The following is a 72,089-nucleotide window of genomic DNA, read 5'->3' on the forward strand; positions in this document are numbered from 1 at the left end:
ATCCCCTTATGATAGAAGGTCCTCTTTACACTTTGATGTCTTAGAGGCTCTCATGTGATTGGCTTATAAGATGTCACAATGTTCCTTAAGGATTTTCTCAATAAGTATACTCTCAGTAGGCACCACAAGTCTTTACATCACCCTTCAAAGTGTAGTTGAAGTGAGAGTTCGGGTCCTCCTTAAGAGAACCAACAAGGTCTTGAATTTCTGAGCTATTCTTTTGTTGTTCAACATACTTTCGTCCCCACACACGAAATAGTGGTTAAGGCTCTAAGGCTAGCCTCAACCTTGAGTGCTTCGAGTGTCTTTAGGGAATCGTCAACCTTTAGTGCTGTCTTTTCCCGACTGTCACGTAAGGTCATACACATATTTTGGAAGTCCCATGTCATGGTCCCAAATGTCTTTAGTCAATTTATACCCAATACCTAGTCTACTCCATTGATCGAAAGTAAATGTCTACTTTGAAATCTATCTGTTGGAGTTGAAGACTTGTGTCATGGCACACTTGGCTGCACAGAAGCCTTTCCCCGTTGCCCAATGTCACCTCAAAACTTGGGTGATTGTAGACACCTGATTCTACTTTGTGAGCAACCTCACCTTGACCGTATTTCCTCCAATTTTTCCTTCTAAGCTCATAGCGTGGAAACCAGAAATCCTCGACATAGTATGGTATTTCACACATGTTTCGCCCTCTTCTTCGCTAGCCAATTTGTTGTTCTCTTGGAACTCATCCTTGTCAACGATTTGGAGGATTCTCAACCCTTGCACTTGTGGCCTGAATAATATTTATACTCACATTTGTAATACTCTCCTCTTTTTCTTCTCACTTCCATTTGTCCTTAGGAAATGTATTCAATTTTGGGTTTAGGAGACCCAACATTCTTCTCAATCTTTGGAGGAAACTTTGAACTTTGGGGGGCTTTTTTGGGGTGAACATTTTTTTGAATAACTCACCTCATCCTTTTTTTCTCCTCAAAGAGTTTGGCTTATAAGCCTCACTTGGGGTACAGGCACTTGAAGCTAGCACTTCAATCATCAACTCGTCTTTGAGACCACCAACATAAGAACCAATAAAAGTATTTGGGTCCATATGAGGTAACTTGAAACAAAGCTCCTTAAACTCCGTTTAGTAGTCCTCGTCAATCCCTTTTTGCTTTAATTGTTTGAGAGCCACATCATGGATAACCATGGTAGATGGTCCAAATCTTTCAAGCAACCCCTCCTAGAATAATGCCCATATTGGCTTCCCCCTCATTAGTTTCGATTAGGGGTGTCAACAGGTCGGGTTTGATTCAGACCCATGTGAAACTAGACTTGGACTAGATGTTTGGGTATGATATCGAAACCGAACCCAGGTCTAATTGGGTCTACTATAAGAGAAACCATACCTGAAACCGATAAAAACTACATGAACCGACCCAAACCATACTTGGCAAAATAATATTTTTTTATCATTTTTACATTGAAAATTAATGGGTCTTAATCGAAACTTGGGTCAGGCCTAGGTCTAATATAAAATTTCATAAACCCGACCTAATGACACCCTTAAATTCAACCAATAAAACCATCTTAAAATGCTCCCTTTGAGCTTGGAGATAGCCTCATCAACACACATTTCATAGGGCACTTGGCATTGAAAGCAGTGATGTGCCTTACACAACCACTTCCTAAGCCCATCTCCTCTAAACTTGGGGGTTCCACCCTCACCTTGTGTCTATGAGAAATTTTAGACTCTTTATCAAATTCCCATGTGGGTTCCCCTTGTATCAAGGCATTATTGTGCCTAGGGTGCCTCACGGTTGGCTCCCTTGATCCCCTTGATGTATTCCTCTCATTCACCTTTTTCACTAAATTGTACATATTTTCTGTGAGTTATGACATGAGGGTTTTCAACCTATCCATGTGCTCAGGCTTAGCCTGGGAGTCAAAAGGTCTTCTCCATCGTAGCAAGGGGTTTCCTGTATGTCGCGTGCTATATTCTGCAGGGCCCGCAGATGTCAAAATGTAATATACCCCTTGTTTGGTGCATCTTAGAAACTTGATGCTCACTCTAACGTCTATGATGCTTATTCGGACGTGTAGCTGGCTATACCAACCCTCGATCGCTTATGCGCTCATTATAGGAAGGCGACACACCTGTCTCTCATCAACTTGAAATCACTCTGCACTGACAACTGACATTGCCCCACTCTATCAACCCATTCGACTATGTCACTTCCGATATTATGCCATGCTAAGTATTCATGGGATATCCACGATTCTAAACTTGCTTCAATTAGGCTTACGTAGCTCTTCGTCTAAGGCAAGTTAAATTCTTACCACAATTGACATCAAATCATACCAAACTGGTATCATATCCTACCACACTTGTATAAGAGTTCATCAAATTGGTCTTAGAGTTGCCCGAAGTTGTTATCGATGTTTGCTTGTCAGTTTTGGTCATTGTCAGATTTACCCAAACTGCTATCAGAATAGAAACTGCCTTAGTTTACATTTTCTTTGTTGGCTATTTGGTATCTATTGGTATCGTTTGTGCAGATTCCTCAAGTTCTCTACATCGTCCCTATGTGAGTTGTGGTTAAGTTTATACTCCGATATCTATCATCTATGTCGAAGGTACTTGCACCACCGTTGGAGGCAGATCATTGCATAATCAAGTTCCTAAATACAGAAGTAACTCATACACTTCCTCCACTATCTACTGCCTAAAGTCACAAGGGAGTGACCTATGAGTGTTACTTCGCTCCTTCTTCTATCGATGGATGTTGCTACCCAGTCAAGCGAGGCAATTATGGAACACTTCATAAGGCTTCATGGTGATGTTCATCTCTACAGTTGCTCGCTTTTGCACAGGATGTTGCTCATCAAATGGGCACTTTGCTATGGTAACCCTTCTTTCTTCAAGCGCATTAAGGGATATGTTCTGCTTTAGCCCAATCTCTCAGAAGTAAGTCTCACAGGTGGAGTTTGCTTGCTTTTAGTGCTTGCATGATGATGTGGTCAAAGATCAACTGATTCTATGCACATTTTTAATAGGAGAGACTCATCAGAATGCTTCTCTTCCCCCACTTTCTTGGTCCACTCACTTGATACTTTGCCTTGGTGTCGTTCAAACTCATTGATTGTTGGGTTCTACAGGCTTCCCATCGTCAACATCACCGGCTCAGTTCATCTTCACTCGATCGATCCCTTCACCTACCTTGTGACGGGTCACAAATGACATCATCAAGATTGCTAGATCATGGTGCTTCATCCTTACAGCGGGACTTGGTGTCACACCTCGACAGTTGTCTCGAGGATATTCACCATTAGGATGATGAGATGACCCTCACACTCCATCACTCCTCTTGTGTTCATGGAGCAAACACTCTAGACACTTCGTGCTATACCTTTCAGAGGCCAACTCTCTGCTCTTTGGCGCATGTGAGGAGACTGTAAAGAGACTCGGTGTCCAACCTATTAGTTGTGCTTCACTAGGAGAAGTCAACACTCCGCAACCCCTCCTCGAAAGGCCATAAGTTGTTGAAGGACCAACTCATCTGTTGTAAACTGCATTGCTTCCTCAACCCACATTGATACAATCTTTTGGGTCATGCATTGCTTGTGGCCTCGTTGTATTGCTCAATAGACCACTGTGGGTTGAAAGACACCCACTCTATTTAGGATGATCGAACCACCTCCAATCTGAAGAGCTTCATGGCGATTTGTCCACACCGCGTATCTTCGTAGGTGACGATTCCCACACTCTATAGAGTGGCCTACCTTGATCGTTATCAAGAACTCCATGACAACTTCAGTCTCCTCTCAATCTGAGAAGTATCGACGATGATGTCAATTTGTTCTAGTGGGAGATAATATGTCATGTTGCTGCATTGAATGGGTCACGTCTACTCATGGTCGCATTGCTCTGGTCAACGGACCACCTCAAGTGCCAAACACCCACGGGTGCCAAACACTCGCTTTGCTCAGGAGGACTGTACTACCTCCAACTTTAGTGGCCTCACCTTGCCCACATCAAAACTTCTGGGTAGCTTCTCTACGTTGCGTATCTTAGTAGGTGACGATTCTCACATCAGTGCATCATTGGTGGCTTCCAGACGCCACACTCTCAAGGACTGACACTGAGCTTTATCTCAGAACCTGTCTCTGCTCTACTGCCTTGCACACAGACTCCTGAAGAATGCTTGATGTACTCCAGCTTCTGCAGTTCGGCTTTAGTCGCCTCCTAATTGGAGAAGTATCAACGAGGATGTTGATTTGTTTTAGTGGAGGAGAATATGTCAAACTTTATTCATCACCGACCAAAAATGACGCACGTGTGTATGCGGTGAGAAGGGGCCAATGGTGACACCCATTGCTAAGTGAAAAGCCCATGTCTTTGCTATGACATGCGACAGTGGCACAAGATAACACAACACTGCTCTTTAACAAACTTAGCAAGCAAGCCTAAGTATGCAAATATCTTCTCAAATGCATATGCTTATCATCCAAGCCACAAGGGTTTCTCTGGCCACTCGCGGACATGTGCCATGCTTTAGGGGTGCTATGCCACTCGCGATCCATCTCAATTTTAAGCCCTTAAACAGAAGCCTTACATGTGGAATTCAGAACATAGAATGGAGCAACTTCATTCAAAGGTGGCACGTCAGTGCCCATGCGGGCCCATCACCTTACGCGTTAAGAATTACTGAGCTAAGATCGAAATCTCGTCCACATATTCATGTGACAAAGACCCTGGTGCGGTCGTTTCAACAAAATACAAAGTCTATGTTTGAGAACTATACTGAGAATAAAAGCGTTGCTTTTTCAAGGGATATTAGGGTTTCTCACATTGGCAGAGGGGGGGGGGGGGGGGGTCAGCGCCCATAACACCTATATAGGGGACCTTCCTCTTGACTTGCATTGATGCACCATAGTGCAGTTCATAGTGGGCAACCCCTATATCTCGTGAGTAGCACATTAGAGTGCATGGGGATACTCACAAGTATGCAAATTCTCTATGGGCATCACCAGGCATGCGCGGGGCCCGCTCTTGTCACCCGTCTTGCTGGCCAACCTTGCACCCTTGTGAGAGGCTCAACGAGTTCATGTCGAGTGACGATGATTCCTCTTGGTTAGAGAGCTTCACTATGTCAAACTAGCAACTGACTTAGGTTGAGGGTTGAAAGGTCTTCTTCATCATAGCGGGGGGTTCTCCAGGGAACACGTGTTGTGCTTCATAGAGCCCGCAGGTGCCAAAATGTAATATAGTTCTCGTTTAGTGCATCTCAAGAACTCGATGCTCACTCTAACGTTTGTGATGCTTATTTGGATGTGTAGCTGGCTATATCGACCCTCGTCTGCTCGTGCGATCATCACAGAAAGGGGACAAACCCATCTCTCATCGGCTTGAACTCGCTCCGCACTGACAACTAGCATTGCTCCACTCTATAGACCTGTTCGACTCTGTCGCTTTTGATATTCCGCTTTGCTAAGCATGTATAGAATATGCATGGCCTCTAAACTCTATTCTGTTAGGCTTAAGTAACTCCTTACCTAAAGCAAGCTGCGTGCTGCACGACCAGACAGCCCGTCAATCTTGCCCTCTCAGCACGAGTCAAGAAGATGCTAAGAAAAATGGCGTGACAGGATGCACATAGTGCCAGTTGTGCGCTTGACGCATGCTGCGTAAGAGGGAGCTCCGATGATCTCACTGCTGGAGAACCTCTACTCTGCGCAAATGCCTCCAATGGAAAGGCAGCAGGTAGGTTACCGGCGGATTCACTGACGACTGGCCAAAAAATAAAGATGATCAACCGAATGTGTGTGGCGGACTATGCACAGTTCACTGAATCACCACACACACTCATATCGTTCAGATATGAGTTCTAAGTGCTTGATTGGAGTGATCAAGTACTTAGATTGACGATCCAGAGTCTGATTGTCCCAATGCTCGCCAAAATTTGGTCGAAAATGAGCTCACGTGAGCTATATTATCGCTGGACGTCCGAAAATCATGGCTAAGGCCGTGAACTCAGTATATCGGCTACATCAAACCCATTTCACAACAACATGCACAGATCGATTGCAGAACATCAAGCATGCTTACAATTACAATTTCTACAGATCTAGCATGCATTTCTATAGAATCGAATCGATCCAGCTGATAGATGACTCACTGATTTCAGGCGAGTCGATCGAGGAGCGCAGTTGCAAGATGAGCTTCGGTAGACCTCCTCCTTGCTCAGATTTGACGTGAACTGCAAATCAACCTGTTGTTTTGGAACAAACCGGTTACTGCAACAAGGAATGATGTTGTCCTTCCGTCGGAATCCGTCCTCCACTCGTCGGGTGCGCACTTACTCCACGGCCTACGATGATCAACCGTCGGTAATGGCCAAATCCAAACCATTCGACCGTGAAATCGAGCTAGCTTGGCCTATTTGGATGTGATCAATTGATCAGAATCCTTTGATAAAAAAGATCAGCCAAAAGGGAAAAAGGAAAAGAGCCAAATTCAATTCTGATTTTCTATTTTTTTCTCAAATGGCATCATTCTTTGGTTTATATCGTGACCAAGGGATAGTTTTACAACAAAAATACTAGAAACAGGAAACCAGAAATGGTTTTTAACAAGTGGAGGGGATAGCATCCTCCACGCTGGCCTAGGGTTCCGCTGAGTCACCCGCCCTGCTGCTGAGCTGTGCACAGCAGGCGGGTTGTGCGCTGCGTGTCATGCATGCGCGTGTGAGCTGCGCACAGGTGGTGCATCCGTGTGCAGTTCGTGGGGACGCATCTCCCGCCTGTCCGCCCGTCCTGTTACATTACAACCTGTCCGATATTATCACTAGTTGTCACAGTCAAGACACAATGAATACAAACCTGTTGAGATTCGATACGGATGTGGGTATCGCCAAATCACAGCTGTGAAATTAGATGCGGTATAATCGGATTCATAACAGGATTCAGAATTGGTTAGGGGATTCATCACCAACACTTGGTCCAACCATGGTCACAAATATGATTTTCAGACATTTTTCAACAAGGGAAAATCCTGAGATAAATTAAATATTTATGGAAATAGCAAGAAAAATCATGAGATGTTTATACTTAAAATTAGTAAAAACATTAAGAATTTGTGAAATATACAAAATTAAATACTTACAAAAGCTCTTGATAATATCACAAAAAAAAAAATCATGATAAGATCATGATATATTTGAAACAAGAAATATTTTGAATTTCTCCTGCTTTCATGGCATGCAAATTTATTGTAATTTTCCATGGCATTGAACTTCTCACTATAAAATCCCGAGAAATTCAAAATATCAGCAATATTGACTATGGGTCCAACTTGCTTTTACTCTGACATGCTCTGATTTTACATTTTCAACTAAGGCAAATCTATTGGGCATGTGAACCTCTCTCTATAATCAACTTGCTTTTACTCTGGTTCTCACTTTGCATGTTAAATTAAGACAAATCTATCGGATTTGGATTTTTTTTGCATTGCATTGCGGAAACCCCAAAAAGGTTTTGCTTGCTTAATTAGCCAATTGGACATAGTTAGGGCTTAGTGATTGGTTGGTTGGACATTTTGGATATTCTAGGTACGAGATCCAATCTGTTGGCATCCTTAGAGACGTGAGCCACAAGATGAGATCTAGTCATGGACCAACCACCAAAACTAGTTGTAGCTAGGGGATCATGTGATGTACCACACCAAATGGGATCAAGACAAGTAGGTGCATCATCTAGAGCCAAATTGCCCTCACTAATCTATGTGCATGGCCAGGCCGGTGAGGGCTTAGCGATCCTTTTCGAGTCAACATGTAGGTCTTGGTTCGATTCAATAAGACCCATTAGAACTAGATTCTTTGTGGTTCCGTTTACTTGGCTTGGAACCTTGGGAAGGATCTATTCCTATATATGGTGGCCATATCAACCAAGTTGAGCATCATATTAATTTAAGAATCTTCTCCACTCTCATAACCCAGTGGATCCTCCTATTCCATGGGACAATACTTTAAAAATATGCATCCCTTCATACCTTCCCCTGTCCCGAGTTGGAATCCCTGTGTGGGCAACCCCATTCAGCAACAGTCTCTGAGGTCAAGGGGGGCAGCTATGGAGTTTTATTATTCCCTCGGGCAGTGACCATAAATAGGGTGGGCTTACACCAGCATGACTAGGTCAGTTTGAGAAAAACAATAAAAATAAAAAAGTTTGTGAAGTTTTATACCAGACCCGGGCCCGACCTGCGTATCGATTAAGGCTCGCAATTTTTCAATGTAAAAATAATAAAAATTAGTATTTTATTGGGTATGGTCCGGGTCTGGTTCATGTAGTTTTTATCGAGTCCGGGTATGATTTCTCTTATAGTAGACCTGATTAAACTTGAGTTCGGACCCGATACCATACCCCAAATTTTGATTCAAGTTTGATTCCACCTAGATCTGAACCAAACCCGACCCCTTGACACCACTAACTAGAAATCAATGGCTTAATGAGGCAACGACCCACCTAGCTCCACAATGTGACAAATGGTGTCTTACGAAATATCATGAAAAATAACGATATCATATAGGCTGTTTTAAACGTTCAAGGTATGAGGACCTTTTTTTGTAAAGAACAAGTTATTTCTGTTTTGAATAAAAGTTTTATTTATTTTCCTGAAACTTTCTGGGCTAGAAAAGGTGAGAAAATTTCAAAAGAAATATCTCACGATATTTTCGCAGCCGAATAATTTGCCATAAACATAACCAACGCTCCTGGGCTACTTACTTGGAAGAGGGTTTGACTTAATATATTACTGAAATACCCTTATCCAATTGTCTTTTGACTTTACATATTACCAAAATACCCTTAACAATTTCTTCTTAATGCGAACAAGGCACGAGCATATCCTCTCTTGTCATTTGACGAAGATCCAGTGTACATCTTCGTCTTTGTGCTTGTACGGTAACTCCGGCGACGGAGCGTCCTCAGACGGCCGCCGGAATCCTTTTACCTCCGCCGGTCCGGCTTTTCTTCCGGCCAGACCCGCAGGGTGGGGCCACCCGGCCAAGCAGGGGTGCGCACCTCTCCCGCCGTTCATCAAGGAAGATCTGACGGCAGCGGCACTCCACGCTGCAGAAACCCCGGTCGCCCCTGCGAGGGAGGACAGTCAGATGACTGAAAAAGGCCCATAATGAACAAAAAGATAAAACGATGACAGTGTCCATTAGGAGGCGTTTGATTCGCGGATATGGGAGGACAAGGACACTGTCCATATCTACGACCCTTAACCTGAAGCCATATGTAGATATGGGCCAGTTCTAGGGAAACCGTAATCAAATTGCCATTCAGTTACAGTTTTTTTTTTTTCAGAAACCATATTCAAATCTGAATCTGAATGCAAACAGTTGATCCAAATCCAAATCAGATTCGTTGAGGTAAGGTTGAATCAGGATCCAAAATGTATGTGGTAATACTGGATCTGAAAAAGAGAACAAAAACAAGATCCTTAGATGTAAAAATTGCAACCGGGCCAGATTTTGTTTCCGATCAGTTTCAGATCTGACTTAAAATTCCGATCTGAATCTAAACCGAATTTGAAAGCAATCCGATTCAACATATTGGAATCTGACTTTAATATACATTTGGATTTTACTAAAAAGATCCAAATCTGAAATTAACATGTCACATCCAATCATATTTGATCCGTTTGCAACCCTAATGTAATGCTACCACCGTACCATGTGATTGATCATCATGATATGGCTTGTGACTATAGGTCTGATAAAGGAGAAGAATGAATCGAACAAGGGTGTTCAAGCTCAGCTCTTTCTTTTGCGAACTCAGTCATAATAATAAAAAAAAAATCGACTCTAAGCTTACTAAACCAAACTCAAATTGACTCATGTATAAAATAAATACATTGTCTCAAAGTTGTAAGCAATAAGATTTGAACTCCATTCTTATCGGTTGCAAGCCAAACAATCCAACCATCAAATTCTATGACAAATATATGCAACAGATATTTCTTATTAGTTAACTAGTCTATATATGAGGCTTGCTGAAATGAAGTCCCCTTTTTTATTATGATAGTGCGATCGAATCGTCTAGCTATCTCGTTCGATCTTAGATCTTAGTCATGTTTGCGTGTTGAAAGCTTAAAAAGAGGAGAGGGTTTCTTTATTATTCAAGAAAAGAAAGTTAGCTTATATTTTTTCACGAAGGACGGGAAATCCATCCTCGGGATCAGACACCTAGCTACTTGCTCTAGTTAAGTCTGTTGTACTTATAGTCACTTTTCCGGAGGTGTAAACCTGTGGCGCCACCCCTTGCCCCGAAAGAGTTGGCTGAGCAAAGACTTATTCCTTGCCATCATTAATACAAAAGGTTTGACACTTATGAGAATGGAACCTTGGCCAAGGCCCTCAACTGCACCAAACCCCTTGAGGCTAGGAAAGTTGGCTTATTTATTCTTCAAAATTTATGCAAACAAAAATGAAAAATAGATCGATTCATTCATTAATCAAACTCCATGTCAGTAATAACCATACTTTTTCTTTTTCTTAATTTATTACTCTAAGAAATCGCATCAGAGATCAAAGACCTGGTTGCACTGGCTCAGCTTGCCATACATACCTACAACCATCGTCCCAGAAGCCCCCCTTGTCTCTGTGCGGTGATAGTCAGCTTAAGCATCAAACCCTTCTTTCCTTTCTTTCAGAGAAGAAAAACCTTCTTTCCACGATATGAAAATTGAACCCTTTTCTGTTTTGTGTTAGATATAATTTCAACGTTCTATGTAATTTTTAGAAACCATCTTTTTTATTATAAAACTTATAAGTAAAAAAAAAAAAGGTTTTTTCCACATTTATTTTTTACTTTTTATGTTACTTCTTACTTCCTTCACTTTTCACATGTTCCACGATCTACGCATTTCTTAAACACTTTGCTTCTAGCACTCACTTCTTACTTTGGTAATTAAGACAATAAGAAAAAACACATAAAACCAAAATAACACCTTTTTATTTAACAAAAATGACAAGAAAAAAAGATAGAAAAAGAGAGGCATCTCTCACCTGTACATGTAGACATCCATCTCGGAGCTCAATTTCTTCTTGCACAGAAAGCACGCCTTGAGGAAGCTCGACATGAACCCCTGACCGATGCCGCCGTATCCAGCGACCGGCTTCGGAGGCGGAGAACGCAGGGTCGACTTGCTAACCACGTTGGTCTCATGGCTCGAGCCTAGCTCTATGACGATCTTCAGGCCGACCGGGTTCCCCTCCCCGGACCTCCTCGCCCTGGGCTGCATCCTCGCCGGACTCGATCCGGCGGGCTCGGCGGAGTCGAGCCTCAAAGTGCTCCTGCTCTTCCGAAGCATACTTCTCTCCACCAACGAAGAGAAATCCTCAGAGAGAGAGAGAGAGAGAGAGAGTGAAGCCAGAAATCTCCCTGTGCTTCTCCTTCACACACAAAGAGGTAGAAGGAAGAAGGCGACGAGAGAGAGAGAGAGAGATTTGGGGGAGGTTGGGGGTGACGTTATGTATAAGAAGGGAACATGTGTCGAAAAAGAGAATATCTCTTTAATTTTCTTTTTTTTCTTTAATATTTTGTTTTTTTTGTAGCCTATGTGATTGGGTTGATGGTGGATGGACGGTTTCGCCCTTGGCCTTTTCGCTAATATGACGGTTTATGTTTCCTTGATTACTTATTGGTTAACCAGGTTTAAGGGCAGATTTACTTTTTCCTTTTCCTTTTTTTTAAAATCGGTTCTTGGTTTGAAAAGTCAAAAATTTGAGATAGAGGCCTGATTTTTGAAGATCCGTTGGGCTGGGTTTGGATTCCATTGCTTTTTTTAGCGTTAGCTTTTTTGCCGATTAAGGAATTGGGGTTAAAATGGATCCAGTCAGGTTAGCATCGATCCATATCTGCAAAATTTTATAAATAATATATATATATATATATATATATATATATATATATATATATATATATATATAGTAATGGGTACTTGCTACATGAAATATGATAAATGAAACATGTTAAATGAGTTTTTCAGGTTATTTTTTGTTTTATTTTTTGAATTCTGAATGTACACTGATCTATGTACTTGATTTTATAGAGATCAGCCGTTGAAGTGTTCGATTCAGAAAAATGGATGGGTTTTTATAACATTCAAAAAATCAACGGTCCAAAATCTTTGTAAAATTTTTAGGCTCTAAATATCATTTTTTTTCATCGAAAACACATGATCCAGGTGTGGATTTATCGTAAATCAACCATGCCCAAAACATTTACGCGGTCGGAACTGCTAAAAACGATTGAAAGATCAGAAAAACACATTTAGCATGTTTTCATTTAACACATACCCATTTCTCTCTCCCTCTCTCTATAGGACAAAGTGTAGGCACTGACCCATTTTTGCTTACCACATGCCTATCGAGCTTAGATAAGGTTTTAAGTTGTTTTTTAAAAGTCTGACCCTACATATGTATTCTGCATGATCGATTTACTAGAAAATCATACTATGATCATGTTTTTTGAGAAAAAATAATTTTTTAGCATTGATTATTTTTTGAAATTGTAGACAGTTGATTTTTTTAATCTTATAAAAACTTAAACTTGGTATTGAAATCTGACAATCCAAAAGTAGATTCCCACAAAATCAAAAAATGTAGATCACATTTGTACGGTCAGATTTTAGAAAAAATAGAAACAATTTTTCCAAAGCTCAGTAATTAAACACACAGTAATCACAAAAGAGCCTCAAGCACCTCTCTCTCTCTCTCTCTCTCTCTCTATATATATATATATAAGCATATGCAACCAACTAGGGCTGGTAAACGAGCCAAATGAACTGAACAGAGGGTGTTCAAGTCTTGCTCATTCTTGTCAAGCTCAGCTTATTCTTATGGTGAGTCGAGCGGAGCTCGAGCTTATGATGAGCCCAAGGTTAACGAGCTGAGTTTGAGCTGGCTCACTTACCAGAAAATACATTTAGTGTTAAGCTCAAGCTAGCGCATTTACAAGATAATCACAGCATCTCAAACCTATAAGCAATAGGATTTGAACTCTCGAACTTATTGTTTGTAAACAAAATACTTTAACTATCTAGACTCTATGATTATATATATATGTTACTAATTAACGACCAAGCAGAGGACTCGTTGTCAATGTTGAGCTTTCCAAGCCTATTTCGCGAGCTCGAACGGGCTCTTTGCAAGCCGAACATGAGCCAAGCTACGAGAAGCTTCTCTCGTTTCTTGGCCTTACATGCAACTCTATATGGAACATCTGTGACATAATCTAAGTTGATTAAATTCAATCCGATAGTTCAGCTGAATCTTAAAATTCAAAGCTTCATAAGGCACTCTTTGTTATATATCATTTATGAATTATATTGAGCATGGCAGCTTATTTATAGTAAAACATTTATGAAGTATCTTCTACGTGGTTTTGACTTTTAGAATTTAAACTATCAGATAGAAAGTCACATTGTTTCAAATCAACAAGGTTTGGACTTTAATCTTATTTTTGCAATTATCAAACACTTAAGTATTTTACACTGCGATACGTAATGCAACCAATATTAAAAATAAATATTTTTTACTACTTAATGAGCCTATCTGAGATACTTGCATCGAACACTTCAGCTTGTTAATCCTCTTTTATAAGTTTAAATGAGCGCTTTAGCAATTGGGCATGAATAGAGTCTCGAATAGCTCATCTTGTTTTTCTTTTTTTGAAAGGCAAGATAGGGTTAGGCAGACCCTTATCAGTTGTACAACTATACCATTGGGTTTTGAACATGCAACGTCCCAACACAAGGTGACGTCCACTAGCTGCTCCTACCAGACCAGCGGAACCCCCGTTGGTGAATAGCTCATCATGTTATTAACACCCCCACACACATAATTTGCAGGTCCTAACCGACTTTTCCTTCACAGGCCTAACTAATTGAGAAAAGACACTTGTTTATCTTTGCTTATTTATTAGAGAAATCATTAAGGGGTTGTTTAAATAGCGGAAAAAATAATTTGACGGATTATTTCTTCAGCTTTTTTTGTGTGGGGGATCCCATTTGTCAAACGCACCCTAAAGGTCTGGAAAAGTAGGTGCCAAAGGATGTGAGAGTGATGGCAGCACTTTAGCTCTTACTACTGTCTCACCAAATATTAAAGAGTTTAAAACTTGAATAAAATTGATCAATCAGCTGCATCCATCACTTCATTCACATATGCTTACAGATGAGAGTTACCGAAATTTTCTTAGATAGGTAGAAAGTGCACTCCTCATCAACTCACTTCAGAAGCACGATATTTCTCGCTTCGAAACTTGATATGAATCTCGATTCTCTCACGCTTCTTTTATGCTTTTTATATATTTTATACATACTTTTTCTATGTTTTTTCACACTTTTCATATTTTTTGTGTTTTCTCTCACACTTCTCACGTGCTTTCTCTAAATCTATTTTATCTAAGTCGGCAATCATCGTTTTAGTTTTTGACAAAAAAGTTATTCTTAAACTAAAAAAAAAAATCATGAAATTTAAGAATACTAATTTTTTATTTTAGTTTTTATTTGCATTCTATTTTCGATTTTCTTATGACTTTTTTATTCCTTTCTTCTCTCTTTCTCTTCCTGTATCGTTTCATGCTTTTTACTTCCAAGTCTGTTAAACTTGCTATAGACTTTGACATAGCTACAGCCAGTTCTGATCTAACTTGACCCAATTGTTCTTGACATTGTTTGATCATCCAGCTGAGTCTTATTTAGTGATTCACAATTCAGTCCACCAATTTCGCCAAGTTCCCTAAGTGCTACAGCTGACTCATGCATACCTACCCCATCTTGACTGAGCATGGAATGGGCAGGTATCACCCACATATCATATTGCTTGTCTGCTGCCATACTGAACTTGGCTTACAATAAATGTTCACATGCACTAAATATAACATGCTTTTAATGTGTTTAAGTTGCTCTCACTAAACTAATTCTGAAATTGATAGGCTGGGATATTGCACTATAAGAGACCAGTGCAACTCTATCCTAGTGGAGAACAATGTAATATCCCAGTTTATCCATGTGGGGATAAACTGGCAGCTTTGGGAAAATCTCCTTAAATGCACTCACTTATCCCAAAAAGCAAAGATGAGTTCGGTAAATTGCAGAAATTTCCCGACTTATCCCAATCTTCTACTTAGTAATCCAAACACCCTGTAGAGGCCTAAAAAAGGTTACACAAGCATGACTAGGTGGGTTGGCTTAAGGTGTGCTAAGTTAAAGGACATTGCAAGTTCAATACGGAGGTGGGCATCCCTCACCAGGAACATTTTGAATGGGGAGGGGCATGGGACCTGTAGCTTTAGCATTTGCAGGAGGCGGTCGGCAAAGAGGTAAGTCCTCAAGAGACTGTATCCGTGAAATCATGGGCAGATCAAGTGCAATCACATTGTACACTTTGAGTGTGCCGCTGCACCTGGCGACCCTCCATCTCTGGGGTACAGGCTGTCAGCTGTGTGGCCCAACGAAAGATGGAGGGACGATCAAGTGCAGCGGCATACTAAACTGTGCAATGTGATTGTACCTGATCCACCGTCCGTAAAACCATCCTTGATCTTTGACTATCCTGCATGGGCAGGTTCCTTCATTAATGTAACATGCATACACATGCACCCTTGCAACCGGGCCAAAGAAAGACCAACGTGATTGATCAGTTGACTTTGCCAGCTAGGCTTGCCTGATCATCTACATTTCATCAAAGTAAGATGAAGCAAGCCAAGCTTTGACTTGGACATAGGAAAGAACATAGCTCATGGTTTTGTTGGCCCGAGCTAAATAGTTGGTCAAGTCAAAGGGTCAAAAGCCACAAAAAAAAAGAAACAAAATGGTCATCAAAGAAAAAGAGAAAAAGAGGAAAAAGTTTAAGACCAATACAACCTTGCAAAAGCAACCCAGTTATCTTAATCACAAAGCTAATCTTCAGGATTAATTAAACAAAACTATGGAGAGGATAAAAGTGCCATTTAAACTGCCTGAAGCGGAAGGCATTGCTTCAATGAAATTATTAAAATACCCCTTAAGACAAGCAATGTAAGCATGGAAGCAGCAGTTTTTCTTTGGGGCACGTTTGAAAAAAAGAAAGGTACAGAAAAAGTGATGCAAAAAAAAAAAAAACCATACTAATTTTTTGACCCTTTCAATCGAGAGAGACTTTTTTGGTAAAGAATTTTTTTAATAAACATACTTTTTTGATAGGAAACATTCCTCCATGTCGGAGGTAGAAGAATGTTTTCTAGCAAGAGAAAATTTATTTTTACGCTCCCCATTACCTATCTCACCACATTTCACCATCGCCATCATTACCACCTTCCTCCTCCTCTCCCATTTTTTCACATTTTCCTATTCTGTTTTTCTCATGCTAAACAAACAAGCTAAAAACTGTCTTTTAAAAACCTTCTCATATAAAAAACTCATGCAAAACTTTCTTTTCTCGTCAGTTTTTTCTCTTCCAAACGTGCCCTTGATCACGACTTTTTCTCCGCGGGGCATTTTGGTAACTACGTTGCAAAATGATTGGAGATCACTAATGTTTGCGTTTATCACTGGGGAATTGGGGGTGGGTTGCTTTTCGTGGAAAACGTGATGGCGATTGGTGGTTTGTGTAGCTACACGTGGAGAATGCTTACTGTCAGTTTTTTGTCTTTATGCTCACCAGCTGAGCCTGATGGAATCTTATTGGGATTCACAAAAAGGTGGTGCAGAAGAAATTCGGACCTGGGTCGCTCCAATGTAGATCCAACCCGGCGTGGCTCTTATGGAACCCCGACCCAGGTCCAGGCCCATCCAGTATCAGCTCGTCCAAGTCATATCCAGAATGGACTGGGTAAGACCCAAGTTCAATCTTATCTAGTGTACGGGCAACCTCGACCCTGTAGATGAAACATGGCTCGGCCATGACATTGTTGACTAGAGGTGGACATTGGGCTGACCCAACTCACAGCCCATCAGTTCCTTGACCAACTGAAACCCCGATTCGATCCTTGTTCAGTACAGGTTTGGCAAGTGTTATTGTGTAGGGTTCAGGTTGAGTCTGATCAGACCCGTTCAAACTCGAGTAGTGTTGAGTCAGCCTCCACTGACACCATCTTTCCTCCCAGTTTGCTACTCGGCCTGGATTAGGATCAAGATTTATCGGCTGGGCTGCACAATTCATTTCGGGTCAGGTACAGGATGACCCATCCGATACCCGACCCAATGTTAATGTTCAGCACTGAGCTAGCGCCATCCATCTTGATGATGCACCTGAAATGCTCCAAATATGATGACTACCTGTTAGTTGATAAGGACGGCATTGATGGCTCCAGTTCCATGGTCCCAAGTGGTTCACGCTTCACACCTTATGGGGTAGGTTTAAAAGGAAGCTTTGGCCGTTTATGAGAGTGGATGTCGACTTTCACAGACAATGCTTAAACCTCTCTCTCTCTCTCTCTATATATATATATATATATATTCTTATTATTTAGTTTTATTTTTTATCTCTTTAAAAACTAAGTAAAATTTGTGATATTTATTGTGAGGCAATGGCCAAAGTTTGACAAAATAAAATAACCATTTTGGAGCTGTGGATGTTTGTTGCAGTATTCTGATGGTTGAGCTCATGTTCTCCCACTTACACTGTGGGAGGGTATATCAGCAAAAGTGGGAAGGAAAATCATAAAGAGCAGTAAACCCCAAAGGTGTTTGGCATAGTAGGATGGGGGCTTAGGCCGCTAAACAGGCGGTCTAGGTTCAAATCTCATGAATGCCATCCCTTGTGAAAGCTGGAGCGTTGCGATTCCTTGAGGGCAAAGGTAAGCTCACGAAGTTTTATGCTTGGTGATGGTAGGTATGGCAGGCAGAGCCAGGGCTAGGTTTTTAATGCTTGGGCGGTTTCTCCATTTAAATATTAAAAAAAAATACATAAAGAACAGTACTAACACTAGCTTTTATGCTGTCAATGTCTATTTTGCTATTGTTCGTGCAGGGTACATTTGCTGTTTTGAAATTTTAGCTGTGTGACAAGTGTTATCCAACCATTAAATTAGATCTCTACCAATATACATTTTTTTTAATTTATAACCGGAAGAAACCGCACTTGCAAGTAGGGATGGCAGTGGACAGGGGGAAAGCGGGGCCCCGCCCTGCCTCGCCCCGTTTGGACCGGGGATGAAGGGCATGAAGCGGGGATGGAGGCGGGGACGAAGGTTAAAATCCATCCCCGTCCGGGGGTGGAGGCAGGGATGGACGTGCACTTTTCCCCTCCCCACCACGATCCCCGCCCCAACCACTTTTCCCCGCAATATCCCCACCCCGCCCCGCCTCATCCCCGTTTGAACCAGGGATGGAGGACATGAAACGGGGATGAAGGCGGGGGTGGAGGATAAAATCCATCCCCGCCAGGGAGGCGGGGCAGGGGTGGAGGATAAAATCTTGAGGCAGGGCGGGGGTGGAGACCTTGTCCCCCGCCCCGCCTTGCCCCACTGCCATCCCTACTTGGAAGACACAATCACGTTGGCTTAACCTGCCATACCTATGATCGTCGTGTAAAACTTCGAGTCTAGGAACCCTACCTCTGGGGCTTATGCTACGCATTAGCTTGCGCATAAGGATGGCAGTGGACTGGGGTGGGGGTGGGGGACAGGGTTTCCACCCTCACCCCGTCTCAAAAATTCAACCTCTATCCTGAGTCCATCCCCGTGACCGGGGGACTTTGGACCTCCACCCCCGCCCCGTCTCAAAATACTAATCCCCGTACCCACCCCCGCCCCGCCTCATCCCCCGTCCCCACCCCCGCCCCCGTCCCCTCGAAGACCTCAAAGTAGATGAGGAAGACGGGAGGGCCTGATCTTGGGGATGGAGATGAAGAGGAGGAGCACAAAGGGGGTGAGGGAGATGGCGACGAGGGCGACGACCGTCCAGCCGACGATGGTGAGGCCGATGTAGTTGAGGAAGGCAAGGGAGAGGTTGAAGAGGGAGATGGCGAGGTAGTGGTAGGGGAAGCCAGAGAAGACGAGCTTGAGGTAGTCGATGCAGAGGGCGGGGTAGGCAACGTTGTTGATGGCACCGCTCATCCACTTACACTAGCCCAGATCACCTAGCTGTCGTTGCCCGGGTATAGGCTGTGGAGAGCTCCGCCGTGATGAACGCCTCTGGGATGCTCCATATCAAGGGGAACACGAGGAAACCCATGATGGCGAACAAGGGACCCGCAGCCTAGACGACGGGCTCCTCGCCGAAGGGGCTGCCGAAGACCTCAAAGTAGATGAGGAAGACGAGGGGGATGAAGGTGAGCTTCTTGCGGGAGTAGGTAGTGGCGTCGGTCGGTAGCAGTATCTGGTGGTTCTGTCGGTCTTCTTCACCGTTGGTGGCCGGAAGTCGGTGGGCCGACGGGGAAGTGCCCATTGATGACCCCTTTATGGGTCCGGCTGCCTTGTGATCTTGAATCTCGTTGGTGCTCATTATCATTATTGTGTTGCTACACTGGTGGTTCTCTCTCTCTCTCTAAAAATTGAGAGAGCGAGAGAGGGGAAGAAGAGAATCAAAGATGGGAGATAAAGAGTAGATTCATAAAAATCGATGATCGTAAGAGACAATAATGAAGCCTAATCTCCACCACCAACCCCACCACCAAAACCTCCACAAGCTATCAAGCTTCAGTGCTAACCCTAGACAAGGCTCATGATAGCAACACAGGGCGGCGACAGAGATGGAGTGAGGAAAGAAGGAAGGAAGGAAGGAAGGAAGGAGGGAGAGATGGCGTCGGCGACGGCCTGGCTCCAGCGAGAAATTCAGGGAAAGAGGCGACGACGAGAATGCAGATGGGGAAGGGAAAGATGCGACGACTCAAACGGATGAAACATAGGGTTAGGGTCTTTTTTTTTTAATTCAGGGTCTTTTAGTAATATGGGGCGGGGCGAGGGCAGGGCGGGAGCAGGGATGGGGCGGGGAAAAGTGTCGGTCCATCCCCGTCTCCATCCCCGCAAAGGGATGAATTTTAACCTTCATCCTCGCCTCCATCCCCGTTTCATGCCCTCCATCCCTGGTCCAAACGGGGAGAGGCGGGGTAGGGCCCCGCTTTCCCCCGGTCCACTGCCATCCCTACTTGCGCAAAAGGGCGACACCCATGAAAATTAAACCTTGACTATCTGTCCAGCAGCCAAGGCCCCACCCCATAACACCAACCGCCCTTTTGTGTTATCACATATATACTTTCACCCCAAATAATTGTTTTTTTATTTGGTTGAGCCCAGTAACTCTCGTCATCATCGACCATACATTTGCAGGCCTCTAAGGTCTTTCGCTTTGACCTTATAGCTTATATATATATGAGAAGTGAACATATTAGATCCCATTTCTGGTTTTGCCCCGTTTTAATCTATGAGTTTTAAGTATTTTATGATAAATTTGAACCATTAGATATGTATAGTATGATTGATTTAGTGAGAAACGATTCTTGAATAAAAAAAACACTATTTTATAAGCCGAGCAAAATCGGTACCTTCATAGCCATTGATTTTGGAACAATAGAAAAACTTGTATACAAGTCATATTTCGAAGATGCAAAAGCTGATTCTACTAAACAAAACCTATATATCACATCTACAGTGTTAGATGTGAGAAAAATATTTTAAACTATGATTTTTGAAGAGGCCTAACGGGAATTAATGAAAAAGGAGGTCTAAGAAACACACAAACGTACACGAGTCATGTGTTCCTTCTGCCCACTTTGCCCCATTCTGCTGCCTTAAAAAATCAACATTTTTGGTATTTTTGTTACATCTAACACTATATATATATATATATATATATATATATATATATATATAGTAATGTGTTGGTGCTGCCTTCTTTTCTCGTTCTACCATGTTAGGCACTTTTAAAAATTGTAATTTTTTGCATTTTTTCTCACATCTAACATCATAGATGTGATCTATAGGTTTTGTTTAGTGGGAACTGGCTTTTGGATCACCAAAATTAGACCTGTATATAGGGTTTTTTTGTGATCTAAAATCAATAGCTATGAAGGCATCATTTTTTTTGGCTCATAAAAATACATTTTTTTTGTTAAAAAAATGATCCAAGAGTCGAATCCCAATAAATCAAGCATGATAAACACATCTAACCGTTTAGATCTATCATAAAACAATTCAACCTATGGAAAAGAACAACGCAAAACAAGAAAAGTGGGCCTAATATATATATATATATATATATATATATATATATATATATATATATATATATATATATATATATATATATATATATATATATATATATATGAAAAGTGGGATGGTCTTATCCCTTCTTTCATTAGGTCATGTTAGGAATCTTTAAAGTTCATACTTGTAAGCATTTTTTGATGGATTTGAACCATTAGATGGGTTTATCATTGCTTATTTATTAAGAAACGAGCTTTCTTTCAAATTGATTTGATATAAAAATATAAATATTTTATCATCAATTTTTTTTTATATCACCATCCATTGATTTTTTTTACCTTTTCAAAATACATATATGAGCATAAAAAATCTTAATCAAATATGTGCTTTCTATTGAGTAAATGATAAATGCATCTAAGGGTATAGATCAAGCAAATACTTGAAAGTACAATTTTTGAAAGGTCCTAGACCTAGCAAAGAAAGAGACCCTACCATCAACCTTCTCTCTCTCTCTCTCTCTCTCTCTCTCTCTCTCTCTCTATATATATATATATATATATATATATATATATATATATATATATATATATATATATATATATATATATATATATATATATATAAGGGTGGTGCTTGCTACCCTCGTGGGTAAGGAACCTTTAAAAGAAAAAAAATGTAATATTCTTAATTTTTCAAATTTTTAGCACATCTGAACCTTTAGATATCTACATATTAAATTTAGTAGAAATTAACCTTTGGATCATGTTTTCTTATGCATATGATAGATTTTACGAGGGTCAAAAAATCAACAGTACATAATGTATCAATTTTTCAAACCTCATAAAAAATGAATTTTACATCCAAAAAATACGATCCAAGCTGAACACATCAACGAGCTCAGATTTGGTCAAAGCAAGCACCTCCCATGAGTTTCAATTAAGGGGTTCCTTACCTATAAATGCCTTCTTTTTTCAATTTTAATTTTTTTTTGGTTTTTTATGAAACTAACCTTATAGATGTGATTTACATGTTTCATATAGTGAGAATCAACTAAGGGTTTCTTAACTACAAATGCCTCTTTTTTTTTCCTTTTGATTGGTTTTCATGAAACTAACATTACATATATGATCTACATGTTTCACTTCGTGAAAATCGGCTCTTGAATCGTCTAATTACAACAAGTAGACAGTATTTTTCAAAAATTGATGGCATACAATGTGCGATACTTTCCCAACTTATAAATTGTTTTTTTATCAAAAAATATGATCCAAAAGCCAGTTCCTTCTACTTTTAACATGTTGAATCCATCCATCAGGTCAGATTGGATCAAAACAACCTGCACGATCTAGAAGCATTTTTAGGTAACGACACCATTACTAAAACATTACCTCATATATATGATATGTTTACAATTGGTACCAATGAAGGTATATAATTATTGACGTAGAAATTGTAGTTTCAAACTGTATCAACTCAGTCTGACCACATAGATGCATTCCGCATGGCTTGTTTGCTAAAAATCAAACCTTGGAATCTTGGTTTTTCATATAGAAATATCATATTTTGAGTCATAAAATTTTAGTATATTGTTGGCGATTGGTTATCTAAGCCTTTTAAAAATATATTACATGCCACAATCACATAATTCAAAACTCATTTTATACTAAACAAACGCTGTAAATCACATCCATAAGGTTGGATCTAAAAAAAATCCTCAAAATATGAATATGAAAAGAAGGTGATTTGTGCTCAATAGTTCTTCATATATATATATATATATATATATATACTGAAATCTTCGATCTATTGCTCAATCAAGAAAAGAAACATCAGATGCTTAATGCCAAATCTCCTCAATAAACAAAAACATCTGCCACTGCCTTCTTTTCTCAAAGGGGGCGGGGTCGAGGCCATGGTGGTCGCAGTGGGCGTGTGAGAGAGGTTGGTCGGATTAACCCATTGTTCTAAAGTTGTCAAAGTTTTGGTGCAAGAGATAATCAGGAACATTCAAGAGAACCTCAACGTGAGGGTGGCCAAAAGGATGGTCAGGTCACATATCAGTTTTATGACCGCAAGAGCTATACATCTTGTACGTGCTATGATATTCTCAAAGCATTTGCAGCCATTTACAACAATGAAATATCCTATCCACCGTGGTTTCTTGAGTGAAGTGTACAAGAAGAAAATGAACCTTTATAAACTCAACTAGAGGAGACAAGAACCGAAGTGACAACATGCCATGGAAGAATAAATAGGGGCTCTACACAAGAATCATACTTGGTCCCTAGTTCCTCTCTCATCTGCTCATAACTTGGTAAGTTGTAAGTGGATCTACAAAATAAAATATCATGTTGATGGGTCTATTGCTAGATACAAGGCTGGACTAGTGACAAAAGGTTACATTCAATAAGAGAGTAGATTACTTAAAAACTTTTAGCTCTGTAATTAAACCTAATACAAGAAGGACAATGTTCTCTATTGTAGTAACTTATGGATGACAAATACATTAATTGGATGTTGACAATACCTTTTTACATGGCTCTCTAAATGAGGAAGTCTTCATGATGCAACCACCAGGGTTTGAGGATAAGCATCACCTTGAATATGTGTCTAAGCTTAGTCGTGCTCTATATAGGTTGAAGAGGGCCCTACGTGCATGGTTTGAAAGGCTGAAAGTGTACTTGAAAAAACTAAAATTTATAGGTGTTACATCATTCTAAATCTTTCTAGGTGTTGCATCAGATAGGTAAATGCACTCATGTTATTTTTAAAATAATTCATATATGACCAAAACAAATAAACACACCTAAAAAAAACTTATAATATACTTACTTCACTGACTAATAAAGTTTCTTAAAAAAATATAGCACTTAACTATATTTTGGCTTCGTTGGTACAACCTCTTTAGTGTCATCCATCATAATTGTGTTGGGTGATTGGTCATTGACTCCTTTGCTTGCACTGTGTTTAGACATTGTGAGCTACATATGATTTAAATAGCAGACATTATAATTTGCAAACAATAAAAAATAGAGCATTTAATTGAAAAACATTATGTAAACTACAAAGAAGCATGTCATAGACTACTTTAAAAATGCATTAAATACTCATACATTACTTTCTAATCGTGTTTTCACCTATTATGGCAAAGCTGCTGACATACACTATACTTATATGACACAATCTCCTTGTGTTCTGTTCTTCATTTTTTCACTTTAGGTTATCTTGCTTTCTTAATTTGCGCTGGTGGTAAGACTAGAATAAGGGTCGGAGGAGCAACGTGTAAGACACTATGGGCCATCGAATGAAAGGGATAAGTATCATATGTTACTCGATACGATTCAACTGTATAGAACTTGTCACAATAATCATTTGGAAGAATGCCCACATATAAAATATATGTGATGACATGATTGCAAGAAATTCCGCTAACCTGTCATTCTTTACAAGAGCGTTTCATACTTTCAAGATTAACACTGTAAACATGCTTCCCGTCACAGGCTTCATAATAATGGTGGAGGCAATACACTACTTGCAGACATAACTTTTTGTGGTTCTATCTGACCCTCTTCAATTTTTGTAATTAATTCAAGCACCACAATGTCAGCCATTTTCTACCCGTTAGTCTTTTTTTTCTTGTAAAGTTTCATCGACATTAGACGAAGCTTCTCAACAAGTGGGATTAAGAGCTTGTCATGTATGAAAAAAATCCATGAATTAAAGCACTCCGCTATATTATAGGTTAAGCATCTATACCTTCTAGTAAAAAACTGATGGTTAGCCCAATGTATCAGTTTTACCTTATCAACAATATATTTGTATACTTTTTTACTTTAATCATGAATCTTTAAAATATAAAAATGACATTGTCGCCTTGTTGGTGCTTTGGTAACACATCACCATTATGCACAAAGTGGTGTACCCAATTTCTTCAGAAAGTTCTCAGTCAAGTACTTTATGCAATATTCATAATGACAGTTACGTTATGTGTGAGAGACAACATATAGAAGCTCTTTGTACCTATTTGAGATAACTATCAACTGTTGTTTAATTTTGAGCTTATCATCATCGTAGATATCTATTTGGTTCTTCACATGCCTCAAAAACCATTTTCATGACCTCGTCAACTCCTTATCCACTATTCCAAATGTTATAAAAAATATATGAATACCCATATATATTTTTTTAGAAATGTCATCTACCATAAAAAGTGTAGAGCATCCTTTGACAAATCCAACAATGCATGGCCAGAAGGATAAGAATAGATACTTAAATCTACTATTCGTATCAGTATCAAAAAATGCTATCGATAAAGAATTAGCCATCATCAAATGATGACAATAAACATGAAGCATCCTAAAGGACTTCTTGAATGAACCATATAGCATCAGCCTAGTCAATTCACATCTATGTCATGCTTGTTTGTAAGAAACCTTCATACCTACATCATGACTGAGGTAGTTAATAATTTCTCTTAGAGTCATCTTTGGGTTATCATGCAAGTGCCCGTGAATAACATACACAATTCACTTGGAAGACACTTTTTCTGCAATAAGGTTGCCTATTGATCCACCACATGTATGCTCACTTTGATATCTCTTCACTTTAAAGAACATGATTTTGCACATTTTTATGTAGTGGATCTTCTAGAAAATCTACCATAGTTTATGGGTTCTTTCTCATACATACGACAATGACTCAGTTAATACAAGTCTTTATAAATTTTATTTTAAAGTTATTTTTAACCACATGATCTCTCAAAAACTAGCGACACTGCTTAAAATCAGTAAACTTTTTGCTGCAAGCAATTTCATGATCGTTTGGATCTGTTGATAGCCATTAGAACTGTTTACATTAGTTAAGTTTCTCGTTGTGTAACTCATCATACAATTGAGAAGCCTCTATATCAATTATTTACAATTGCTTTTTATTGAATGAGAATCCGTTCATTGAGAACCAAGGGTTTGACTTCATTAGCACATTGTTCGCACCCACCAATACTTGTTTAAAATCATCACTAATTTGGTCCTCCCCTATCGCTTCTAAGTCTGGCTCAGTCAACATGGTATACTCAAAATCATCACTATCAACTGATTTTGCATGGTGCTCGTCATCGCTGCTAGCGCAAAATAATTGATCGACTATACACGGTAAATCAAAACTCGTTGTGTCTATGACTCTCTTTGCTTCAAAAAATGCAACATTCCTTCATTCTCAACTTTTAAGATTAAAAAATAAAGAAAATAACACCTCCAACTCAAGCATAAATTAAAAAGATCGGTGAACCTTTACCTAGATTTGTCATATGCATAGAAGATTGAGTGTCACACAACATCCTATGATAAAGATCACTGGCACTAGTTTGTCTAAGTGGTTTCACATAGTTTGCAATGATCCTCTCATCATTAACTGTTGAGAATGGCGAGACGTTCGCTAGAGGAGTGAGCTCAATAGATGGTGGCTGAGATAGATGCACATTATCCACAAGATTTTCATCATTCCATTCTTTTATATCACTTTTAACCATGTCTTGTACATCACTTCAGGCTGCCACTTCATGTTTAACTATGCATCCACCAACTTCTCATTTAACTTCACAAACATTATCAACTCGTGCAACTTTACTAACTATGTAAATGTTGCCCCTATATAACAATGATTGAATATCATCACCGTTCAAGAGATGTATTCATATATTTTCACTATTTAATTTTGAAGTGCACTTATACCGAAGGACATTAACTCTTTAATATATTCAATTTTATGAGACATTAATGTTATAAATTCTTATAGCTGTTGTTTTAGAGACTATTATAAATCTTCAAAAGGGTTGCTCAGTACTACAAAAATTTACAAATATCAATTCAGTAACCATCATAAGTGTCTACACCGACCACACAATGTATCACTCAGTTAACAACTCTGAAAACCAACAACTCACAATAAACCATAATACCCCTACAACCCATAATAAACCACAATACCCCCATAACCCTTATTCAATGCTTGTGCACAATCAACCCCAACTACATCTAACTAATTGAATGTTTCTGTATAGTCAACCCTAGTTCCAATAAAAAAAAGATAAATATTGACAAAACCACTGAATATTGACAAAGCAACAAACAAAAATAAGTAATTATATGTAAATTTTTTAAAGATCGTAAACCCTAAACGATTAGTAACAAATATTTGATGTCTATATAAGGTAACATCCACAACAACGAAACATACATAATATGTCTACAATAATAACCAAAAAAAGAAGAGAAAACTATATTGTAAAAACAAAACAAAACAATATATACATTGTATGAAACTCATCTTAATAGCTAACCGAAGAAGTGGAGAATGATACCACAACCTTGCACAAGGTAGGATGAACAACTTTCATGAAAATCATCGAAAAGGTTGGGGTTACCTCTCTTTTCAAATACAAACGAGAAAAAAAAATGCGTACACATTTATATGGGACAAAAATTTGCAAAAAAAATGAATTTTGCAATACGTCATGCGGTACTCTTTCAAAATTTTGTAAATTATAAACTTTTGCAACACTGAAAGGTATTTTTGCGACACAATGTGCAATACTCGTCACAATTTCGTAATGTAGGACTTTCGCAAATATTTAAGAATTTCACATTCAAAATTTTACAATTTTTTTAGAATTTCGTAATCTTTTTTTAAATATTACAACCTCGAATGCCTTTTTTTAAATATTACGACCTCTAATGCAATTTTGTTGACGAGTTCCGTCGGTATATTATTTTATCATCATAACGCGCAAAAATAAAAAAATTCACATTTGTAATGGTTAAAAGCATCTAAAAAAAATTGAAAACCTACGATATTGTCCATTCGTCAAATTTGATAAATTGAGGCATTTCTTAAAATGCATTAATTTTGCCGTACAGTATGATCATTTTCTGATAATCAAATAATGCGTCAGAAAATAAACAAATGCAACTGCAGTCATGGGCATCAAACACAAACATAAGTGATGGGAATCAACAGCTAGTCATTGGCATTTGATACCACACATAGTCGGACTGAAACCAGTTCCATATCCAGTCCCAATCTGAGAACTGGGTTTGCTTTGATTTGCTCTCAGAAGGCCTCCATGTTCATGGTTATTTGGGCTGGATTGGGACTGGGTGCAATTTTCTTTTGAGTAGGGCATGGCCCGCCTGAATGCAACTCCAAGAATTCTATAAACAGAGGCCAGCTTTGAACCAAGGTCTGTAAAGTCCACGTCTAGCCCAACCAAGACCAATAAGGGCCAGGCCAGGCTAAACAGCAGGTCAGGAATTTCTGTAGGCCCAGTGGTAAAGCTTGAAACACACACACACACACACACACACACACACACACACAGAGAGAGAGAGAGAGAGAGAGAGAGAGAGAGAGAGAGAGAGAGAGAGTAGCGGAAGGTAACCAAGTGGTTTTAATACCCAACAAAGAAAAGAAGAGCTTGATTTGGAATAAATGGCAAAAAGAGATGCACACGTAATAATCAACATTTTCTCAGGGAAACCTTGGTAACAAAATTGTTTTTCTGCAAATTCTGAGCAACAATGGGTTGGAAGCTCACCAGCTCACAACGTCCCCCTCTTCTGATATGAGAAGATAGAAAAGGAACCGTCCTTGGGTATCACCGAGCATGAAGTCCCTGTTCCAAGTGCTACAAGTACAACTGAATGAGCTCATCACTCACCACCGAGGGTGTGAGCACGCCCAAATCGGTGAATAGAAGAGTGAGATACTGGGGAGGTGTGTAGTCTCTTGCAGATGACTCAACCTCGATGGGTGAAGGAACCGGCACTCCAAAATCAATTGGCAGGAGAGCTGGAGCTAAGTCCTTTTGATCCAGTGGATAAAGCCGAGCAAACTGCACGATGCCACAAGAACCATAGTGAGCGGCCAAAAATTTCTAGCTGGCTCATTTCTTGGTGTATATATATTTCTAATATGAAAATTATTGAAGGCTGAGAAAGAAGAAAACAAAATAACTGGATTCTCAAAGTGTGAGATACAGGTCCAATCAAAAACAAATTCCCAACAAAAATTTGGTTGCTAACCATACAACTTGGCCCCGGCGGCACTCCTTTGTCGCAACTGATCCCATCAAGGCACTCAAGTCTCCAGCAACTTCACTTGGTTACCTGGTTCTTTACTTTGGATATGAGCTGCTGTCACAACCCAGCTTTCCGAAAATGCTATGGTTCTTCTACTACCCTAGCATGCCTATGACTTTTGACGCCAGTGAGCTGTGACCCACAAGTCATGACCCAGATGACTGCTTCAAGTGGTCAATGGTCATAGCATGGCTCATATTATTCAATTACGATAAAAACTAAACATAAAAAAGTTGGGTTCTTTTTAACCTACTCATAGATAATGAATTCAGAGTGCAGTTGTAGCAAAGTTTGTAAAGGACTGGGAAGTGAGCCAGCCTGGCCCGCTTATTTGGATGACCTGACAGACTACAAAAAGTTGGTCCATGCCTCACCCAGCCCACGCCCCTACTACAACCAATGACTACCCCTAACCAATACAACTAGGGGGCTTGACCAGAAAATGTTCCTATGCAACTTTACCAGGAGCTCAAACTCAAGCAGAACACCCAACTCAGGTAAGAGGACTACAGCAAGAAACTGGGTCAATCCATCCCCCACATACTACACTACAATCACCATGCAACTAAACCACATAGGATATCAACCATGTTGGTGGAAGAGTGTCCAAAATTAACAATGTTGTAGATAAGTGCTCAAAACGTGCAGTTACTAGAGCCACTCCCTATGTCTTGAATATTTGAATGATAAAAGTGCAAAAAATATTTAAACTACTGGAGACATCAACAATATGCCTAATTTTAGCTATTAAGTCATACCTTGTAGCTTTCTGCAGCCACATAAACAGGTTTATTCATGCTATGAGCTACCAACGCAGTCTGATAGGTGCCCATCATATTGATGATGCCACCACTTTCAACAACACCATCAGCCCCAAATAATACCATGTCAACCTCATCCATCACATATGCCACCGCAGAGTCAATAAGAATTTTTACAGGCACACCAAGGGTTACCATTTCTTTGGCTAAGCGTAACCCTGTCTTGTCAGGCCTGCCTTCTGTAAGAGGTAGTCCAAAAGGTTAAAAACTTGGAAGCAGTAGACCTACACATTCTGTATTTACATGGATAAAAGAATGGAAGCAGAATCAATAGCTAACCTGTACAAAAGACTCGGAAGATCTTCCCATTTGCTGTTGCGGTCTTAAGCACTTCAAGAACAACTCTTGAGAAACCATGGACCAAAATCGTACAACCATCGAAGATAAAATCTTGACTAAGCATTGCAATTGTTCTTCGTGCCTGAAATAAAGGCAAAGCTGTCACGACCATTACTGAAAATACCATTATAAAGTTAGCTGAAAGATATGGCATTCGATGGAGCAAGTTCAGCATCAAGTACACATTCACATGCTTTTAAGACCATAGTCCCCATAAGATCGAAACTTGTAATACCTTGAGAGATATCTCCCCAAATTTCTCTCCTCTTTCAATTAGACGAGATTTGGCTGCATCAAAGTCCTCATACTCCAAAGCAGTGGTTCTCGTCACATACCGCATGAACAGATCGCATGCGGCTGTCAAAGAGATGGAACTCGTGTCCCATGACTGAGATGCAAAATCATATTGAGAGGTATGAATTAGTAACCACATTTGAATCCAATTAAAAAAAAAGAGGGAATAAGGCAAAATTTAACACATCAGACAGAACAAATGTGGAAGAAACTAGAAAGAGGATAAAAAACAGGTGCAATGCAGAATCAACACATTTTGATAAGATAATAGGAAAATGGCAAACATGTTATGCAAATGTATCTCGAGTGTAACTCACATAAACAACCTATAGGTACATCAGAGAGAACAAATGACAAGCACACCAATTTCTGCATATAAAATTGTGAGCTATGATAGAAATGATTCTAGCTGCCATATATGAACAGACATGCCAGTCTCGTCTTTAACAGTCTAACCCTCATATTTAAGCAAATAAATTTGACATACCTGTAGATGACAAAAGATGGAGTAAGAATGAACAACAATTCCATCGCAGTTCAAGAGGAAAGATTGATCTCACAGGCGGACATGAAACTAGAAAAAGGTGCAAGAAGATCCAAAACTTGAATGTGAGACTTCCCAGACGAATCCAAAGAATAGGATGATTTAAAGGAAGCCTACACTCTATTTTTGACCCTTCTAATAAATTGTGACCTCACAAGATCAATTAAGTTCCAAATCCTCATAGTGAAACTTTGAGAAACCAGAGTTTGAACCTAGAGCTTCCCTCTACATTGGTCTAAACTAGAGCTTTAACATCATTTTCATGAGATTCCATCTGATGAAATTCTCCAATACCAGTATCATTATTTCATGGTGACAGGTCAATCACAAATTAAAGTATCGGATGGTTGCTTCACCATTAGTCTGATTCTTGGTCAGAGCAAATTGGACCTAAAGTCATACAAGGTTTCAGAAGAGCGGACGCGGGAACTGCATCCCCTAAATGAAAATCCAATACCCGCATTAAAAGCTAAAAGAGAAAGGAACTATTCAATACCAGCCATAGCCCCAGTTACTCAGGACAAAAACACCAGCTTCACGTGAGACCTATTTTATCAAATCATTGAAAAAAATAGAGCCAAGTTGATGAATTCCTTTTTCATTTTCCATAAATAAGCAATATGTAAAGAAATGCAGATTCGTTTGAATTATCCAGCAAAGGAAAACGCTACCATTTTCTAGCAAAACAAACAAGCAAAAGTCACGACCTAAGAACATCAATTTCTCATGAATTCAAAAGATTGATTGCCTTAAAAGACGATAGCATAAGAATTCCGATAGACTTTTCGTCACTTCGCCAGAGAACTCGAACGAGAATAGAAGAAGAAGAAGAAGAAAGGGGATATGCTAAACCCTAAAAATCCCACCTTTAAAGAATCGGAGGCCTTCTTCAGCTCGATCTCGAGCTCCATCATCGTCGTCGCCTTGCTTGACCGGATGACGGCCGCCAGGGCCATGATCGCGGCGACGGCCTCCGCCAGATCCGGCTTCTTCCGCCAGTAATTGAACTCCTCGATTACGCTGAAGCTCGCGTCTCCGTCCGTGCCCACGCCGTCTTCCGGCAGCTTCGGATGGACGGCCCTCTGCATCCGGTCCGACGCGGTGGCCGCCTGGGAGAGCCAATCGCTGGTGACGGTGTGGTGCTCGGCGCGGGTCTGGTAGTAGGCGGAGCTGGCCGGGGGTTGACGGAGCTCCGCCATGCCAGGCGGCGCCGCATCCGGATCAGGAGGGAGGGGCATGGATTGCTTGTCCAGGATGAAGGACGCGGATCTCCTCCACATCTACCACAAGCAAACCAGAAACCCTAACACCAAAAATCTTCAGAGAGAGAGAGAGAGACGAAGATCTCGGAGGTCTGCCGCTTTCGCCCATCGGCGAAGTAAACGGGTCGGATTTGGGGTTTAGTTGAAGGAGCTGGACTTTAGTTGGATCCCGGTCGGTTTGGGTTGGTCCATGTTTGTTGCCGTTTCGTGCTATGTCGCAAAGATTCGTGGACACGAGATGCGCGGGTTCACATGCAAGTTTGGAATTTCTTCAGAAAATAGGACACGAGGGCATGGAATTTTTTAAAATTTTTAATTAATGAAACAATCTTTTACATTTTATAATTAAAAATTAAATGTTATTAAAAAATATAAAAAGTAAAATATTATTAAAAATATCTAGGCATGTGTCGGTGTCCATGTCATTGTGTCCGAGCACAATCACCAAGGACAACTAAAATGGCACGTCCTTGGGACACAGAGAGAGGGTGTTGAGTGTGCACCCCTGGAACACACACTGTAGCTATAGTAAGTGTTTCGGGGTCTTCACTAAGTGTCGTACTAGGATGTTACGGCTCTACCGTACACCTTACTGAACGCCACACAGCGCTCAATGAAAACCCAAGAACACGCATTTTAGCTACAGTACGTGTTTCGAGAGGAACATATAACCTGCCATCGGGGACATAAGTTAGGTGGTACATGGAGGATAAGCCATTGATCCACCATCATGAATAAGTGGTCTCAGGTCTGAATTTGAGATGCTGGTTCTGAAAGTCTGACAGGATCTGATTTCATAGAAATCATTTGTGGATCTAGATACGCATCACATGAGTCAGATCCAAGTCAAATATTAATTTGTGATATTCTTTTACGGGTGCTACCTTTGAATCATGTTCAGCATGTTATATATTTTTTCACATAAAAACGTGATTTTTGAGTTGTAAAACTTTATTACATTGTGGTGATTGATTTTTGCAGTCCTTAAATAACTTGTTTATATGTCACAATTAAATGATTCAAAACTACATACAAACATTGCACTGTTGCATATCACGTTTATAAGGTTTGATATACCAAAAAAATATAAAAAAAATATGAAAAGAAGGTGACTTTTACTCAATAGTTTCATACCTTCATTAGTATCAAATATTTACCCTTTTAACATCAAAATTTGCATATGGGGTTGAACTCATTTAAAAAATGAAAAAATGACACTTGGATTCATATACTAATTGAAGCTTGTAGGTCCAAGTCCAGTAGCTAATGGAACCTATTGCGTTAAGCTTGAATGCAGGTTGTCTTGGATCTGTTTGCAAAATAGGGTTGTAATTAACTTGTTGATGTTTCTACACTAAGGGCATCTTGAAAGTGAGAAAAATTGTCAAATGAAACAAAAAATTTACATATGAGTTCTCATATACAAATTTTCTTTATTTGTGTGACATGAAAATAAAATTCGAAGAGAGAGAGAGAGAGAGGCTTGTCGTATGAAAAAAATACTCCATCATGAAAACAAAGAAAAATTTCATATGAAAAACTTAGATCTTTAGAAAAACGTGTGAAAATGTTTTCTTTTGAAACAATTGAATAAATTGTACCTCCTTGTTGGCTTACATTTTCTACTTCCAAATGTGCCTTAAGGGGGCATTTGTTTTATCCCATTTCATATGAAAGGGAACCACTTTCATATGAAAAAGCCCTCTTTCTCCACAAGCATTGAGATGAACACCACTCTAAAAAATCCACATGAAATTAAAGTTTTCACATGAAAATGCAATCACACTTCCTCCCATATTAAGGTTCTTCCCCAAAGGTTAAAGCATTCCATATGAAAGCAGTTCCTCCTACTGAGCATCTAACAAGCACCCTTAGGAGCCCGTTTGTTTCATTCACATGGAGGGCCTTTCATGTAGAAAGGCACGTATTTCTGAAAAAGAAAACTGTCAGTTCTGCCTTCTCGTGAGAATGTTTTCATATGGAGGATGTGTGGAAGGATTTGCAGATAAAAAGTGGCAAGTGGTGGAAAAAATTAGGATTTGCTAAGCATGACACTAGGGGTGTCAATGGGTCGGGTTTGGATTGGACTCAGGTGAAACCAAATCCAAACCTGATTTGAGATGATTGTATCGAGTCCGGACCCGGGTCTAATTGAACGCACCATAAGAAACCATACCTGGATCCTATAAGGATTACATGAACCAGACCCCGACCATACCCAGTAAAATAATATATTTTATCATTTTTACGTTGAAAATTGTGGATCTTAATTGAAACTCAAGTTGGGGCCTGGGTCTAGTATATATGAAATTTCACAAACCATACCCGGCACCATATATTAATCAGATCCTTCAGGTCCGACCCAGATTTTAATCGGGCCTTCTTATTTATCACCAAACCCTGATCTTATAGGGTTTGGTACGGGTCAAACCCGACTTATTGACACCCCTACATGACACTTTCTCAATTTGATATTTGTTTCATTCATGGTAGGAAAATGAGAAAAAAATATGCACTAAGGCTCAAAGACACAAGACTTTTTTTCTGGCATCATTGACAGACACAAACAAGGTGTTTGCTTTGCTTGCTGAAAGCGAGCCCCTAAATGAACGCATCCCCTCGAGAACATGGCGCAGAGTCTCCTTCTTTATCATTTTTTCATGTTTATCCTCAACTAGATTCTGATGATCCTACATACAACTTGCACATGATGCTCAAGGTGCAAAATTTCAATTTTCTGCCAAGATCCAAACATGCTATTGTTCCAAGGAGTGTATAGACATTGCTCAATGTGCAGGGCCCACGTATACATTCCAAGTATATAAATGGATAAATATTAACAGCTTCCCATATAAAAAACAAGAAAAAAGAAGAATGAAAATGGCATGGGTGAAAAAACACCAAATTCTCTTCCACTGGAGGTCAGATCAAGTGACACATCAACACACAAACTTCTTTGTGTTTTGAAATCACCACGTCCATAGCCTTCAATTTGTGTAATGATGACATCTTTTTTTTTTTTTGGGTGGGCCTCAATCTTTTCAAATGAACGGTGGTGATGAAGGGCTGTGGACAGTGGTGATTTCAAATCGTTAAAAATTTTGTGTTTTGACATGTCACCTGATCTGATCTCCTTCCACCGAGTCGTATCCGATGCTTGCGCATCTCATTTTTATTCTATTAATATTTTTATGACCGTTTTTTGTGAGCTTTGGTTCTATTAATTTGCTCTCAAATTTTCCTCGGGGCGGGGCGGGGAAAACTGCATGTCCATCCCCGCCTCCACCTCCGGACGGGGATGGATTTTAACCTTCGTCCCCGCCTCCATCCCCGTTTCATACCCTTCATCCCCGGTCCAAACGGGGCGAGGCGGGGCCCCACTTTCCCCCGGTCCACTGCCATCCCTAACGAGAAGAGATTAAATAGAAAATTGTTATACATCCTCATATTTTGTGGTTCATAAGATAATGTACAACAATGATACCAACAATAAGGGAATGGTCAGCTTTTGATTCCTCCACTAAGCTCAATACATCGTCACCCAACACCCTGAGCTTGATTTCTTCTTCTTCACCTGCCCAAGAAACCCTTTTCGTTGAACCAGTTTTATCAAACAATAAATAGACTAAATATGAAAGAAATGTGATAAATTGGCCATCTTGTTGGATTAACCACCATCCACGATGTGGATTCATCCTCACATATGGAATGATCGCTTCCGATAAACTAGCATGGGATAAAGGGGGAACGGTTATACAAACTGTTCCCATCCCGTGCCCTATAAATCAGAGGGTATCATGAGTGACCCTCATCAAGTAAAAACACCACAACAAAGCAGTAGATTAGCGACGACCACATTCCGTCGCTATCAGGCGTAGCGACGGATTAGCGACGACGAGGCGACGGTATGCTTACGTTGCGAATTTTTCGACGCTAACTGGCGACGGAATAAATTCGTCGCCAGGTCCGTCGCTAGTTGCGATAGACTAACGAGCGATGTATTCCGTCGCCAATCCACTGGTACTAAACGGCGACCTCGGCGTGGAGACGAATTTACGTCCGTTGCTAAGATGTCACTAGATTTATATACATACCGACGGATATTTCCGTTGCAAACACGAAAAAAAATAAAAAAAAAATAAATACCGAGAACGGTACAATTTATATTTTCTGTAAATAAAAAACAAACTACACTAAAAAATTCTATATAAAAGGAATCTACAACAATTAATCGTTCTACCTTAAAATTAACAAGTTTAATTATTTACAATTCAACAATTACAATTAGGAAACCTAAAAAAATAGAACTTATTCAACACAGTTCTCTAATTATCGCCAAGATTTTGTGTGTCTTCTTGTTCATTGTCTTTATCTGTCCCTTCAACTCCGCTACGCTGATTATCGCTAGCAGCCTACACAAGAAAAGAACAGTCAGTATTGATAAACAAAATATAATGAAATAAATTACACACTATATGTGATTCTATCATGTGCTCATGTGTGTTCTAAGGCAATAAAAAACTCTATATGTGATTCTATCATGCTCATATGTGCTCTAAGGCAGGCAAAAAATTATATATGTGATTCTATCATGCTCATATGTGTGCTAAGGCAGTCAAAAAATTGAATATGTGATTATAGCATGCTCATATGTGTTCTAAGACAGCTAGAAAAACTCTATATGTGATTTTACCATGCTCAAATGTGCTTTAAGGCAGGCAAAAAACTATATATGTGATTCGATCATGCTCGTATGTGTGTTAAGGCAGTCAAAAAATTAAATATGTGATTATAGCATGCTCATATGTGCTTTAAGGCGGGCAAAACAAAAAACTTTATATGTGATTCTATTATGAATAATATATGTTCTAAGGCAGTAAAAAAACTCTATATGTGATTTTGGCATGCTCATATGTGTTTTAAGGTAGTCAAAAAATTGAATATGTGATTATAACATGCTCATATGTGTTCTTAGGCAGTCAAAAAACTGAATATGTGATTATAGCATGCCCATATGTGTTCTAAGGCAGTCAAAAAAACTTTATATGTGATTCTATTATGCTCATATGTGCTCTAAGGCAGGCAAAAAACTTTATATGTGATTATAGCATGCCCATATGTGTGCTAAGGCAGTCAAAAAAACTTTATATGTGATTCTATTATGCTCATATGTGCTCTAAGGCAGGCAAAAAACTTTATATGTGATTATAGCATGCTCATATGTGCTCTAAGGCAATAAAAAAACTCTATATGTGATTCTATCATGCTCATATGTGCTCTAAGGCAGGCAAAAAGTTATATATGTGATTCTATCATGCTCATATGTGTGCTAAGGCAGTCAAAAAATTGAATATGTGATTATAGCATGCTCATATGTGTTCTAAGGCAGCTAGAAAAACTCTATATGTGATTCTACCATGCTCAAATGTGCTTTAAGGCAGGCAAAAAGCTATATATGTGATTCGATCATGCTCGTATGTGTGCTAAGGCAGTCAAAAAATTGAATATGTGATTATAGCATGCTCATATGTGCTCTAAGGCAGGCAAAGCAAAAAACTTTATATGTGATTCTATCATGAATGATATATGTTTTAAGGCTGTAAAAAAACTCTATATGTGATTTTGGCATGCTCATATGTGTTTTAAGGTAGTCAAAAAACTGAATATGTGATTATAACATGCTCATATGTGTTCTTAGGCAGTCAAAAAACTGAATATGTGATTATAACATGCTCATATGTGTTCTTAGGCAGTCAAAAAACTGAATATGTGATTATAGCATGCTCATATGTGTTCTAAGGCAGTAAAAAAAACTTTATATGTGATTCTATCATGTTGATATATGATCTAAGGCAGGCAAAAAACTTTATATGTGATTATAGCATGCTCATATGTGCTCTAAGGCAATAAAAACACTCTATATGTGATTCTATCATGCTCATTTGTGCTCTAAGGCAAGCAAAAAGTTATATATGTGATTCTATCATGCTCATATGTGTACTAAGGCAGTCAAAAAATTGAATATGTGATTATACCTGAGAGGGACCTGCAATCGAAGATCCTCTATTCAGCACAATACTGGTGATCTCATCTCGGAGAAAGGGGGCGACGGTGTCATAGAAGTAGTCATGCATTGTGTCCTTAATGATCTAACGTACATCATCACCGGAAAGAATAGGTTGCTGCTTGGAGCTTATGTCGGCGAAAGTAGCCTGTGAGTCGTAACTAGAAGAAACAATAACTGGTGAAGTGTTCAGATTACTCCAAAACCCGAACACGCGACCTTTTTGGGGTTCACCTGCTGCGGTCACCCATGCTGCAGGATCAAATGATGGATGCTGAGTAGCATCATCGCCATATCGCTCTACCATCTGTTGTTCATATGCCTTCGACAAAATAATGTTTAAAGTATGCATTAATAATTAATGATAACTTGCATATTGCAATGATTATTAATAGAATAAATACATACCGTTGTCGTTCTTGCCTTCTCTGATACGAAGACTCCCGAGGTGTTCCGTTTATGTATTTCAACAAACACATCCTTATATGGTACAATGCCTCTTTTTTCTGCTTCCTGTGAAGTTAAAGGACAAAAGAATTAATACACAAGTTTGCAACAATACTTATAAAATTAATATTATATATTGATGAGTTACCATTTTCTTCAGGTGACTCTCAAATGTCTTAGATCTACCTGTGTGTAGATGGGCTTAAGGCATTTTCGCTCGATTTTGTGCAGCCTTCGCAGAGCGATTTCAAAATGCATCTCCCGCCCACTTATCGCACATTTCATCCCAATAATCTCTCCTGATAGTAATAGGGTCATGGCCCTTCCACTGTAGTGGATCATCTACTACGCCAGATGCTTTTTCTGCTGCAGTCTTCATAGTGTGCAACATGTCTGCAAATCGATTGGCAGTCACCTTCTGCCACACCTTTCTTGCATCATTTTCTTTCACCGTAGTTGCGAAGCGATTCGAAGCCTACAAATATTTTCAAAAAGTTAGTAGACATTACTTAAAAAAATTAAATATGAAACACATTAACTATGATAAACAACTGTATACCGTGAATGAGGACCACAATCTGTCTAACACATCTTTTGTGTACTCTTTCCATTGAGCAACCGGTTCTGGTAGATGTTGAAGAAGTGAATTCCTAATCTCCCGTACTACTTCTTTTGGCTCAAACCTCATGCTGCACATGAATTGTTACACAGTAAATATCAATATAAAATATTTATAAGATATGCAATAATTGAAAACGAAATACTTACGGTCAATTATCGATATACACTATTTGAATGAGTCTTTTTGTGCCAGACTGAGAAGACCCTGCTTCCTGTGTTGGCTCCTGACTTGTGTGATCAACTGGTGTAGGTGGGTCGTGTATAGGCGAAACATCATCTGTAAAAAAATACGTTAGAAATTCTCAGAATGCGCATTTGAACTAATCAAGCATCCAATTAGTTAAATGATATACCTATCACAGGATCCCGTGAAGATGAAGGTTGGGCCTGGCTACTACTGGATGAGCGACCACTGTAACCTCCATGAACTATATTCTAACAAATAACATATGTCATACAATACATTCAAATAATTCACATCAAGTATTATAATATATTCAAGTCATTCGCATCAAGTATTACAATAATTCAAATCATTCGCATCAAGTATTGCAATACAATCAAATGATTCACAAGTATTACAATACATTCAAATCCTATGAAAAAGAAATTGATTTTTTTTTATTGTTTTAAGCAGTTTTACAATCTTTTTGAATTGCAGCTTGAAAACAAAATAAAAAAAATTTCAATATGATAGAGGCGGTGAATATGTTGGTAGTAATTTTGTTAAATACTTAGACAATTTTTGCATAAAGTGCCAAATTTCATGTCCTAAAACCCTAAACAAAATGAGGTCTCTAAGCGAAAACATAGAATTGTCACTGAGTTAGAACTTACCATGTTTTTTCATGCTAATTTGCCTAAACAATTTTGGGTTGACACTTTTCAACCGTTGTTTTTTTGATAAATCAGCTACCTACATCATTTTTGAAAAATGTTTTTCCTTATTTCAAACTACATGGGTTCTTACCTAGGCTATTCTTTTTTACGCATTTTTGGAAGTCAATGCTTTCCATACTTGCCAGATTATTGTAAAAACTAGTTTGATCCAAAAACCTTATGTGTTTTTCTAGGTTACAACATTCTCTACAAAGGTTATAAGTGTTTGTATCCTCCAACTAAAAGGATATACATTTCATGTCATGTCTTTTTTTATGAAGCCAACTTGCCTTTTCAAAAACCTGCTTCTCTATACTAAAATGATAGAATTGAAGAACTCAATTACTATCTAGGCAGGGACATTGATGTCCAAAAAACCAAAGTTAACGTTGAACCCCTCATTATCATGACAAGCCCCAATAATAGATCTAAATACATCGATGATCCCCCTTGTTTTGAAAGTGACCATTGTGGGAACCAAAGTCATGACTTTCAAAAAAGTGTTGTCCAAGGTCAAAATAATGGTTTTGAATATCAAGAAAATGTTGGTCAACATCAAAAAAATGTTTCTAAAAATGAGCTGCAACAACAGGAATGTGCTGACCAAAGTCCAAATAGTGGTTTTGAAAATCAAGTGGATGGTAGCCAACATCAAAACAATGATTCTAAAAAAGGCATTGAAAATGAGCTGCAACATCAACTCATGGTCCAAAGAGTTTGTCACTCATGACCAGAATAAGAATCAAAACAGTCCCCAAGAAAACACAGAAACATTGAGTTCTCAAGAGGAACTTGACATTAATCAGGTCATTCAAACTTAGAGAAGTGATGTCAATACAAAAATAACAACTCCTCAAGAGGAACCTGATTCTAATTTTAGAATCCGTAGTGAAAATTGGGTTCACACTAGGTCCATGGATGGCATATTTAAATTAAACCTAAGTATCTTGGTCTTCATGATGTTGTCAAAACTATTTCTAAGGAACCTCACAACATCAAAGACGTCCTCTCTCATCCAGGATGGAAGGCAGCCATAAATGAAGAAATGGAAGCGCTTTTATCCAACAACACTTGGGATCTCATTCCTAAATGATTCAATAACAATGTTGTGGGATCAAAATGGTTCTACAAAGTAAAGTTGCGGCCTGATGGAGACCTTGAATGCTTAAAAACTCATCTTGTTGCACGAGGCTTTACTTAAATAAAATAAATTATTTTTTTATGAAACCTTCTCTCCTATTATAAAGTTGAGCAGTATTAGAACCATGCTTAGTGTTGCTACAGTCAAAGGTTGGGACATCCGACAACTTGACATTAGAAATGCTTTCTTATATGGGATATTAAAAGAGGAAGTCCTAATAAAACAACCACTTGGATATAAATATGCAAACAACTCCAAGTACGTTTGCAAATTAAAAAAGGCCCTCTATGGCCTTAAGCAAGCCTAAGGGCTTAGATTCATATGTTAAGTGATTTTTTTGCCAATTTGAGACTTTTTTATATCATCGTAAATCCATCAATGTTGTTAGACACAATGATTGCGGAACCTTAATTCTGGTGATATATGTTGATGACATAATATTAAATGGGAGCAATGATAAGCTTATTAAAGGGTTCACTAAAACAATTGGGCAAACATTTTCTATTTTGGGTCACATACATTATTTTTTGGTCATTGTCAATGATAATTCTCAGGGTATGTCCTTATGCCAAGAAAAATATGCTAAAGATCTTTTAGAGTGGGCACACATGCAAGTTTGCAAAGCCATTGCTAACCCCATAGCCCAAAAATGTCAATCCAATCTCACTTAGAAATTTTATGATCCAACCCTATATAGGAGTCTCATAGGTGCCCTTTAGTATTTAATTATTACACACACAAAAGTATTCTTCAGTGCTAATTATGTGAGCCTATTTATGCATGATCCAAAAATTATTCACTATCAAGCTGTTAAACAGATCCTCAGGTATATTAAAGGAATTATAGACTTTGGATTATAGATATTGAAACAAAGTACTTTGGATCTTTACACTTTCTCTAATGCAGACTGGGTTGGATGCCTAGAAACCAGACAATCCACCATAAGGTTATGTAACTTTCTTGGTAGTAATTTTATTTCATAGAGTGCAAAGAAACAAAGAACAATGGTTTGATCCAGTGCTGAAGCTGAATACAGATCCATGGTATCTACTGTAGTAGAAGTCACATAGATATCCTTCATTCTGCAAGATATCAAAAATTTCTTGTATAATATGCCTCTTTTACATTACGATAATATTAGCGCTTTTCATATGTTTGCAAATATGGATTTTTACAATTGTACCAAACATATTCAGATCGACTATTATTATGTTCGTGAAAAAGTAGATTAGGAAACCTTGGTCACCAAGTATGTCTCTTTAAAATGGCAACTTGTCGACATTTTCACCAAGCCTTTGACCAATGTCCAGTTCATTGGATTACGATGCAAACTCGGCCTGTGTGGCTGACATTGTTTGAGAAGGAGTAATGTGATTGGACTGACTGATTCAGATTCACACCATCATTTAAATTATGGTCCAGATTCAGATTGTCATCCTAAAGAAAATACATGTACAGATCATCATGCAGATCATCACCTTAAGGGAAAGGAGGATACAACTTGTGAGCTTGCGTTCAAACCCTAGCAGGGTAAGAATCAAAGAAGAAAGAATGAATCAGGAAGCAAGCAAGCACAGGGAAATAATGAATCAGAAAACACTCAGGCACAGGACAATGACAGGTCGATTATGGCAAGCAAACATATCAAAAAGGATATTGGGGGAAAGGAGAGTCAATCAGTTAAGGCAAGCAACTACAACCAGCTTGCCATTGAAAGAAATCACAACATACAGGAAAGAAATTACAATTTCAAAAATCCTGCAAGTGTCAATGTTACTACACTTATACCTTCTCAAGTTAAGAAAGAGAAAAGTGCGAGTAAGGCAATCTTGGATGGCATGACGGATCACAGAAATAGGATAGTTAATATGCCTATTGCGGATTCAACAATAAAGGAGATAATCCTACCTCTATTCAACTCATTCTGTATAAAAACCTTAAGGAAGCTGATGAATAAAATGTGTGAGAGTGTGTCTTAGTGGACCTAATGACTCAAGAAGAATCCAAGCTCACATTGGAGTTTTACCTCATGTTGGATCTAAAGATAGAGACTCACCTCATTTTGGAGTCTCTACTAATATGGAAGCTGTTGGATATGGAATCATTAGATAAAATAATGATCTCTTTCACATGTCTCCTCACCTCATTGAAGAGTCCTCAAACGTGCAAATGAACTCCCAAGGAGGAGTCCCCAAGAGACCTAGGTCTATGGAGTCTTATCTTAGTTCTTGTATTTAAAGAGGACTCTATCTCTCTAAATCATATGAAGAGGAGGAGTCACCTCCTAACCATGTAGCCTGAATATTATAAATAACATAATCCTCTCATTAAAAGAAATAAAGAGAAAAAGAGATAAAAAGATGACCTCTCATGGACGTAGATCATTTTGATCAAACCATGTTAAAATTTGTGTGTACTTGTGCTTGTGTTTATTTTGGTTTGGCAAGTCTAGTGATTTTGCATGGTATCAGAGCCATAACCATCTGCCTTGTTTTTCATGCCCAAGAAAAGCCCACTCGACCTCATGAAAAACAGTTGATACTAAGCTCACAACTGATAATTGTGCCTTATGGGCCTCTCAATTTAAGTCACTATTGATCTCATATGATTTGCAAGGATACACTGATGGTTCAAAGGTGAAACCAGCTGAATTTATACTCGAAATGGAAAACAAATCCTTAATCCTGAATTTCTTGTCTAGAGAAGACACAACCAACTTTTGCTAAGCTGAATCATCTTGTCTTTGTCGGAGGTTGTTCACACCCAAATTGTGGGGTTGAATACTTCCTTTGAGGTATGACAAACTCTCATAGAAGCATATGTTGCCCATTCTAGTGTAAAAGTTATGTAGTTAAAGGTTCAACTTCAGTCCTTCAAAAAGGGCACCAAAATTGGTGATAAATATGTTCAAAAAATTAAGTTGATTGCACATCAACTCATTGTTGATGGAAAACCTGATCAAGAAGAGGATCTTATCCTCTATGTTCTTTGAGGCCTTCCAATGAGTATGACTCTTTTCGGGTATCCATTAGTACTCAGGTTGAATCAGCCCCTATTAGATTGACTAAACTTTACAACCTTCTTCTTTCGCAAGAAGCTCATCTTTTTAAAAATGGTAACAAGAAAGAATTTCTTGAGGTAAATTTTGTTCAAAGAAGAGGCAATCGAGAAAACTACCGAGGAGGCTGTGGTGGTCAAAGTTGATTTTGAGGTTCTCGAAGAGGTGGTCATTTTTATTGGAGACCACCAAATCAGATTAAGAAAATGCTTTTTTTGCAAAGATTCACCCAAGACAATAGAGTAACATTTGAGTTTCATCCATCACATTGCGATGTGAAGGATTGAAGATTTGGGGAGGAGCTCCTTCATGGCAAAGCTAAAAATGATCTTTATTTTATTGATTCCTTTAAGAATATTGATAATAAAAATGTTTATGTAGGTAAAAAGGTTGATGTTGATACTTGACATAACAGACTTGAACATGCTAGTTTAAGAGTAGTTCAAAAAGTGATTCCAAAGTTTGATTTACCTTATGTTAATGGTGATGTTCATATTTGTCATGCATGTCAGGTGGGTAAGTAGCATAAATTATCGTTCTCTCATATCTCATATGAGAATCTTAAGCCTTTATTAATTATCTTTTCTGATGTGTGGGGTCTATCCCTAGTAATTGGTGAAAACAACTACAAATATTACATAATCTTTGATGATACTTTTTCAAAATACTCTTGATTATATCTGATGAATCATAAATTTGATGTTGCTCATATTTTTTGCAAATTTAAGGTGCTTGTTGAAAATTTGGTTGGAAAGAAAATCAAATACTTACACTCTAATGGTGGTTGCGAATATAAAGCTCTTGACTCCTTTTTAAAAGAATCTAGTATAGGTCATCACATTTCTTGTCATCATACACAGGAACAAAATGGTTTGACTGAATGAAACTACAAACATGTGGTGGATATCGGGCTGACTTTAATGGCACATGCCAATGTTCCTCAAAAGTATTGAACCTATGCCTTCTTCACAATAGTGTATCTCATTAATAGATTACCTATACTAAATCTGAAATATAAGTGTCCTCTTTAAATCTTGTTAAAAAAAAGGCAAGATTATAAGTTTCTCAAAACCTTTGTTTGTCACTGTTTTCCTAATATGAGACCCTACAGGAAAAACAAACTTGATTTTTAGATCTAAAAGCTATGTTTTTCTAAGGTACAACAACAACCACTATGGTTATACTTTTCTTGAACCCCAATCCTATAAAAATTGTCATCTTTAGAGACATCACCTTTGATGAAAATAAATTTCCATTAAGTAAAATCCAAGAGATGAAGAGTCCACCAAATCAAAATAATGCTCCTATTGTAGTCATAGTTGATCCTAAGTCTATGATGCCGTATCAAACTCCCTTGCTACCTGAACAATCCTTACCTAGTGTTGGAGTTGACACTGCATTGTCTGCAATCACTCCTTCTGATTCTTCTGGTGTTAACCTTATCGTTGACCATGGACCTCTACTTGAGTTGCTTGGACCGACTCAGGAACCTACACCACCTCCTGCTCTTCTGATGACTCATCAGATGATAAACCATGCTCAAGATGGAGCTCTCAAGCCTAAGGTGTATCACATGTCAAAATACTCTCTTCCTATAGCCCTTCTGAGTGAACTTACTCAAGATAAAAAACCTACTACCTACAAACAAGCCACTAAGGATCCTAAGTGGTGTCAAGCCATGAAATAAGAATATGCAACTCTTCTAAAAAACAATATATGCAGTTAGTTTCCCCTGATAGAAATCATAATCTTGTAGGATGAAAGTGGGTCTACAAGATCAAGAGAAGAGCAGATGTTACTCTAAATGGTATAAGGCTCATTTTAGTTGCCAAGGGCTTTCATCAAGAAGGAGTTGATTTCTTTGACATGTTCAGTTTAGTGGTCAAGCCTACAATCGCCTGTATTGTCTTGTCTATTGTGTTAAATGCAAGATGGGAAGTTGGACAACTAGACGTGAATAATGTCTTCCTTAATGGCAACCTAGAAGAGGATGTTTGCATGGTTCAACCTCCTAGTTTTGAAAACCCACAATTTTCTGGTTATCTATGCAAACTTAAGAAAGCTTTATATGGTCTTAAATAGGCACATCGGGCCTGGTATCAAGAACTAAGTAATGCCATGGTTCAATATGGCTTTGTTTGCTCCAGAATTGATCCTTCATTATTCATTTTTCACAAAAATAAATTACAGATATTTATTTTGGTATATGTTGATGATATATTAGTCAGAGGCAATTGCAACTCTTATATCAATGACCTGGTTATATCCACTGGAAAAAAATTGCTCTTAAAGATCTTGGCAGTTTACATTATTTTCTTAGTATAGAAGTTATCTACACTCAAGAGAGATTTGTTCTCTCACAGAGGAAGTATATTTTGGATCTCCTCATGAGATCCAATATGATTGACAACAAACCTATATCGACACCAATGTCTGCTTCCAGTAAGCTTTCCATCACAAATGAGTCAAAATTTGAGAATCCCACACAATATCGAAGCATCGTAGGAGCATTGCAGTATCTTACACTGATTAGACCAGATATATCCTTCAATGTGAACAAAGTTTGTCAGTTTCTGCATAGATCGACAACAAAACATTGGGTTGCTGTTAAATGGATCTTGAGATACCTTAAGTCTTCCATCCAATATGAGTTGGTATTCAGGCCGTCCAAGTCATAGAACATTGTTGTATATTCAGATGTTGATTGGGTCGGATGCCCTGATGACCGTCGATCCACTCCTGGGTATGCCTTATATCTAGTACCGAATTTTATATCCTGGAGCTCACGAAAATAACATATTGCGTCTCACTCTAGTACAAAGGTCGAGTATAGAGTCATTGCCGACACTGCTGCTGAGGTCATCTGGGTCCAATTTCTTCTTTATGAACTCAAAACATGGGACCTATCACCTCTAGTCATTTGGTGTGATAGTGTTAGTGCCACATACCTCGCAGCTCATCTCACATTTCACAGTAGAAGTGAACACATTGAAATATCATTAGAGGAAATAGAGATCTCTCTATCACACGTCTCCTCACCTCATTGAAGAGTCCTCAAATGTGCAAATGAATTCTCAAGGAGGAGTCCTCAAGAGACCTAGGTCTATAGAGTCTTATCTTAGTACTTATGTTCAAAGAGGACTCTATCTCTCTAAATCGTGTAAAGAGGAGTCTCCTCCTAACCGTGTAACTTGAATATTATAAATAACCTGATTCTCTCATTAAAAGAAATAGAGAGAAAAAGAGATAATGAGAGGATCCTTTGTGGACGTAGATCATCTTGATTGAACCATGTTAAAATTTGTGTGTGTTTGTGCTTGTGTTTTTTGTGGTTTGGCGAGTCTGGTGATTTTTTTTTATGGTGGACGTAGGTCTCAAGGACCGAACCGCGTTAAATTTTCTCGTATATTCATTCTCGTTTTTCTTTACGGTATACCCTTATGGGTTGGTTACTGAACCCATTGACAGCCCCTGATTAACTTAGCTCCACCGGGTGCACTTTCATGCATTTTAGACGACAAATGCACTCTAAAGCCATTCCAAAAGTAATTTTGGTTTTAAGGCTTCTTGATTTTGTCCTCTCTACGTTTTAAGTTTAACCTTAATCAAGTTTTGAAACCATGATCTTTGAGTTTGTTTTTTAGACCTCTTTTAATTATGTATAAGTTATAGAATAGACATCGTAGGTCTTCTTTGTATAGTTTGAGACTTCTCTATGTAAAAATATTAGACATTTGTCAAGCCATCATCTTTTATCTCTAGTGTTACTATAGTACAATAATACGTTCAGATTAACTTTAATGGTTCTTGGTCATGAAGAAAATATTAGACTGTAAAAAACGGATTACATTGCTATTTTTAGGTTACAGTGACAGCCATCCTCTACGAGTCACGATTTTCTATCCAGATCCACCCGACTCAAAATGCATTTGCAATGCATTTCTTTCCATAAAAAAAAAAAGCCATGGACAAGATCTACAATAATCATGCTTACCACATTCACATATTTTGTACTTGAAAATCAACATTTTTTAAAAGGATCTCATGGTATGTTTCAGAATTCAGATATCTACGTTCAGCTTCATTCTCACAAATTTACCAGGATCCCTTCATCGAAAATTTTCAGCTTCAGTTTCCGTGTTCTTTCCTTATCGTATTGGTAGGCAACTCCGATATTATTTTATAAGATTTTAAAAGCATCTCATTAGATATCTGAATTCAGACTTCGTGGTGTTGCATGTATTCACCTAGAATTGCCTGTCACTTGCCTCAGTGTTATAAGATGGCAATGATTCAAGTAGAGTCTCACTATCATCTTAAACACATAAGTTCAGTTGAACTTAAACCCTCTAAAGTAAAACTAATACCTGTGTAGGTTCTAACTTGGTTGATGGTTCAAGGTACCTATTGTATCAATGGAGATCTACCTCGAGCTAGCACTGGTAAATAAGCCGATAGAACGAACCAAACATGAGGCATTTAAGCTTGTCTTATTTTTGTGCTGAGTCAAGCCAAGCTCAAGCTAAACGAGCAAATTAAGTAGGGGCTATCTCATTTACTAAAAAATAAATCATCTGCTGAAAGTAATAGAATTTGAACTCTTGGTCTATTGTACTAAGCTCAAGCTGACTCTTTTGCAGAAAAACTATATATGATTGGATATGTTATATGTATTCATGAATGAGTTATGGAGTTTGATTGAGATGTTTAGTGAGTCTGCCTATCCCCTATTCAAGCCTACCAATTAATAACTGGCATAAAGCTATGATCTAGCTAACGGGGTGTCGAGGGGTTTTCTTCTTTGAAAAGTTGTAAAAGAAATGAAACTTCATTTTGTCTTTAGTCTCTTTTTTTAAAGTCACCATGAGTAAAATTCGGTAAATAATCCAAATGCTACCTAACAACCTTTTTCCTTTGGTCAACCTAACCATGTAGAGTCAACGTTCTGAAAGCCCTGATTTTTTTAACACTGAAAACAATAGGATTTGAATTCTAAATCTATTGTCTGCAAGCCAAACACTTCAACTATCTGTTTTGCACTACATGTGATATTAAATATATTGAGAATATATTATTTACTACTTAACAAGACTATACAAGCCTAGTTGAGTCGAACACTTATTGTTCTTGTTTAACTTGCCAAGTTTATTTTACGACAAATGCTTTACGAGCTGAACATGAGTCCAACTATGAGTGGCTTGTCTCGTTTCTCAGACTTACCTTGAGCAAGAACACCAGATCCTTGATTCGTTCAACCTTATAACAATGGGCAAAGTGTTGAGGGAGCTAACCAGATCAATTCTTAATTAAGCAGCTAGAAGAGGCTTTCTACTGCAGTAAAGCTTGAACTCAACAGCCAAAATGAGAGGTGATCATGACTATCCAGAATACTTACTAAAGGTGGTTTGTTTCCAACTGCAAGCTGAGAGAGTAAAAACTCAAATATCAGAAAGCCATTAAATTTGGATGGCAGACTTGGATAGGAAGAACACGTCTCTTTCATGAACTAAAAAACCATGATTTTGTGCAACCAGTTTTGTAGAACTACAAAGACAGAGACAACCACTGAATCACTACAAAAGTTTCCAGTTCTTGGTAATGGAATAACAAATGCTGACTTCTCACAAATGGTGACTTCTCTTGTGTATTTGAAACATAAGTCCTCAAGCTGAAGGCTGCCACTTGTAAAGTAACCAAGGATTTATTCTCCAACATCTCCTTCACCTGTCTGCTGGTTTCAATATATTTATATTTTCTACAATATGTTTTATGCTCTCTGCCAACGTCTCATATGCAGGGTTTGACCCGGACGCCACCCCTACCAAACCCTATAGGGTCAGGGTTTAATGACGAAAAAGAGGCTCGATAATCGGCTCAGATCTAAAAGATCCGATTAATATATGGAGCCAGGTATGGTTTGTGAAATTTCATACCAGACCCATGCCCGACTAGAGTTTCGATTAAGACACGCTATTTTTTCAATATTAAAATGATAAAAAACATTATTTTACCAGACCAGTTTGGTTCATGTAATTTTTATAAGACCCAATATGTTTTTTCTTGTAGCAGACCCGATAGAACCTGGGTCCAGACCCAGTACCAGCATGTTAAAGACAGGGTTTGCACTCATTTGGTTCTAAATCAGATCTGACCAATTGAAAGGCAAGCTGGGGTTAGGCAGACCTACCAGTTATACAACTATACCATTACGTTTTGAACCTGCAACGTCCCAGCACTTGGTGATGTGCACTAGCTGCTCCTACCAGACAAGCTGAACCCTGTCACCACCTCACCCAAGAGGAGTAAAATGTTTTACATTATCAGACAAGGTAACAAATAATGCCTATTCCATTTTCACAAGAGGGAAAAAGAAGAAAGACTTTCATTGTATTATGAAACTATAGCCACTCTTTTCTTCTTCTCTTCACTACTCAAGGGGTTTGACGTAGTGCGATGGGGCCTAGACCGTTGAAGGAAAGTCTAGGTTCAAATTCTATGGCTGTCACCCCGTGTAAGCCGAAGCTTGAAGATTCTCTCAAATTGAGGGGTAAGCTCTAGGAGTTTTACGCTGACAGGAACAGAGACAGTAAGTACAGCAGGCTGAAACAGAGCGGCTAGGTCTGCGCCTGGAGTGGTTTCACCAAGTAAAAATCAAAAATAATTATTTTGCTGTTCACGGGGCACTTGGCCTATGGGAATGATGTGAACGAAAATACCTCCAATTCCCTGGTCATGTTCCTATTTCAAACTTAATCTCTCTCTCTCTCTCACAGCATATATGTTAAAAACCTTGGGAAGATAAGATAATGCAATACGGCAAGAGTGCATCTTAATATAAACTTCCGAAAGAATTATAAAACCAAGGTTTGGTACTTGGGCGTATTAATACCTTTACCATTAGTATATTTGATTGAACCTGTTTGTTCAAACTTCGTTTTATTTTATGCTCTTGATTCACAGAAACCGAAAGGTAAACCGTAAAATAATATAAATAAATTTGGCTTGTAGTGACAAAGAAGACAATAGACAAAAGGGCATGGCTTCACTGTTCTGAGAGGCTGTCTGATTCATCCGTATAAATCAAACGGGAAGCTTCCCCCAAAAAAAAAACCGGCCATTCATTTTCACGGTTTCTGTCTTTTCATCTTTCTAAGCTGCCATTTTTCTCTTTCCTTTTCCCTTTTGCTTCTCTTGGTCTCATTTAGTCCAACCCAACAACTCTCTCTCTCTCCATTAAGACCAGACAAGGCCTCCTACTACATTTCCAGAGGGAAGATTAAAAGAGAAAGAATCGGGTCTGCTACAGTCAATGCCTACCCATCAACCAGTAAAACTGCTGTTCACCTGTTAGGCCTGTCATTTTCTCTAGAAACTAGTTTCAGTAACCACAATGATTCAACATAGGATACCATTATAGATCAGAGATTCCTAAAGCCACAAATCAGTTACCCACCTCACCCAATCCACCATGGATCTCAAGACTCCAAAGCATCTCCAAAGCCCATACCTTTTCCAATCCAACAAGGTAAAAGCTACCAACCTTTTTGTGTTCTTTTTGAGCTCTCCTTCCTGTTGGTTATTGAGTTTATCATGATTTCTAATGGCTTTTCTTTTCTTTTTTCCCCCTCTTTGTTGGTATATCAGGAATCCGCATTGGAGGGGAACACGAGCATTTTCAGCAAAGATACAGGAAACCCATTTGGAGACTCATTTCTAGACCACCCTGATCCCCTGTGCAAGCTCAACCTGAAGGAGACTTCAGATTTTGTGAAGTCCTTCCCCATGGCTAAGACAGAGCCCAAAGGTTTTGTAGATAGTCCTAGTCATAGAAGAAGAGGAGGAGGTGTGCTCATTGGTCAAAGAAGGATACCGGAAGCTCCATCAACCCCTGGTAGACCTGTTTTCAGTTTCAACGCCATTGGGTCACCCCTTGCCAATTTCCCAAGAAAACCTTTACCTTCCAAATGGGATGATGCAGAGAAGTGGATCATCAGCTCCTCATGCAACGAGTCCCCTGCCCATGCCATGAAACTTGAGCCCCACAAGATCACAAGGCAACAAAGCCAAGTTCCCATCTACAAAACTGAGCCTTTTGCTGAAAAGGTTGGAGCTTTAGATGAAAAGACACCAACTTTATTTCATGGCAGCCATGAGCCTTTTCCTTCTGATCAGAAATCTACTTTTCTTGGTACCACCTTTACCCTTTTTCTTCTTCTACTCCTTGTCATTCATACTGTTAAGAGCAATGCTACTGATACTACTAGCATTTCTGTTCCTGCGGTTCCAACTATTTCTACTATTACTGAAAAATATTCTTCTTTTGAGTGTTCTTTCCTTTATATGCAGATAAATATACAGATAATGTGGAACCCGTGGCTTTAAATCTTAGATATTGTGAGCCAATGAAAGAGGGATTCTTGTTTAGAAGTTCATTGTGTGAAACCATGAAGGATGCTGGTACTGAGGTTGTGGCAGAGGTCCATCACAGGGACGTTGGAACAGAGATGACACCTCTTGGGAGCACAAGGAATTCAAGGTGCCCAACACCCATCAAGATACTGTCACCTCCCAGGCATAATACACCAGCTGCAAGGTCTGGACCACTGGGTGGTTCACTAAATTCAGCCATAGACATCTCTGAGATTCAGGATTGCCATTTTGCCAAGCTAGATCTTGGGAATCAGTTCAATTCGATTGATCTTAGCGCGTCGAATTGGAGTACGAGAGAAGAAGAGGAAGAGGAAATCTCAAAGAGTTTGAGACATTTTGAGATTGGGGTTGGGAGGAAGAGTGTTGGAGATTGCAAAGCTTCTATTTGGGAAGATGAAGAGAAAACTAAGTGCTGTATAAGGTAAGTGATACGCAGTAACACATTTTTGTGTCTTTCATGTTTTGGATGCATTGTTTATGTTGGTGTTTCTCTTTTATTTTGTTTCTTGAGAAATTTGTAATTTCGTATCAACTTCCACAAATTTTGAGCCGGCCTCGGGGCTTTGAATCGATCAGAGTAACTAAAAACAAGTTCTTTTAGCTTTCTCTGTTTTTTTGAAATTTTGGTGAAAATTCTTTATTGGGTGTTTACCCAAAAGGCAACCAGGAAAGCTAAAACCAGTGTTGGACTTTAGGTCGTCTTATTTGTTTATTTTGTTTGGTGTGAAACTGTTTCTCTTTCCTGCTTTTTAATTTTGAACCAAGCTGTTCTAGTTGTCTGTGACAGAATGGGCCAAGTTGATTTCTCAGTTTTTTTTAAGAACAAGTTGATTTCTTTATTGTTTTAGCAAAATATTTTTCTTCTTTTTTCTTTTCTTTGTTGCCAATGTTTTTCAGCTTTTTGAGATAAATGTCTGTTGATCTTTAGGTATCAGAGGGAAGAAGCAAAAATTCAGGCTTGGGTGAATCTGCAAACTGCAAAAGCAGAGGCTCAGTCAAGAAAGCTAGAGGTTGGTTCTTCAATGCAAAACTTGCTCCGCTTCCCCTCTTTCAAATTTTTATTCCCTTACATTTGATAAATGCAAACAATTACTTCTCTCGAAGTCATACAAGCATAGAACAAGAATCTACCATAGTCATAGTAGACCAACAAAGATGCCTTTTATCTCACGTTTCTTTGTGGGAAACTGTGAATCGAAGCATAAAAGCTCGTAGTGATGTGAATCTCCAAAAAAGTAGAGCTTTGAGATTGTTCTCAAGTTTTCCGAAGTACCTTTGACGTCTTCTTAATGCTAAATTTTGGCGGGGAAATGACTATTCCAATGCTAATCTCACCCAGCGTTTACAACCACAAACCCCACCCCTGTGTGGGGTCGGTTTTGTGGTTGTAAACGCTGGGTGAGACGTTTTACAGGATTCGCTCTCGCATCACATGCATCCCAGGATTATTTCTTGCATAGCTGGAAATATCTGGTTTGCACCTGCTACCTTGAGCCCCGTGCTTTTTTTTAATACTTTTTTTCCCTTCTGCGGTTCTTCCCTTGCGAGTCGCAACCCATATTCTCGTGTAGCTGTTGTACTATTCTACTTTTGAATTCGTGATCATTGCCATCAAAATGGTGTAGAGCAAAGTCGTATTTTTTTTTATCTAGAATAGGAATCTTTTCTTGAGTTTTGTTAGTTCAATTGTTATGTTGACCATCACAAGAAAAAAATGAATGGTTTCTATTCAATTTCCTCTTTAGGCTTTAGCATGGTTGGTGCCAATGCTTCGTTATCTTTTCGCTTTATTTTACTTTGGCGACATGTCGGCATTCAATTCAAGGACCAAAATTAAATACCCTTGATTTCATTCCGAGTAGTAACCTGTGTCCGATTTGTCAATGATGATTTGTCTCATGGCAATGCAATAACCCTGCTATTAAAATCGTATACAAGCAGGTGTCTCGTTTATTTGGTTCCTTACCGTTTGCTTGAGTTCTGTCGGTACGATCAAACTCAATAGGAACACATGTTACACTGGATTTGTTAATATTTTTACTGGGGATTCTTAAACTTCTCTTTATAATGCATAATGCGGTTTTGTTGTCATTGGATGATTCAATTGCACTCAGAAAGATTGAAAACTTAAACATGGTTGTTGTATCTCTTTTTGGTGACTGTATTTGCTACAGGTGAAGATAGAGAAGATGAGGTCAAACCTTGAAGAAAAACTCATGAAAAGAATGGCCGTGGTTCACAGGAAGGCAGAGGAGTGTAGGGCAGCTGCCCAGTTTCAGCATTCCCAACACATGCTTAAAGCCACCCAACAATCACAAAAGATGAAGTGCCAAGACTCCTTTCAAGAAAACTCTCCCTGTGGCTGTTTCCGATAAGAACATAGATATAAATGTTATAAAAATTTTCAACACGACCCAATTTGTTTTCATCTCCAAATTCCAAGAAAAAGCTAAAAAGTAGATGCGTTTCCTGCAGTTTTGGTTGTGGAGGTTGGCTGTTCTTATTGAGGAACATGCTTTGAAACGAGAGAGAGAGAGAGAGAGAGAGAGAGAGAGAGAGAGAGAGAGATGTTGGGATTGATATAACTATTTATAAATGAGACATGGGTGGAGATGTTCAAAAAGCAGACAGTGTGTGACATTCTGCCATTCTTACTGTGGTGTGTGTTCAGGGGACCCATGTGGGCTTTCACCCCTATATTGAGACCATGTATATCTGAGCTTGCAGAATTGTTTTTGGATGCTCAGAGATGTCACTGTGTGTTATCTCTTGTTTTTTCCAACAACAGGCATTTGTAGAATCTTGGTCTCAACATTTCTTGTTTTTTTCCTTTGTTTCTTGTTGTGCTTCAAGTCCTGAAGAGCTTCTTGATTACATCTGAAAACCAGTTTTATCCCATGCTTTCTGTTCATAACCAACCAGAATGAACCTTGACTTAACTGGTGGTTGATTCTATAAAGTGGAACTCTGATCCCAAGCCTAAATAGCCGGTGTTGATTCATCAAATATATGTGAAAACTGGTCCTTGACCCCAGCTATTAAGACCAACTTGATATGTTGTTTAATTCAATCAATTCAGTATGGGAGCACCTTGACCCTATTGAAAGTTACAGGCGGTGGGCTCGTGCCTTTGGGTGAGCCCAACTCGTGCTAAAATGTGACCTACAAATTCATAGCCCATTATAAAGCAATTATTTGTGCACCTGATATGGTGGGACCTGCAATTTCGTGAAGAGACCTTATGGAAAATGATCTATCATCGTTATGAGAGTCAGATTGTCCGCATCATAGGCCTAGCTAGTGTGTGGAAGTTGCCCACACCTTTCATTAGAAAACATGGTCCCACAAAAATGTGAACATTATAGAGCAGGATCTTTCCAGATCCATTTTGAAGGTGGTAAATAGATTAGGGTATTTGGGTAAACAGCACAAATCCATTTTGAAGGATAAGAAGGCCTATTTCTAATCTGATCCAAATAGGACTGGTTAAGCAAATCCGGGTGCAATCATAATGTGCATTTGGATCTTATTCAAGGGTCTTCATCCAGCACTAATGTGTCAATTTCGGATATTTGACATGTGCTCAAACATGATCTATTTACAGCCCGAAGTATACAAATGGATATGTTTAGCGTAAATACCAATAGGATATGACACAATCCAGACCCTGCGGAGGCATTTGAATCCCTCAGATCTCAAACCAGAGATCCCCTCCTCTTAGATCCGAGGATCTTTTGCCTGATCATCCCCATCCCTCGCCACATCGGGCTAGAGATCCAGTGGATTGGGAGCATTTTAGACTGGAAAAAGGATCTCAAATCGTAGACCCCATGCCTTGATCCATGTGTCCATAGATCTCTAAGTAGAACCACGTCATTCAAATATCCCCTTAGGACGCGTTTGCATTGCAGGACAAATGCCATACGATCCGAACGACTGGCGTTTGTCCTGGACTGGCCACTCGTATGGTGTGTTGTACAGACACTTTAGAAAGTGTCGCACGGGATGCGGTGGGTACTGTCCATCAGCCGGGCAAGGACAAGTCTGTCCCCTCTCGGGTGCGTCGCGCGATTCAAACATGCCATTATAGTTTCCATCTCTTACTTTTATATTTGATGTTGCATAAAAAAAAAAAAGAATGGAGTGTGGGTTTATGGTTTAGATTTTTAATTATAACCAAAACGTAGAAGTAACCATTTCATCTTCAATGGAAGTGGGTACGGACCTCGAACTAACTTTTTTTTAAAAATTTTAAGAAACAGACCAGACACATAGACTGAGCCGCACAGGCTTAGCCTGCCATACAATAAGCGTAAGACTCTAAGGGCTTACCCCTCAACCCAAAGAGTCGCCAAGCTTCTGCTTATGCAGGGGTGACGCCTAAACCTAGACTGCCCGTCAAACAGTCTAGGTCCCATCCCACTACGCCAAACCCCTTGGGTTTCGACCACAAACTATCTTGATTCCAGCCAGTCTTTAACCTTATACTGCATTGCCAAGTATGTATTATCCTTTTGTCCTACTGCTGCCTTATGATAGCAACAATTTCTTGAGATATATTAAAATCTTGCGAGAAATTATCCTAAAGTTAAAAAATGGTAAATTTTGTTGATATTTTCAGTTTCTCATGAGTTTTTCATAAAAAAACATAAATATTGTATTTTAAACATGAAATTAATGTTTTATCGGCTATTTATCATGAAAAAATTATATACATTTTTTATTTTTTTATTTATATATTTCCTTATAAAAATTTGTTTTTTATGGTTTTAATTTATTTTTTATTGCCAAGATTTTGCAAAAAAAATGGAGATTTAAAAAAATCAATTTCTCACGAGTTTTTGGCTGACGATATTTTTACCATTTTTAACTTTTGTCACTATGGCTGCAACTTCATTGGCTTAACCAGCCATTACAGGCACTTGGAAGGTGAAACTTAGGGTTGCTCCAGTCAGAGTATATCTATAAAAATTTGGGATAAAAGTATATCTTAAATAGGTTATATAATTTTCATCTATTATCATCATCAACCTGGCCCCATCTACATCGACTTCATGGTGCTGTTATGTTGTTTTCATGCACATGCATGCAGTCTGCATGCATGTACACACGTATAAGTGAACAGTGTCAGATGCCATCATTGTGGTCAACCTCATCATCGTAAGTATTCATTTTGAAAGACAAGAAGACGTCCATGGTTGGGCCCACCGCACTCCCACCTCAACATCATAATCGTATTATATTATTTACATAATATTTTTAATAAATCTTTAATAATACGATTTTGGGAGAGTGCCAAATCAAATCAATAGTTGTTTTCTCTCGTGGTGCTCAATCTTTTCATGATAGCACGCAAATTCATTCGTCGCGTGGATTGGGGTACATCAGGTTTGGTGCCTCTCTTTTTTTTCTTCCTTTTTTTATTACTTTCTCGTAAATGGTACAGATAAACTAAATAAATAAATAGATAAATAACAATTACACGAATAAGAACAGCAATCAGTTTAACAAGACGCCTTTTTTGTCTTGTTTTTTTTTCTTCTAAAAAACTGAACACTGTAGTCAAATCATATTACTTGTATATATATTTTATTCAAAATTAACGGCACATATTTAAGGCGCTTTTTGACAACTGGTAACTAGGATGGGAGTTTAGGATATGGTTTAAATCTTATCAAACTAATATGGTGGTAGTTGTTTGGGAGAAGAACGTTGAGAAGGCAGAGTATGGAAGTGGGACTGATGCTGTTTCCCCTTTTGTATTTGCGTTAGGGGAGCGTTTGCTTGTCACGGGAAACTCTCCTTTTTTGCTGAAATGCATTGACGAGCATGAATTTTTGTGCGTCCCAAAATGTCAAAATAGACATGGATTGATGGATTTGCATCGACGGGCATGCCAAAATGTACGCTGGACCCCATTTTCTAGGAAAAGCGTTCCTGTGGGTTGAGAGAAGTGTTGTGAAAAGCATTGAGGCGTAGCGAGATGCTTCACCAAAATCTGAGGCGAGGCGTAAGCCTAAAAAAAATTTAACTTAAAAAAATTATAAAAATATCTAAAATTATAAATAAATAAAAAATACTTTATTGATGAAGCAACAACCAACAAGAAATAAAAAATCTTAAATAAATACTGAAAAAATATGAGATTAACATGTAAAAGTAACATTAATGCAACAACTTGATCTATGTAAGTATCTAAGAATAAGAAATAAAATATGAGCATTCATTCAATAAAAAACTAACATTAACAACAAAATGCATATTAGCATTAACAACATCATGTCATAATTAGAAAATGAATGTTAGGATTAACAACCAAATGTTAATATATTTGTTCAAAACTCTTCAAAATGAGAGTGTTAACATTCACAATTACAAATGAAAGACCCAAAAAAGCATATGAATTAGGGTCTAGGCTCTTCTTGTGTCTCGTCATCATCAATATTTAAATCTTCAATGTCATCATCTGAGAAATCCATATAAATAGGTTCTCCTTCATCTACATTCTCTGACTCTGCATCGTCTGCACTCACTTCCTCCACATCCTCGATCACTTCTTTTGCTTTTCTTTTTCTTTCAATAAAAAATTATGTATTAAATACTTATTTTATGTAATTAAAAAAATACATTTATTTTGTGTTATAATTTTCAACCGAACATTTGCAAGAAACCAATTTTTCAACACAATCATAAAAGTCACTCATAACTTCTCCATCCGGGTTGAAGTTGTCAGCATAATGAAAATGAGGATTTAAATAATAGGCAGTTGCATGCAAAGACTTATGAAGTTGCAAATCCCATCGTGTATCAATGATATCCCAAATAGGTTTATATTTTTTTTCAACCTTGTCAAGGTTTGAAGCAATTTCCTCATTTGCTCTATCCATTGCCTCGTATAAAAATCCCATGGCAGGCTCATCTGCATCCACTAATCACAGCACTTTCATGAGCGGCTGTGTAGCTTTAATTGCATATGATATGGCAGCCTAAAACTTATGATCATAAGAACAATATAAGAAATATTCTTAGCATCAGATTTCTTATAGTAATTAGATGATCTAAAATTTGAAGACAAGAATATCGGCTTCAACTCTTTCTTATAACATCCAATATTATGAAGCATGAGATATGTTGTAGCAAAATGAGTGACAACTGGACATAGAAGTTCTTTCTTCGTTGTGAACTTTCTCATCAAATTTAATACTCATGCATGACTATAGATATATTTTGTATTTTTTTTTGCCTTTTTCATTGTATCTTTAAAAATTGATAGCTTTCTAATATCTTCTAACATAAGATCCAAGCAATGCGCCGCACATGGTGTCCAAAAACATATTTTTCCTACTGTTAACATATTTTCAGCTGCCACATAATTTGGTGCATTATCTGTAATAAATTGCACCACATTATTTTCATCAACTTCTTTAACAACTTTTTCAAACAACTTACACAAATTTGCACCAGCTTTTTCCATGTCGCTGATGTCAACGAACTTCAAAAATATTATCCCAGATGAGTTGTTTACAAGAAAATTAATTAAGTTTCATCCTTTTTCATCTGTCAAATCATCTGCCATAATGCTGCAACCAACCTTTAGACATTCCTTTTTGAATTCTTTTAAAATTTCATGAGTACAATCTACCTCATCCTTCAAAATTCACGTTCTGATCTCATGATAAGAAGGTGGTTTGAGCCCTCGCCCATAATTTGCAATAGCTTCTACCATTGCACCAAAATATGGACTGTTACAAAGATTAAATAATAAGGCATTTGAATAAAAAAAATCTACCAATGGCACAACATACATTTTTTATTTCATCCCTTTTAAAAGCAGTGTTTATTGTGGTTTATCGTGCTTCTTTATTCACAAAGAGGTCCATGGGACCATCTGTGCTTTTGTTTGCATCACTACATGATTCGCTGATTTTTTTGTTCACATTATCACCTGATGATGATCCAAAATAAACACTCTTCCTGATTTCCAACTTGTTTTGTTCTTCCTCTTGTTTCTTTTGCTTTTGATCCCTTAGATGATTCTGAAAAAATCTTTTCACATCAAGTGAAGCTGCTTCACACATGCTAAAACAATGTTTTGTGCCATCTAAGTGATGCTTTAACCTATAGATGCCTTCTGTAGTTTGTTTATGACAATAATTACAAATTATATGTCCTACGAGTTTGGGATCTTTAGTGTGATTTGAAACTTTAACTCCATGATCCCATCCTACATCTTTTTTCATTGTTCAACTGCAAAAAATGAAAATATATATTAACACAAAAATTTAGATTCATATTCAAACAAAAATGGATGAATAGAGTGATGAGTTTTGGAGCCTGATTCAGTGTTTTTTCTCTTACAAGAAGGGGTCCGGGGGTTCCCTCGGCGCGGATCCCACTTGTCGGTCAGCGGGCAGGGGTCCAGAGGGGGCCACCCTTGGCGGTCTTTTGGGAGCAGCACCCCCGGAACAATTTTTTTTTCTTGGGCTTATGTTTGAGACCCAGTTTCTTATGGATCAGCGCCCTCCAGAACAGATTCCCTTTTGCATGAAGTTCCATATAAAAATCCAAGTGAATCTATAAGCTGTCTTAATTTTAGATCATCTATTTTGTGTGCCTAACACTTTTATGCAAAATAAAGCTCACAGACATAGAGTCAACTAATCAAATGGTATTCAGTAAACTAGACAATTTTCTTTAGATGCTAGATATGGAGCAACATGCCAAAGTTCATTGTAGAGTGCAAATTAGAAAAGAAGACCTACACACTCGAAAATATCAGAACTCAAAAGCTATAAAAAAAACTTATCCAATATATAAGTACTTTCACGATACACACACATGCATGCATGCACGCAAACGCATGTTACACCATCTGCCAAATGGGTGATAAAGGTTCATAGGGGCGACAATGTGTAATGCTTGCACTCCAGCTCATGGAATCAACCAAGATTACTCATGAAGACATATGGTGTTGAAAACATTAAAGCGATTTGTTGTACCAAAGCAAAAATGCTGGAACTAAATCCAACAAAAATGCTAGAGGTAGTGTGGGAGCAAAAGCCACAGATCATGCACAAGTTACATCCTTTTCGACCAATGTTCATGCACAGAAAAATGTGAAAAGATATCATCTTAACCTTTATTCGATTTTCATCATTTGTGGTGACTTTCTCATTACTTAAAACATAGCTCAATAGCCTATAAAGTTTCTATTGTGGCAGTGAACAATTTTCTAGAAGCAGAAGAGAAACCAGAGTTCATGTAGTCAAGCATGCTTCATGTTACCAAATACACCAAGCACACCTACCAGTTATAAAGAGAAGGAGAAGAGATAAGAAGAAGAAGAGGACAACGAGAGAGAAATAGAAAAAAAAACTGTTTTGGCTCCACCACGAGAGAGGTAGAGAGAATGTTGCGATTGTGAAAGTCGAGAGGAAGACATACCTGTTTCGTCTCCACCACGAGAGAGGTGTGCCTGTTTCAGCTCCACCATGAGAGCGACAGAGAGAATGCTGCAACTGTAAGAGCCGAGAGGGAGAGATTGCTGTGAATAAAATAACAGAAAGAGAGGGGTTCAAAAAAACTAAAATCAACACATAAAGGGTCGGGGGCAGTATGTTTATGCCCTAATTTTTTGTCAAATGAAGGTTTTGACCCTCATTTGACCAAATGCTTTGAGGCATGTACGCCTTAGCCTGAGTTGTGCCTTTCCTTGAGGCATGCGCCTCATGGCCTATGAGAAGCACGCCTCGAGGGTTTTGCGCTTTACACATGCACCTCAAGGCAAAAAGCCTCTCACCTTGAGGCGAGGCACGCTTTTTGCGCCTTGAGGCACATTTGTAATAACACTAGTTGAGAGGGTGTGTTCTGATTATGTTTGCGTGGCACCCCATCCCGTGACAAGCAAACCCTTAGTGTTCATACAAGAAATATGAGAATAGGTTAGATTTGTCTTTGTACTACACAAGTTAAGATATTTTGTGCAGTGTTGGACAACGGGCCTGGTGGCCTTTAGATGGCTCATGGTCTGGCCTGAACTAGTCAGCCTTGGGCTTAGTTTTCGGAAGCAGACTTGACCCGAACTAAGATTAAACCTGACTCAATAAAATCATGGGTCAGGTCAGCCTTTATATATATATATATATATATATATATATATGTGTGTGTGTGTGTGTGTGTGTGTGTGTGTGTGTGTGTGTGGATTCATCTTTAAGGATGTCAGTGGACCAGAGCGGGAGTAGGCAACAAGGTCTTCACCCCTATCTCATCTCAAAATTCTGCCCTCCATCCTTCCATCCTCGCACGGGTTTTGATTTTAACCTCCCTCCCACCTTCATTCTCGTTTCATGTCCTCCATCCCCGGTTTAAACGGGACGAGGTGGAGCAGGGCCCCATTTTTCCTTGGTCTACTATCATTCCTAAAGAATATTTTAGCATTTTATTAATGGGGATTGGGGACATGGGATGGGTCAAGGCAAGGTGGGAGAAAATGTAAGTCCATTCCCGCACATGTTTTGATTTTAACCTCCATCCCCGTTTCATGTCCTTCATCCCTGGTCCAAAAGGAGCGGGGTAGGGCCCCATTTTACTTTAGTCCACTGTAATCCCTATTCATCTTGGATCCTATCTATTTTCTTGTATTTTTTTAAAATTTTATTATAAAAACCTATTAATTCAAGGAAACAAAGGAGAAATGTTGTTAATATTCGATAAATTGCAGCCCAGCCTGACCTGATCCGAATTAGGACCATGGGCCTAATAAGTGGACCGTGGGTTTTGTATTAGACGAGGCCTAGGCCCCACCATGTTGGTCAATGGGTCGGACTTGACTAGAAGTTGCATGTCAATGACCCGATCAAGACCGTCTAGGCTGGCCTGACCCACCCATTGTTCAGCCCTAATTGTGTGTCCAGGACACATGCCACCTGCATAACGTTCAAATCTTGATTCGTTCAATCAGTTTAGTTGGTCCTCCGAATTAAGAAAATAGTATTTTTCTTTTCAATATTGAATCATAAGGTTTCTACATGAGTATTACAATGCTTATTCATTAATTTGTATTCAAGCTCGTTGCCTTGCTAAGCGACCTATATGGTTAGAAGGGGTGTGCAAGAGGTAAAAACATCACCACATCGTGTGTTCGAAATCAATTGTGGGCATCTCACCAAAGAAACAAGCTCCATAGGGGCAAGAGAAACTGACACCAGGGAGATTAAGGTGCAACACCTAATCACCCACTATCTATTGTTGAGCCTTATGGTTGACAAACTGTATCTGCAGGCTAAAAGTGTGCAATCACATTGCACCTGGTTCTCTGAGGTTACGATATCAGGCTTGGTGATTGTAGCCCAGTAGTGTTGTGATTTTAGGGGCCTCACCCAAGATCACACTTGGTTGAATTTGATATTGATGTGATTAGAAAACACAAACAATTATAATAAAAACAATAAAAAAGTAAATAACCATAAAACAAAAGAGTTTTACAAAAAGTCTTTATTAATATAATCAATCATTGATACAAGAGAGAATAAAGTCACAAACAAAAATAATTATACATGTCGGTTGACCCACAAAGTGGATCGATGCGTGCAACCTAAACCTTCATCTTTGTTATCAAGAAGAAGTTGTTACATTCTCAAAATCCAAAAGAAACCTCAAGTAATAAAGAGTCATCCAAGAGAACAAAATCACCATCTTTTTGCATCAAAAGAGAAATGCTCTCTATTTTCTCCATCTCTTAAGCCAATAAGTACCTCTCTACCTTTTACAAGAGTCTATACGTTCTATTTATAATTCTCAAATATAGAGTCCTTGTCCATAAATGAACCTTATGTAGTTCATATTTCTAATATTATATGGGATTCTAAACAATAGTCCAAAAAAGACTTCTTTATGTGACAAGGTGAGTCCTAGTCCAATATAGACCCACTCAAGCCACAATCAATATTTTTCACCTTGGCTTAAATACTCTCTAACCAACTCTCTTTAAATACCCATTCTCCCTATGATCCAAACAATCTAGTTCATAAAAGAGATCAAGTTCAAGCCAACTTTGAACTCTGCAAACTTCACTACCTTGCCATTTTCATCTACATAAGATATATTTCTCATGCACGAACATGCATATTTAGTTGACAAAACATACGCTATTACATCATCATCCCGTGCACATTGCCCATGAGTCTGAGTAGGCTTCTTCTGAAATTTAACCACCTTTTGTAGTGAGTTATCCTGTGATTGGACCTAAGAAGATCTTGATAAGGCGCAATCACCTGTTCCTTTCTTCTCAACTTTTGTAAACACCAGTTGCATCAACAAATCCTTAACCCTTATTTGTCATAATGAAAAGTTTACTTTGTCATCAAATTTCTTCACCTCAAACTTAATATTCATCGCCCTTGAGGTCATATTTGATGTTTCTTACAACTAATAGCTATGATACCACTTGTTGTGATTTTAGGAGTCATTGCTTAGGATCACACTTGGTCGAATATGATATTGATACAATTAAGGAATGCAAACAATCATAATAAAAATAATAAATAAGCAAATAACCACAATAAAAGAGGGTATTACGTGGATCCTACATCCAAGGAGAGAGTACCGAGAGTCTTTATTATTATAATTAGTCACTGATACATGAAAGAACAAATAAAATAACAAACAAAAACAACCACACATATCATTTGACTCACAAGGATGATCGACTCGTGCAGGCCAAACTTTCTTTTTTGTCACAAAAAAAATTGTTATATTCTCTCTCACACTTTTTTCAAAATCCAAGAGAAGCCTCAAGTATCACAAAACCACCAATGAGAACAAAATCATTCTCTTTTTGCACCAAAAGAGAGATACCATCTTTTTTCTTTATTTCTTAAGCCAAGAAGTACCTCTTCGCCTTTTCAAAGAGGACACACCTTCTATTTATAATTTCCAAAGGTAGAGTCTTTAACCATCAAGGAACTACATATGGTTCATATTTCTCATATCATATAAGATTCTAAACAATAGTTCAAAAAAGACTTTTTTATGTAACAAGATGAGTTCTAATTCAATATAAACTCATTCAAGCCACAATCAACAAACAAAATATCTAGGACAATAGGTATCTCGACCCGATGCCACTTTTTCTCGGGTTATTCTGACAAAAAAAAATCTTCTCACTAATTTGGCTAGTTTTAAGGTTTTATTGCTAATCATCATACATGGAAATTATCAACAAAAAAATGCTCTATCATACAAGTTGAGAACTACTATAATGTGAATAATTAGCCTTTGAAGACAAGGTAATAAGCAAATTCAACTTTTTTGTCTTTAATAAGCATCTCTTGCCACCTTGTATTTATTATTATTTTTTTGGATAATCCAAAGGAAAAAACCCCATAACCGACCTTAGATTGGTTGGCCTCCAGTTGATAAAACCCTTGAGGTCCCCTTTGCCCACCAAGGAGTGCACCTAGCTTCGACCTTCCGTTAAGGGATGCCACCCATGGGTTTCGAATTGATGATGACATGTCAACTTAGTGACATTCACAAGTTCCCCTTACAAGATGAGTGGAGCCCTTGTAAGACCCTGCATTTATTTTGGAAGATACTTTTCAAAAGTTTTTGATGCAAACATGCAAGATCCTATGATCAATATCCTGATAAGGATTCTAGCAAACTCATTAAATCTTAGTATTGATATGTGAAATTGCATGAATGTAGGAGACTTTATTTGCACCAACAAGATGACAACTTTTTATCCTTAATTGATTTACCAAGGAAGAACATAGAGCAAGAAAAAGAAAAATAGGGCTGTCATCATCCATTAGGTAAAGAGAATTTATTTGAGTCATATAGATCATATTCATTGTAATGCATGCAAGAACCAACATAATTGTACTCATTGTGATGCATACAACACCCATTATGTGTAATACCCCAATCTATGACCTCTAAAGTCTAGGTTCATGGGTATTACTTTCCAAAAGAAAATACCAAAGTAGTGCACAAAAATATGACAATTTTTTTTTTACTTCCTGACCAGACTCAATTTGGCTGAACTTGGACTGAGACAGTCTTTAGTTTGGCCTGAATTGGTCTGGGTTAAAATGGTCATAACTTCGCACCTCGAAGTCAAATTTGAGTGAGGTTTGATGCATTGAATTTATGACACTAAGAGGAATCTGCTTGTTCTATGGTTCTGCCCAAACAATGGGCACAAAAATTAAGATTTGATAAAGTACCTTGAGAGGAGTATTTTGGTAATTTTGATAAGTATAGAGAATGTTTATTTATTAATATGAACATAATTGTGTAATGATCACATCCTACTATTATTACTACAAGATACTCGACTGCAGACTAGAGTTCAATATTTGCATTTGAGGTAAGAGAAATTATAAGCATTTTTAGTTATTAATACATTGTATGCTAATATATTTTATAAATTTTGTATCATGTTTCTATGCGCTACTTTGGTATTTTCCTCTGGGAAGTAATGATCGCAAACTCGGACCCCAGAGGCCTCGAATCAGGGTGTTACATTATGACTCTACAAAAGTTAAACTTTACATTGCAAAATTTGGTTCAGAAACTGCTATAGTATCTCCAAAGCAGCTCCTCGGTTGCAAAAATGTCTCTTCCATGAATAAAGTAAACAAGTTGATACCATATCCATATTGGCATGATTAGGGATTCTATATTTAGTTTGGTATGTCTAGTTAGATGCGTAAACATATGACTTGTGCCTAGTCTACCTATTAGAATCATTGAAAATATGTTAATATATTTTCATATTTCAAAACAACTATAATATATATGAAAAATATGAGTGTTTTTTATGATTAGTTAGTTAATGATATTTTATTTAGACCCTACAATGGATCTAGATTTCGTATTTTGGATATTTTCTTGGATCTAGATCTATATCTTAATCCACTTTAAGGTATTCAATCTTCTTGAAATTAGTGCTATTTTGTTTTGCCATTAATAATGATGAGAGCTTATTTTTAAAGTGGTATAATCACATGAGGTCTTTTATGAATTTTACCTTTAAGATATTGTTTTTGGATCCTATCTTAGATATGTATATGTTTTAGATCATATATCCATTAGAGATTGAAATTCATCTGACATCACTTTGTAGTAAGACATGCATTGCATTATTTTATGATTTTTATTGATCTTGCATTAGGTTCATCTTGTTTTGAGCTACTTCTCATGTATTTGGATTCAGACCCATGATTGTTGGGTTTTGCCTATCAGATTCATTTATGCTTGAAATTGTGTCACGAGCATGTTTGTGTGTAGTATACTTGTTTAAAAGTTTAAAAAAGATTTTAATTCGCCTAAAGTTTACAATACAAGTTTCAAAAAGATTCCAATTTCCCTAAAGTCTACAATGCCTCTACTTCTTGTATCACTGGTGATGGTTATCCCGATTTTGGGGCTACCCACCATGTGACAACATATTTTAACAACCTCTCACTTTGATCAGATTGCCAAGGATGTGATCAAGTTCGGATTGGCAATAGAGTATGTTTGGAAATTATAAATATTGGTAATTCAAGTTTTGGCTCTTTAATTTCTAAATTATGTATGAATAATATCATGCATGTTCCATTAATTACACGTAACCTATTATTAGTTCATAAATTTTCTAAAGATAATGATGAATATTTTGCATTTCATCCTCATTGATGTTATGTAAAGGATCAAAGGGATGGTCATATTGGAGGGTACAAGTGGGAAAGACCTTTATTGGGTGAACATGAATAAAGAGCAACAATTGGATGGTGAAGATGTTGCCTATGATAGAGAACTTCTATTGAGACATGGCATAAAAGGATGGGTCATCCTTTTCTCATGATGGTTCATCACATTCTAAATAAGCATGGTTTACCATTTTATCATTCCAATAAAAATAAAATTTGTGAGGCATGTCAACAAAGCAAAAGCCATGCATTTCCCTTTGAAACCTCACAACATAAAGTGCCAAGACTACTTGATTTAATATTTTCTAACATATGGAGAGCAACTCCTATCCCAACCATTCATGGACACTATTATTATGTTAATTTTGTTTATGCTTATTCTCGATTCTCATGGATATTTATTGTTAGGCAAATATATGATGTTATTGGTTTTTCAAACTTTTCAAAAGATAGTGAAAAACAAACTTGTGAGACACATCAAATCACTTTAAAGTGATTGAGGAGGGGAATATCGACCCTTATCCACCTATCTTAAATCTTATGGAATTGAACACTGGGTTAGGTGCCCTCACACCCACGAGCAGAATGAGGTATTGAACGCAAGCATCAACACATTGTCAAAACTGACCTCACCCTTCTTACTCAGTCGGATCTCCCGTATAAATATTGAGACTACGCTTTCATGACTGCCTTGTATTTGATTAATCGGCCTCCCTCTAAAGTTACCAAAAAGAAGTCTCAATTTTAAATTTTATACAAGACTATTCCAGACTACAAACTTCTCAAAACCTTTGGGCGTGTAGGTTACCCTTATTTGAGACTGTTTAACACCCCATAAACTCCAGTTTAGAAGCACTAAGTGTGTTTTCTTGGGTTAAAATGCTCAACACAACAGGGCTACCTATGTCTTAATCCTGACTCTGAAAAAATCATTGTTAGCAGAAACATTATGCTTGATGAGGACCATTTCTCTTTAAAAACTTAATTTGTGACTACAGTACAAGCCACCACTAGCCCACCCAATCATGTTCCTCCTTATTCTATGTCTCTACCCTCCACTATTTTCATAGTTCACCCGCCAGTTTTAGAAGAACAAACTGTCATCCACATACCTGAACCTGATTCATCCTCTCCAACCACGTCCCCTAAACCAACTCCTCCTGTTCCCAACAAGAACCAACTTGCACCCATCATATGGTCACTAAATCCTAAATTGGATCACTAAGCTTAAAACTTATCACTCAACCTGTTATCCTTTGCTTCGTGTTTCTCGCTGAAATCTAAAAAGACACCAAGCCAACCTGCTTCACTAAGGCTCAAAAAGATGCCCATAAAGACAAGCTACACAAGAAGAGTTAATGCTCTTCTAAAAAATTATACATGGAGCCTAGTTCTTTCCTCTTCCTCCTACAATTTTGTGGGGTTGTAAATGAATCTTAAGATCAAACGAAGAGCATATGGCAATCTTGAACTTTACAAGGCATGACTGGTAGCCAAGGGTATACTCGAGAAAAGTTTAGACTTTTTTGAGACATTTAGCCCCATTGTTAAACCTTCCATCATTCACACTATTCTTACTGTTGCTATGTCCTTTGGTTGAAAAATCTGGCAACTAGATGTGCATAATACATTTCTGCATAAAAATTTGTCTTAAAATGGGTATATGTCTCAGTTTCAAGGGTTCATTGATTCTCAATCTCCTACTTATGTCTATAAGCTGCATAAGGCAGTATATGACCTTAAACAGGCCCCTCGAGCATGGTTCAAACATCTTAGCAGGTTTATATTCTTGACATTGGGTTTAGTAGTTTCAAGGTGGACACTTCACTTTTTATGTTCTTATTCTGGTAAACATGTTATATTTCTCTTAATTTATGTTGATGACATTATTATTACAAAAATTTTCTGAGAGTTAAGTTGATTATATTATTGATCAAACAGGTCAAAGACTTGAGCCAATTTCATTTTTCCCTTGGGATTGAAGCCATTTTTATCAGTGGAGAGTTATTCTTATCTCATAATAAATATATGCTTGATATGTTGGATCATATGGGTATGGTAGATGCCAAACCTGTCTCCACCACTCAAATCATGTCTACCAAATTATCAGCTATGGATGGAGATCCATTCCATGATCCCACTCTATATCGACAAGTTGTTGGATCCCTTCAATATCTAACTCTCACTTGGCTAGACTTTACTTTTGCAGTCAACAAGGTTTGTTAGCACATAAACGCTCTCATTATTACTCATTGAGCTACAGTCAAGCGCATTATGCGCTATGTCAAGTCTACTATCACTCATGGCATGCTCATTTTCCCCTGCAACACTTTTCAGATCATCGCCTACTCTGATGCTGATTCAGCAAAGGATGTTGATGATGAGAAGCCTAGGGAATCTAACTGTAATGGGGCCAAATGGATAGATCTCTCAACAATAGAAATATCGAATAAAAGGCATGAAAATCCAGCTGATTGTGAATCCAAAAAGGAAACTAAAATCAAGGATTATATCACTATAATTAAGGAGAAAGTTGAGGAGGACTTACCTAAGATAAATTACTAAAATTGTATTAATCTTTCTAACATATATGAAACTAGGGGTGGCAATCGTGTCGGGTTGGCGGGTCGACCCGACGGGTTGGCGGGTCAGCATACCTCAACCCGAACCCGACCCATTTATTAAACGGGTCGGCTGTGGCAAACACGAACCCAACCCGTTTAATAAACTGGTAACCCGACACGACCCGCCAACCCATTTAATAAATGGGTTGGGTCGGGTAAACGGGTTCTCAGGTTCGCGGGTCAGGTTGGCGGGTCGGGTTGACAGGTCGGGTTGGCGGGTCGACGAGTTGGCGGGTCGGGTTGGCGGGTTGATGGGTCGGGTTGACCCACCTGCCTAACCCGTCTATTAAACGGGTCAGCAGGGTTGGCATACCCCTAACACGAACCCGACCCGTTTAATAAACGGGTTAGGCGGGTCGACCCGTTTATTAAACGGGTTTGTTTTTTCCAAACCCGAACCCGCCTAAGAGGCGGGTTGGCGGGTCGGTGGGTCAGGTTGGCGGGTCGTGTCAGGTTTGCCACCCCTATATGAAACCTCTCATCTCAAGGAAAGTGAAGAGAAAGAGAGAGAAACCTTTCTATCATGGATGTAGACTCTATTAGGTCAAACCA

The 72,089-nt window shown here is 38.4% G+C and overlaps 3 protein-coding genes across 4 annotated transcripts; 1 reads left to right on the top strand and 2 right to left on the bottom strand.

The window, feature by feature from the left end:
* Positions 1-8,759: 8,759 nt before the first annotated feature.
* LOC149834303 (FCS-Like Zinc finger 17-like) lies at positions 8,760-11,460 on the bottom strand. Its single transcript, XM_090010060.1, has 2 exons — positions 11,052-11,460; positions 8,760-9,129 (listed from the first exon to the last, which is right to left on the bottom strand). Exons 1-2 carry the CDS (start codon positions 11,354-11,356, stop codon positions 8,964-8,966), a joined length of 471 nt encoding a protein of 156 aa, XP_089866186.1. The 5' UTR covers positions 11,357-11,460; the 3' UTR covers positions 8,760-8,963.
* A 17,168-nt stretch (positions 11,461-28,628) lies between these two features.
* LOC149834304 (uncharacterized) lies at positions 28,629-32,687 on the bottom strand. 2 transcript variants are annotated; one of them, XM_090010061.1, is made up of 5 exons: positions 32,180-32,683; positions 30,711-30,863; positions 30,416-30,557; positions 30,074-30,315; positions 28,629-29,068 (listed from the first exon to the last, which is right to left on the bottom strand). In XM_090010061.1, the coding sequence occupies exons 1-5, from the start codon at positions 32,591-32,593 to the stop codon at positions 28,862-28,864; spliced, it is 1,158 nt and encodes a 385-aa protein (XP_089866187.1). In that variant the 5' UTR covers positions 32,594-32,683; the 3' UTR covers positions 28,629-28,861. The 2 variants fall into 2 exon arrangements, with proteins under 2 accessions (XP_089866187.1, XP_089866188.1); XM_090010062.1 differs by lacking the exon at positions 30,711-30,863 and having other exon boundaries at positions 32,180-32,687.
* Positions 32,688-46,121: 13,434 nt separating this feature from the next.
* Positions 46,122-55,838, top strand: LOC149834305 (uncharacterized). Its single transcript, XM_090009338.1, has 5 exons — positions 46,122-46,349; positions 52,430-53,001; positions 53,127-53,636; positions 54,144-54,225; positions 55,390-55,838. The coding sequence occupies exons 1-5, from the start codon at positions 46,122-46,124 to the stop codon at positions 55,588-55,590; spliced, it is 1,593 nt and encodes a 530-aa protein (XP_089865464.1). The 3' UTR covers positions 55,591-55,838.
* Positions 55,839-72,089: the final 16,251 nt, after the last annotated feature.

The sequence above is a fragment of the Nuphar pumila genome, chromosome 6, assembly GCF_984573655.1.
Source record: "Nuphar pumila chromosome 6, dmNupPumi1.hap1.1, whole genome shotgun sequence".
Lineage (NCBI taxonomy): Eukaryota > Viridiplantae > Streptophyta > Magnoliopsida > Nymphaeales > Nymphaeaceae > Nuphar > Nuphar pumila.

Excerpts from the sequence above, each read along its gene's own strand:
- LOC149834303 (XM_090010060.1), bottom strand. The coding sequence starts at position 11,356 with ATGCTTCGGAAGAGCAGGAGCACTTTGAGGCTCGACTCCGCCGAGCCC. Across the intron at positions 9,130-11,051 it reads ATGGATGTCTACATGTACAG|GGGCGACCGGGGTTTCTGCA; the intron begins GTGAGAGATGCC and ends CCTCCCTCGCAG.
- LOC149834305 (XM_090009338.1), top strand. The coding sequence starts at position 46,122 with ATGCCGTATCAAACTCCCTTGCTACCTGAACAATCCTTACCTAGTGTT. Across the intron at positions 53,002-53,126 it reads TTTACCCTTTTTCTTCTTCT|TGCAGATAAATATACAGATA; the intron begins ACTCCTTGTCAT and ends CTTTCCTTTATA. Across the intron at positions 53,637-54,143 it reads AAAACTAAGTGCTGTATAAG|GTATCAGAGGGAAGAAGCAA; the intron begins GTAAGTGATACG and ends GTTGATCTTTAG.
- LOC149834304 (XM_090010061.1), bottom strand. The coding sequence starts at position 32,593 with ATGTGGAGGAGATCCGCGTCCTTCATCCTGGACAAGCAATCCATGCCC. Across the intron at positions 30,864-32,179 it reads AGGCCTCCGATTCTTTAAAG|TCATGGGACACGAGTTCCAT; the intron begins GTGGGATTTTTA and ends TTTGCATCTCAG. Across the intron at positions 30,316-30,415 it reads CTTCCGAGTCTTTTGTACAG|AAGGCAGGCCTGACAAGACA; the intron begins GTTAGCTATTGA and ends TACCTCTTACAG.